General features: G+C 44.9%; 1 protein-coding gene and 1 long non-coding RNA gene across 11 annotated transcripts; one reads left to right on the top strand and one right to left on the bottom strand.

Annotated features, from left to right (window-relative positions):
- The first annotated feature begins 30,933 nt into the window (after nt 1–30,933).
- On the top strand, nt 30,934–36,788 carry LOC123406192. Of its 7 annotated transcripts, XR_006612031.1 has the most exons (7): nt 30,934–31,103; nt 31,666–31,742; nt 32,358–32,467; nt 32,637–32,770; nt 32,899–34,052; nt 36,257–36,363; nt 36,473–36,788. It is a non-coding gene; the product is annotated as an uncharacterized LOC123406192 (long non-coding RNA). The 7 variants fall into 7 exon arrangements; XR_006612036.1 differs by lacking the exon at nt 32,637–32,770 and having other exon boundaries at nt 31,666–31,709; XR_006612032.1 differs by lacking the exon at nt 32,637–32,770 and having other exon boundaries at nt 32,902–34,052.
- An 876-nt stretch (nt 36,789–37,664) lies between these two features.
- On the bottom strand, nt 37,665–39,805 carry LOC123406190. Of its 4 annotated transcripts, none has more exons than XM_045099662.1 (5): nt 39,675–39,805; nt 39,373–39,517; nt 39,123–39,161; nt 38,215–38,324; nt 37,665–38,103 (listed from the first exon to the last, which is right to left on the bottom strand). In XM_045099662.1, exons 2-5 carry the CDS (start codon nt 39,505–39,507, stop codon nt 37,989–37,991), a joined length of 399 nt encoding a protein of 132 aa, XP_044955597.1. In that variant the 5' UTR covers nt 39,508–39,517; nt 39,675–39,805; the 3' UTR covers nt 37,665–37,988. The 4 variants fall into 4 exon arrangements, with proteins under 4 accessions (XP_044955597.1, XP_044955598.1, XP_044955599.1 ...); XM_045099663.1 differs by having other exon boundaries at nt 38,215–38,321; XM_045099664.1 differs by lacking the exon at nt 39,123–39,161 and having other exon boundaries at nt 39,675–39,803.
- Nucleotides 39,806–72,089: the final 32,284 nt, after the last annotated feature.

Genomic DNA, 72,089 nt, shown 5'->3' with positions numbered 1-72,089 from the left:
TTACCTTGCAAAACTATCTATTACACCTCTAAGTACTTCTACTTTCCTTCATGCAAAGTAGTTTCATACTTGTTCTAGGTAAATTAAGCGTTGGCGTGCGTTGTATCGATGGTTGATAGAACTTGGGAGAATATTAATTTTACCTTTATCTCCTCGTTCGGTTCGACACTCTTACTTATCAGAAAAGGCTACAAATGATCCCCTACACTTGTGGGTTATTAATAGCCGTTGTGATTGTCAGTGTTGTGGTTGCCACAGCCCCTGTCGCGGGTGGTGTAGTTGATGGATGAGTGGTCGGAGGCTTGATGCAGACGGGTCTCTTTGTGCTTTTGGTGGCACTCGAAGGCGATCGCATGGGAGTAGAACTCCGTAAGCGACATGACATCTAGGCGGGTGGTTGCGGTGGTGATGAGTGGATCATAGTCGTTGTTGAGGCTAGTGATGATGGCAGTGATGATGTCCTCATCAAGTATAGGGCACCCGACAACAGCAAGGTGACCAGCATTCATCCGAATCTTTATGAACTAATCAACCATGGACAGGTTGCCCTTGCGGAAGGTAGCCATCTCAAGTTTGATCTGGATAACATTAGCTTGGGAATGGAAGAAGTGCATCTACTCAAGGTGTGCCCAGATCTGACGAGAGGTTGTGAACAAAATCACTTGTTGAAGGACGTCATCGGTGAAGCGGGCCTTACGATTTGATCCTGATGGAACCAGTCAGCATATGTGGTGTAGGCCACCCGCACTCATTTGTCTTTAGCACGAAGCAGCTGATCAGGAGATTGAACAGAGCAGTCGACGTAGCAGACGTTGTTGGCAATGCGTAGAGGAGGAACGATATGTTCTTTCCACATGAGGTAGTTGGTTTTGGTGAGGAGGGCGATGATGCAACTAGCAGAGGGAGCTAGGGCCTAAGAGCCCATGGGAGATGGTAGGCGTGTGGTGAGGGTGAGAGCTGTTGGGAAACGTAGCATAAATTCAAAATTTTCCTACGCCATATTCAGATCTTCCTATGGAGAGACCAGCAACGAGAGAGGGGTGAGTGCATCTTCATACCTTTGAAGATCGCTAAGCGGAAGCATTTCTAGAATGTGGTTGATGGAGTCGTACTCGCGGCAATTCAGATCGCGGTGTGATTCCGATCTAGTGCCGAACCATGGCACCTCCGAGTTCAACGCACGTGCAGCCCGGTGACGTATCCCGCACCTTGATCCAGCAAGGAGGAGGGAGAGGTTGGGGAAGATCTCCGGCAGCACGACGGCGTGGTGTCGATGGAGAGACGAGGTCTCCCAGCAGGGCTTTGCCAAGCACCATGGGAGAGGAAGAAGAAGAAGAGCAGGGCTGCGCTGAGAGAGAGATGAAAAATCGTCTCTCTGAAGGCCAAAACCCCCACTATATATAGGGGGAAGGGAGGGGTGGCGCCCCCTTTAGGGTTTCCCCCTTGAGGGGGGCGGCAGCCCTAGATGGGAGAGGGGGGCGGCGGCCAGGGAGGAGAGGGGGTGGCGCACCCCTAGGTGGGCCTTAGGCCCATCAGCGCCTAGGGTTTCCCCTCCCTCCCTCTCTGGTGCGCGTGGGCTGAGTGTGTGGGGGGCGCACCAGCCCGCCTTGGGGCTGGTTCCCTCCCGCACTTGGCCCATGTAGCCTTCCGGGGCTTGTGGCCCCTCCCGGTGGGCCTCCGGAACCCTTCCGGTGGTCCTGGCACTTTGCCGGTGGTGTCCGAAACATTTCTGGCGTCCAAACCCATCCATCATATATATCAATATTTACCTTTGGACCATTCCGGAGCTCCTCGGGTCGTCCAGGATCTCATCCGGGACTCCGAACAACCTTCGGTAACCTCGTATAACAACTCCATATAACCCTAGCGTCATCGAACCTTAAGTGTGTAGACCCTACGGGTTCGGGAATCATGCAGACATGACCGAGACACTCTCCGGCCAACAACCATCAGCGGGATCTGGATACCCATGGTGGATTCCACATGTTCCACGATGATCTCATCGGATGAACCACGATGTCAAGGATTCAATCAATCCCGTATACAATTCCCTTGGTCTGTCGGTATAGAACTTGCGCGAGATTCGATCGTTGGTATACCTATACCTTGTTCAATCTCGTTACCCGTACGTCTATTTACTCGCTCTGTAGCACATCATCCCGTGACTAACTCCTTAGTCACACTGAGCTCATTATGATGATGTTCTATCGAGTGGGCCCAGAGATACCTCTCCGTCACACGGAGTGACAAATCCCGATCTCGATTCGTATCAACCCAACAGACACTTTCAGAGATACCCGTAGTGCACCTTTATAGTCACCAAGTTACATTGTGACGTTTGATACACCCAAAGCACTCCTGCGGTATCCAGGAGTTGCACAATCTCATGGTCGAAGGAAAAGACACTTGGCATTAGAAAAGCTTTAGCATACGAACAATACGATCTAGTGCTATGCTTAGGAATGGGTCTTCTCCATCACATCATTCTCCCAATGATGTGATCCCGTTATCAATGACATCCAATGTCCATGATCAGGAAACCATGATCATCTATTGATCAACGAGCTAGCCAATCTAGAGGCTTGCTAGGGACACATTGTGATCTATTTATTCACACATGTATTACTGTTTCCTGTTAATACAATTATAGCATGAATAATAGACGATTATCATGAACAAGGAAATATGATAATAACCATTTTATTATTGCCTCTAGGGCATATTTCCAACAGTCTCCCACTTGCACTAGAGTCAATAATCTAGTTGCATTGTGATGTATCGAACACCCATAGCATTGTGGTGTTGATCATGTTTTGCTCAAGGAAGAGGTTTAGTCAACGGGTCTGCAATATTCAGATCCGTGTGCACTTTACAAATATCTATTAGTCCACTCTAGACATGGTCCTAGATGAAGTTGTAGCGCCGTTTGATGTGCTTGCTCTTCCGGTGAAACCTGGGCTCCTTGGCTATGGCAATGGCCCAAGTGTTATCACAGAAGAGTGTCATCGGACCCGACGCGCTTGGGACCACTCCAAGGTCGGTGATGAGCTCCTTCATCCAAATCCCTTCATGAGCCGCTTCTGAAGCAACTATGTACTCCGCTTCACATGTAGATGCTGCCACGACTTCTTGCTTGCTGCTGCACCAGCTCACTGCCCCGCCATTCAAAACATACACGTATCCGGTCTGTGACTTAGAGTCATCCGGATGTGTGTCGAAGCTAGCATCGACGTAACCCTTTACGACGAGCTCTTCGTCACCTCCATAAACGAGAAACATCTCCTTAGTCCTCTTCAGGTACTTAAGGATATTCTTGACCGTTGTCCAGTGTTCCATACCGGGATCACTTTGGTACCTCCCTACCAAACTTATGGCAAGGTTTATGTCAGGTCTGGTACACAGCATGGCATACATTAGATAGCCTACGGCTGAAGCGTAGGGGACAATACTCATCTTCTCTCTATCTGCTGCTGTGGTCGGTGACTAAGTCTTACTCAATCTCATACCTTGCAAAACTGGCAAGAACCCCTTCTTTGAGTTTTCCATATTGAACTTCTTCAATATCTTGTCAAGGCATGTACTTTGTGAAAGTCCTATGAGGCGTCTCGATCTATCTCTATAGATCTTGATGCCTAATATGTATGCAGCTTCTCCAAGGTCCTTCATTGAAAAACTCTTGTTCAAATAGACCTTTATGCTCTCCAACAACTCTATATTATTCCCCATCAATAATATGTCATCCACATATAGTATGAGGAGATCTACAGAGCTCCCACTCACTTTCTTGTACAGACAGGCTTCTCCATAAACCTGTATGAACCCAAACGCTTTAATCACCTCATTAAAGCGAATGTTCCAACTCCGAGATGCTTGCACCAGCCCATAGATGGAGCACTGGAGCATGCATACCTTGTTAGCACTCTTAGGAACGACAAAACCTTCTGGTTGCATCATATACAACTCTTCCTTGAGATACCCGTTAAGGAACGCTGTTTTACGTACATTTGCCAAATTTCATAATCATGAAAAGCGGCGCTAACATGATTCGGACTGACTTCAGCTTCGCTATGGGAGAGAAAGTCTCATCGTAGTTAACTCCTTGTATTTGTTGAAAACCCTTTGCGACAAGTCGAGCTTTGTAAATGGTCACATTACCGTTTGCATCAGTCTGCTTCTTAAAGATCCATTTATTTTCTATGGCTTGCCGATCATCGGGCAAGTCCACCAAAGCCCATACTTTGTTCTCACACATGGATCCTATCTCGGATTTCATAGCCTCAAGCCATTTGTTGGAATCCGGGCCCGTCATTGCTTCTTCATAGTTCGAAGGTTCACCGTTGTCTAACAACATGATTTCCATCACAGGGTTGCCGTACCACTCTAGTGCGGATCGTACCCTTGTGGACCTTCAGGGTTCAGTAGTAACTTGATCTGAAGCTTCATGATCATCATCATTAACTTCCTCTTCAGTTGGCGTAGGCGCCACATGAACAATTTCCCACGCTGCGCTACTCTCCGGTTCGAGAGGGGGTGTAATTACCTCATCAAGTTCTACTTTCCTCCCACTTACTTCTTTCTGTTCGCCTTTTTGTTGCTATATTTGCTTGTGTTGCTTGCTAAAAATCTATTGATATGGATCCTCATCCACTTGCTAATCTTTTCAAAAGACCAAATTATGATGAACAATTTGCTAGTGAGTTGAGTGCACTTGACTATCTCTATGGAGTTTTGTTTGAAAATCATGAATTTGAAAATTTTGATGAAGTGTTGAAAGAAGAAAATTATAAAGTGGTTCATGATATCTGCATGAATGAAAAACATGATTTCCATGTTGTTAGTATGAATTCTCTGAATATCTATGATGCTAATGATATGCAAAACCACAAGCTTGGGGATGCTATGCTTGATGAAGATGATATTTTTTGTTTCCCAAGTTTTGGTGATGACCCTTATGCTATAATTGATCATGAAAAGAATGCTTTGTGTGATAGTTATATTGTAAGATTCCTTCATGATGTTACTGAAAATTACTACGAGAGGGGAACATATGCTTTTACATATTGCAATAATATCAAGCTTCCTCTCTATGTGTTCAACGTTTTGAAGTTATGCTTGTTTTGCCTTCCTATGCTAGTTAATTCATGTTCCCACAAATTTTTTGCTCACACAATCCCTATGCATAGGAAGTGGGTTAGACTTAAACGTGTTTTTTTCATCCATGATGCTCTTTTGCATATCTCAACTACTACTTTTTATGTCAGCATCATTGAAATCGTTAAGCCTAGCTAGGGGCGTTAAACGATAGCGTTTGTTGGGAGGCAACCCAATGAATAAATTTATTTTTGCTTTTTACTTTCTGTTTTGTTGTGTCCACACCATCATAATTCTGTTATGATTGTGTTTTTATGTTTGTTTTTAGTGTTTGTGCCAAGTAGAACCTTTATGGTTAGTTTTGGTGATAGTTGTTTGATCATGCTAAAAAAGACAGAAACTTTGTGCTCACTAAATTATTTTTAATTCCTATCCAGAAAGAGCTTTTGAGTTGATTATTTTTTATGCTGACTGATATGCGAATTTACCTAATTGTCATAATGTTTCAGAATTTTTGGGATACCAGAGGTATACGAAGTATACAGATTGCTACAGACTGGTCTGTTTTTGACAGATTCTGTTTTTGTTGTGTTGATTGCTTATTTTGATGAAACTATGGTTAGTATCGGTGGGTACTAGCCATGGAAAAGTGAGAATGCAGTAATATAACATCAATCTAAATGGAAATCAAGTTTACTACAGTACCTAAAGAGTTGGTGGTTTGTTTTCTTATGCTAATGATATCACGAGTTTCTGTTTAAGTTTTGTGTTGTGAAGTTTTCAAGTTTTGGGTGATGTTCTCATGGACAATGGAATAAAGAGTGGAAAGAGCTTAAGTTTGGGGATGCCCAAGATATCCCAAGCCAAATTCAAGGACACCAAAAATCCTAAGCTTGGGGATGCCCCGGGAAGGCATCCCCTCTTTTGTCTTCAATCCATCGGTAACGTTACTCCTATGGATTGATACCTTGGCTCTCAAACTGAGGGAAATACTTATCGCTACTTTGCTGCATCACCCTTTCCTCTTCAAGGAAAAAACCAACGCAAGCTCGAGAGGTAGCAATGCTCACTAACAGAACTGTTCTCCTCCATCTTACACCTAAAGAACTTGTCGGAAACTTCATATCTCTCGACACGGGCATGATCTTGAAAAACTAGTTTCAGCTCCTGGAACATCTCATATGCTCCGTATTGCTCAAAACGCCTTTGGAGCCCCGTTTACAAACTATATAACATGCCACACCTAACCAGAGAGTTGTCATCACTCCGCGTCTGCCAGCCGTTCTGAATGTCCTGGGCCGCTGTGGGAGCAGGAGGGTCACCTAGCGGTGCATTAAGGACATAAGCCTTTTTAGTTGCTTCGAGGATGAGCTTCAAGTTGCGGACCTAGTCCGCATAGTTGCTACCATCATCTTTCAACTTGTTCTTCTCTAGGAATGCGTTGAAATTGAGGTTGACAGGTGCGTTGGCCATTGGATCTACAATATTTGTAAAGACAACTTTTAGACTAAGTTCATGACAATTAATTTCATTTAATCAAATTAAGTGTGAACTCACACTTAAATCGACATCCCTCTGGTCATCTAAGTGATACATGATCCATGTTGACTAACCCGTGTCCGATCATCATGTGAGACGGGCTAGTCGTCATGGTGAGCAACTCCATGCTGATCGTATTCAACCATACGACTCATGTTTCACCTTTCTTTCTCTTGTATTCGAGGTCATGTCTATACATGCTAAGCTCGTCGAGTCAACCTAAGTGTTTCGCGTGTGTAAATCTGGCTTACACCCGTTGTATGCCAACGTTAGAATTTATCACACTCGATCATCACGTGGTGCTTCGAGACAACGATCCTTCGCAACGGTGCACACTTAGGGGAATACGTTCTTGAAATTTTATGAGGGATCATCTTATTATGCTACCGTCGTTCTAAGCAATATGACGAAAAACATGATAAACACACATGTAATCATATAGTGACATGATATGGCCATTATCATCTTTGCTCCTTCGATCTCCATCTTCAGGCATCGCATGATCATCATTGTCACCTGCGTGACATCATGATCTCCATCATCGTGTCTCCGTGAAGTCGTCACGCCAACTACTACTACCACTACTACTATAGCTAACCATTAGCAATGAAGCAAAAGTAGTAAACACATGGCGTTGCATCTCATACAATAAATTAAGATAACTCCTATGGCTCCTGTCGGTTGTCATACTCATCGACATGCAAGTCGTGAATCCTATTAAAATAACATGACCATCTCATACATCACACATGTAACATCACAACTTTGGCCATATCACATCACATGTCAAACCCTGCAAAAACAAGTTAGGCGTCCTCTAATTGTTGTTGCAAGTTTTACATGGCTGATTTGGGTTTCTAGCAAGAACGCCTTCTTACCTACGTGACAGCCACAACGATGATATGCCAAAGCTATTTACCCTTCACAAGGACCCTTTTCATCAAATCTAATCCGACTAGAGTGGGAGAGACAGACACCCGCTAGCCACCTTTATGCACGGTGGTGGAACCTGTCTCACGTAAGCGTACGTGTAAGGTCCGTCTGCGCCGCTTCATCCCACAATACCACCGGAAAATAATAAGACTAGTAGCGGCAATCAATTGAGAAATCAGCGCCTACAACCTTTTGTGTTCTACTCGTGCATAGAATCTACGCATAGCAAACCTAGCTCGGATGCCACTGTTGGGAAACGTAGCATAAATTCAAAATTTTCCTACGCCATATTCAGATCTTCCTATGGAGAGACCAGAAACGAGGGAGGGGTGAGTGCATCTTCATACCTTTGAAGATAGCTAAGCGGACGTGTTGCTAGAACGCGGTTGATGGAGTCGTACTCGCGGCGATTCAGATCGCGGTGTGATTCCGATCTATTGCCGAACCACGGCACCTCCGCGTTCAACACACGTGCAGCCCGGTGACGCCTCCCGCACCTTGATCCAGCAAGGAGGAGGGAGAGGTTGGGGAAGATCTTCGGCAGCACGATGGTGTGGTGTCGATGGAGAGACGAGGTCTCCCAGCAGGGCTTCGCCAAGCACCGTGGGAGAGGAAGAAGAAGAAGAGCAGGGCTGCGCCGAGAGAGATGGAAAACTGTATCCCCAAAGGCCAAAACCCCCACTATATATAGGGGGAAAGGAGGGGTGGCGCCCCCTTTAGGGGGGCGGCAGCCCTAGATGGGAGAGGGGGGCGGCGTCCAGGGAGGAGATGGGGGTGGCGCACCCCTAGGTGCGCCTTAGGCCCACCAGCGCCTAGGGTTTCCCATCCCTCCCTCTTTGGTGCGCCTCGGCTGAGTGTGGGGGGTGCACCAGCCCACCTAGGGGCTGGTTCCCTCCCGCACTTGCCCCATGTAGCCTTCCGGGGATTGTGGCCGCTCCCGGTGGGCCTCCGAACCCTTCCGGTGGTCCCGGCACTTTGCCTGTGGTGTCCGAAACATTTCCGGCGTCCAAACCCATCCATCCTATATATCAATCTTTACCTATGTACCATTCCGGAGCTCCTCGTGGCATCCGGGATCCCATCCGGGACTCCGTACAACCTTCGGTAACCTCGTATAACAATTCCCTATAACCCTAGCATCATCGAACCTTAAGTGTGTAGACCCTACGGGTTCGGGAATCATGCAGACATGATCGAGACACTCTCCGGCCAACAACCATCAGCAGGATCTGGATACCCATGGTGGCTCCCACATGTTCCACGATGATCTCATCGGATGAACCACGATGTCAAGGATTCAATCAATCCCGTATACAATTCCCTTTGTCTGTCGGTATAGAACTTGCCCGAGATTCGATCGTCGGTATACCTATACCTTGTTCGATCTCGTTACCGGTAAGTCTATTTACTCGTTTTGTAGCACATCATCCCGTGACTAACTCCTTAGTCACACTGAGCTCATTATGATGATGTTCTACCGAGTGGGCCTAGAGATACCTCTCCATCACACGGAGTGACAAATCCCGATCTCGATTCGTACCAACCCAACAGACACTTTCGGAGATACCCGTAGTGCACCTTTATAGTCACCCGGTTACGTTGTGACGTTTGATACACCCAAAGCACTCCTACGGTATCCGGGAGTTACACAATCTCACGGTCGAAGGAAAAGACACTTGACATTAGAAAAGCTTTAGCATACGAATAATACGATCTAGTGCTATGCTTAGGAATGGGTCTTGTCCATCACATCATTCTCCCAATGATGTGATCCCGTTATCAATGACATCCAATGTCCATGATCAGGAAACCATGATCATCTATTGATCAATGAGCTAGCCAAACTAGAGGCTTGCTAGGGACACGTTGTGATCTATTTATTCACACATGTATTACTGTTTCCTGTTAATACAATTATAGCATGAACAATAGAAGATTATCATGAACAAGGAAATATGATAATAACCATTTTATTATTGCCTCTAGGGCATATTTCCACCAAGAGCACCCATGGTAGAGGAGGAGGAGTTAGCGGCGAAAGGGGATCCCATGATGACTGAGACTATTAAGTGGAGAGGACCAATACCACGTGAAACTACAGAAAGAGATATGGGTTCAGAGAATCATAGTGGATGGCCTTGGAGTCATATTTATATATGTGCTCTATGGCACCTTGGAAACACTAGATTACAAAGGTTGTTACAACGAACATAGTAGTTATCCTAACTAGCATATCTCAACTACGTTACATGTTTAACACGGAGTCCCAAACTTTCGACACGCTCCATCAATGTGGGTTCATAACTAAGAGAAGCTAACTAGCCAGGGAGAAGAATTGAAGGTGAACGTATTTTGATAAACAAAGGGGCTACCAACACTAGCTTATATAGGCAGAACTTACTGTTGGCGTTCACGAATAGTGAACGTCAGGACTACATAATATAGATGTGACATGGCAAGATATCCGACGCCACCAATATATTTAGCAGGGTCCACATTTTGGTGGTGTTCCACTTTAAATCCATGCCAACACTACGTGTACAAAGATGGCATTCCCATTTGTCTAACGTCACAGTTATTTGAAAAAATAGTGCTCGCGTCACTTCAAATTGGTGTGCCACCAACATAAGTTCTGGCTAGCCATTTCTCTAATAGTGTGAATGCCAAATGTTGTTTGGTTTGTTAATGTGAGGCATTGAGTTGTATGAGACTTTTCCTGGACATCGAGCAAAGACAAGGCCACATGCTAGAGAAGGGAGATGGGAGAAGGTTGGAGCTCTACAAAGAGTGGAAGGAGGCGGTTAGCAACACACATGCGTCGGGCGGCGGAACTCGGGTTGGAGGCATGCCGGTCTCTAGAGATCATGGTGGAGGTAGAGCAGGAGGGTATCTATGTCCACTTTAGAGCTCTCACGGGGCGGGAAGGTGGTGTTGGCTGCTAGAGAGCTCTAGCGGGGCAGGGGGTGGCACCGGCCGCTGGAGAGCACCGGCGGGGCGGTCAGGTGGCATCAGTCGCTGGAGCTCGGCGTGGAGTAAAGGCGCGAGGCCAATGCCAACCATCGTATCTTGGGGTCACGCATGCTGATGGTCGGAGCATGGGGTACAGACGGACGGGATGGGCGGAGCCGCCGTTCCTTGCACGAGCGAGAAGGGAGGGACAACGCTGGATTTGTATCATTCGCGAACAGGTATGCACACTATCCCAATACCTAGTGATGTCGAGCACAAACACTACGAACTAGGCCATCGGTTTTTTGTCTCAAGGAAGGCTTGCTTAATATCAATCCCGAATTCCACAATTGTATGTCAAGACCAACCAAACGGTGGCATTCGGGACCACGAGAGCATCAACAACAGATGACTTCATTATGTTATAGGCAATCTCAAAGCAACGACAAACGGCCATGAACAATGGCCAACTTAGAAGTATCGGTGAGTAAGTTAGGGGAATGTTAGACAGAATTAACTAGGACACAAAATGTAATGAAGTTGCCTATGTTTAGCACTACAAAGTTGCCTATGTTAGAAGGAAAGTTGCTTACAAAGGTGATGTCATGTTATCTACCTCCATTTCGAAGTTGTTCTCCATTCCTAGTTAGTTTCCTATTGTTGTTAGTTAGTTACTTTTAATGGAGTGAAGTTGCTTATGTTTAGCACTAAACTTGCCTCATCTAGCATTAAAGTTGTTTTTCAAAAAAGTCATTGAAACATATCCATGTGGGGTTTAGTTTAAAGAGCTCATCCCATCCTAGCTAGCCAACATATGTGCACTCGGTAGCGTTGGCGGGCAGGCTCCCCCGGAAAAGGATACACATAGTTGTGAAAAAATTGAATCATGATGGACAACTTAGATCCCACGAATTTTTTCGACATTGTAGGCAACTTAGGTCCTTTGATGGAAAACTCTGTAGTATTCTAGCAGATCACTCGCGAGTAACTTTGTAGCTGTTGGAAATATGCCCTAGAGGCAATAATAAATTAGTTATTATTATATCTCCTTGTTCATGATAATCGTTTATTATCCATGCTATAATTGTATTGATTAGAAACTCAAATACATGTTTGTGTATATAGACAACACATTGTCCCTAGTGAGCCTCTAAGGACTAGCTCGTTGATCAAAGATGGTCAAGGTTTCCTGGCCCTAGTCATGAGTTGTCATTTGATAACGGGATCACATCATTAGGAGAATGATGTGATGGACAAGACCCAAACTATGAACGTAGCATGTGACCGTGTCAGTTTATTGCTACTGATTTCTGCGTGTCAAGTATCTCTTCCTATGACCATGAGATCATGCAACTCCCGGACACCGGAGGAATGCCTTCTGTGTATCAAACGTCACAACATTACTGGGTGACTATACAGGTGCTCTACAGGTATCTTGGAAGATGTTTGTTGGATTGGCGTGAATCAAAACTGGTATTTGTCACTCCGTGTGACGGAGAGGTATCTCTAGGGCCCACTCGGTAATACAACATCACAGTGAGCTTGCAAGAAATGTGACTAAGCAGTTAGTCACGGGATCTTGTATTGCGGAACGAGTAAAGAGACTTACCGATAACAAGATTGAACTAGGTATGGTGATACCGATGATCGAATATCGGGCAAGTAACATACCGATGGAGAAAGGGGACAGTATACGGGATTGATTGAATCCTTGACATCGTGGTTCGACCGATAAAGATCTTCATAGAATATGTAGGAAACAATATGGGCATCTAGGTCCCGCTATTGGTTATTGACCGGAGAGTGTCTCAGGTCATGTCTGCATAGTTCTCGAACCCGCAGGGTCTGCACACCTAAGGTTCGATGACATTTTGGTATAGATGAGTTATGTATCTTGGTGACCGAAGGTTGTTCGGAGTCCCGGATGAGATCCCGGGCGTCACGAGGAGCTCCATAATGGTCCAGAGGTAAATACTAATACATGGGAAGTTCCGTGTTGGTCATCGGGAAAAGCTCGGGGCATCATCGGTTGCATACCGGGGATGTCGGAAGGGTTCCGGGGGTCCATCGGAAGGGCAGCCACCCCATCTCCACTTGCCCCCCCTAGGGTGCAGCCCCTCTCCCCTTCCCCTTATATATATATATATATATATATATATATATATATATGTATATGGGAGAGAGGGCTGCAACTAACCAATGCCACTGCACAGCCTTGTCTCTCCCACAGATCAGTTTTCTCCACTAAGATCAGTTCCACTTTTTCTTGGCGAAGTCGTGCGAGGACAGCTCCACCAACACCGCTGCCATGTCGTCGTGCTGACAGAGAACTCATCTACTTCTACACCCTCTCTATTTCTGAATCAAGGAGGAGGAGGAGATCGTCATCAAGTTGTACGTGTGCTGAACGCGGAGGTGCCATCCGTTCGGCACTAGATCGGGACGGATCGTGATGGGATCGCGGGAGGGATCATGACGAGATTGCGATTGGATCGCGAAGACATCCGATTACATCAATAGCATTATATATTTTTCCGTTTAGTAATCTACAAGGGTATGTAGATGCACTCCCCCTCTCTTAGATGTTGATCTCCATAGATTGATCTTGGTGAGCGTAGGAATTTTTTTTGTTTCCCATGCAACGTTCCCCAACAGTGGCATCACGATCTAGGTCTATGCGTAAATGGCATCTCGAGTAGAACACAAAGGAGTTTGTGGGCGTTGATATTGAAAGTGCATGTAGTTCCCTTGTGTGGTTTTGGTAATTGATGACAATCCTAATGGACTAATGTTTGCATTGAGTTATACATTTGAAGGAATGTTCGATATGCAACACATGAAGAATATTGGATGATTTGAAGTATGCTTGTTCCATGAATATGCAAGAAGGAACTCGAATGAATTATAAATTAATGTCATATACATATTGTTGTGCATGCATCAACGATGAGCTCAATGATTGAATCAAATATGATACGATCAAGATGAATTCCATGTGATGAGCTAATGTGATCTATGTGGAGTTCATTGAGGATCTCAGACATTCCCATGATTTGGCTTATGGTTTGAGCCATGATGGATCAAGATCTTGAGAGAATAATTAAAGAGAAGAATTCTACATATGTCTTGAAAATAGGATCATGAAGACGAGCAAGTTATAGCCAATATGAGATTCATGGAGAAACTTGATATGGTCATGGTGAATTGAGATATTGGCAATCATTTCTTAAAGCAATGAAGCCTAACAAGAAATCAATAGGGCCTTCAAGGCATCAAGATTAATCATGGATCTAAGATAAATGTTGACCAAAATGAAGATCAAAGAGTTAAATCAAAGTTAGTCATCACACAAGTGCAAATGATGTACCACATGGGATCCTGTGGTATGGTAAGTAATTGTCAATTGCATGTTGTGTACTAACCCATACTATGTGTTGTCTATGTCTATAAGGGTTAGGTAATTCTCATGGTCTCGCATCAAGAGAGAGATTGCAAGTGTCCATGAGATGATGACATCAAGGGTTCATGATCATGTTTGACAAGGACAAGTTCAAGATAACCATTTCTAAGGATTACATGCTTGAAGCTTGTGGATGTTCAAATAATAGACAAATGAAGATGAATACAAAGCAAGGCTTTCCACATTGTGTATGGGAGAGCTACTTGAAGACTTCATCAATGTCTTGCCTTCAGCTTGAGCCAAGAAGAAACAATAACATCAAGCTCAAGTCTAAGGCCTGACTCAAAGGTATTAGTTCCATTGACGTTAGTGGTGCGGAGTGATGATCACCGAATAAACATATACACTCAAGTATGGATTATCGGTAGCTATGTAGTGTAGCTCTTTTATGATTCTTGAGTTTTAGGGATCCCGCACTATTAAGAAGGGGATCACTCGGTCTCGCAAGAAACTTTCTCAAAACTCTAGGCAATTCCACTCTCTATATCTTCCTGGTTGGTCTGCTCCTGTTCGGTCGTCCGGTGGTTCTCGGATGTCCAGACCCCGGATGGCCGACGCCGTCCGGAAATCCAAAGCCAACCAACACAGTCAAACCTTCGAACTTCCGTCCCCTCCGGTCGTCCAAGAACCGGACACCGGGTGCGGTAGGAATTCCGTTGCCACCAAACAAATCCAAAATGTCGGACTTTTGACCATTCCGGGCGATCGTGTCCCGGACGGCCGATGCCTTTCAGTCGTTTGTGCGTTGTTCACTTTTTCACCTGATGCTGACCTAATATCTTGTGTCTTCGTACGACCGACGTCCTCCTGGTGACCGTATGTTGATTACCTCTCCACCAAACATTGTGGTAATTAGATACCTTTTGCATCTTTCGGACGACCGACCACTATCGGACGTCCGACCCCTCATGGCTGTCCGGACGACCTTGAGCTGTCGGACGTCCGAAAACTGCACTGCATAAGTGGCTCCAATGGTCACCTTTGTGCCAACACTATATATAGTATTCTCCCACCTCGAGTGGGAGGTGCGAAATACAGCCAAAAGATTCCAAGAGCATATTTCTTTCTCACTCCCATTTGCCTACACCAAAAGCTAGATCCCAAGTGCATCTGTGAGTGCCTTTGAGGGTTGCTCCAATCAAAAGATAGATCGTCTCCCCCTCCTCCTCCCAACCCAAGCTCTTTGTGATTTTAGCAAGTTTTGAGCAGTCCTCGTGATCTTGTTACTCTTGGAGGTTGGAGACTCCTAGGCGGTAGGAGTTCTTCGAAGAGGAATCAAACCGTTGTGATTACCCCCGGAAAGTTTGTGAGGGTTTGGAATCTACCTCAAAGTCTTACCACTAGTGGTTGAGAAATGCCTTCGTGGTGTTGTCTCGAAGGGAGAATAGGGTGAGCCTTCATGGCGTTGGTGTGCCTTAGTGGTAACATCCACCTCTCTTACGGTGACTAGCTTCCCTCCAAGGAAGTGAACATAGGGATACATCCTCGTCTCCATGACTTCGGTTATCCCTAACCCTAACTCCTTGCTTGTGGCTTACCTTGGTTACTTGAGCGTACATTCACTACATATTGTTGTCCGCATTATATTGTGTTGGCTATTTTCCTGTAAAGATTAATCAGTCAGGCCTACACTTTATATCCCACAGTTCATACTTGCTACTATTGATATATCTTGTGTTTAGTGTGATTTGCTAACTTGTGTCATACACTTACACATCTTGTGATACTGCTCAAGTAAGTTTGTGTAACTTACTTGTGCTTGTGAGTAACCTTGTTGTGATTCATCTTGGTAGAGCAAGTTGTTGGTGCATGTAGTTGAGCCTATTATATTTAGGATTTGTGCTTGAAAAGTATCCTCTTAGTTTATTTCCGCATTAGGATTAAGCCAAATCCGTAGAAGTTTTTAAAATGCCTATTCACACCCCTCTAGGCGACATCGTGGTCCTTTCAGATATACAATTTGCTTCCCTCCTTTGTCTTTTCTTCATTCCACGGTATTGTTGGATGAAGCGGCCCAGACCAACTTTACTCGTCCACGTACAAGAGACCGGTTCCATCGACTGACATGCAACTTGTTGCATAAAGATGACTGGCGGGTGTCTGTCTCTCCTACTCTAGTTGAATTGGATTCGATAAAAGGTGGTCATTGTAGAAGGTTAAATAGCAACTTGCATATCATCGTGGTAGTTTTTGCGTAGGTAAGAAGCGTTCAACTAGATACCCATAGCATCCATGTAAAACATGTAACAACAAATTAGAGGACGTCTAACTTGTTTTTGCACGACATTTTGCGTTATGATATGGCCAAAGACATGATGATATATATTTGATGTATGAGATGATCATGTTGCAATAGTTAATATCGACTTGCATGTCGATGCTACGGCAACCGGCAGGAGCCATAGGGTTGTCTTTTATTATTGTATGACCTATGTGTCAATCATTAAGCGCTCTGTAATGCTTTACTTTATCGCTAAACGGTAGAAATAGTAGTAGAAGCATGGTTGGCGCGACAACCTTGATGGCAACACAATGATGGAGATCATGGTCTTGTGACGGTGATGATGGAGATCATGTCGGTGCTTTGAAGATGGAGATCAAAAGCACAAGTTCATGGCCATATCATGACACTTATGATTTGCATGTGATGTTAATCCTTTTTTATGCGCCTTGTTTTGCTTAGGACGACGGTAGCATTATAAGGTGATCCCTCACTAAAATTTCAAGATAAAATTGTGTTCTCCCCGAGTGTGCAACATTGCGACAGTTCATCATTTCAAGACACCACGTGATGATCGGGTGTGATAAACTCTACGTTCACATACAACGGGTGCAAGACAGTTTTACACATGCGGAACACTCATGTTAAACTTGACGATCCTAGTATGTACAGACATGGCCTCGGAACATAGGAGACTAAAAGGTCAAACATGAGTCATATAGTAGATATGATCAACATGGAGATGTTCACCATTGAAGCCACCTCATCTCACGTGATGATCGGGCATGAGTTGGTGAATTTGGATCATGTACCATTCGAATGACCAAAGGGATGTCAATTTGAGTGGGAGTTCTTAAGTAATATGATTAAATGAACTCATTGTCATGAACATAGTCAGAATATCTTTGAAAATTATGTAGCATATGATTAGCTTGCATTGTAGCTCCCCTATATTTTGGTAAGTTCCTAGAGAAAACTAAGTTGAAAGATGATAGTAGCAATTATGCGGACTGGGTCCGTAAACTGAGGATTGTCCTCATTGCTGCACACAAGGCTTATGTACTTAATGCACCACTCGGTGAGCTACCCCAAGAGTCGTGTGTAGATGTTGTGAACATCTGACATACACCTTTTGATGACTACATGCTAGTTAGGTGCATCTTGCTTTACGGGTTAGAATTGAGGCGCTCAAGACGTTTTGAACGTCGCAAAACATATGAGATGTTCCAAAACCTGAATTTGGATTTCAGGCTTGTGCCGTATTAAGAGGTATGAGACCTCCAAAAAGATTCTTTGCCTACAAAGTAAAGGAGAAAATCTCAATCGTTGAGCATGTGCTCAGATGGTATGGGTGCTACAATTACTTGAATCGAGTGGGAGTTGATCTTCCAGATTAGATAGTGATTGACAAAGTTCTCCAAAGTTACTACCACCAAGCTACTGAGCTTCGTGATGAACTATATCATACCAGGGATGGAGAAGATGATCCTTGGTTTATTCACGATGTTTGACACCCTGAAGGTAGAAATCAAGAAGGAGCATCAAGTGTTGTTGGTTAGTAAAACCACTAGTTTCAAGAAGGGCAAGGGAAAGAAGGGAAACTTCGAGAATAACAAGTCATTTGTCGCTCCAATGAAGAAACCCAAGAACCCAAACCCAAACTAAGTGTTCTATGATGAGGGGAATGGTCACTGAGGCGGGAGTGCCCTAGATACTTGATAAATAAGAAGGTTGGCAACGTCAACAGAAGTATATCAGATATATGTGTTATTGATTTGTACTTTACTAGTACTCCTAGTAGCACATGGGTATTAGATACCAGTTCAGTTGCTAAGTGTTAGTAACTCAAAATAAAAGTTATGTAATAGATGGAGGCTAGCTAAAGGCAAGGTGACGATGTGTGTTGGAAGTGTTTCCAAGGTTGATGTGATCACCATCGCACGCTCCCTCTACCTTCGGGAACAGTGTTAAACCTAAATGTTGTTTGGTGTTTGCATTGAGCATGAACATGATTGGATCGTGTTTATTGCAATACGATTGTTCATTTAAAGAAAATAATGGTTACTCTGTTTACTTGAATAATACATTCAGTGGTCTTGCACCTAATATGAATGGTTTATTGAATCTCGATCATAGTGATACACATGTTCATAGTATTGATGACAAAATATAGAGAGTAGTAATGATAATACCACTTACTTGTGGCACTGTCGCTTAAGTCATATTGGTTAAAACGCATGAAGAAAGCTCCATGCTGATGGATCTTCGGACTCACTCGTTTTTGAATCGTTTGAGACATGCGAAGCATGCCTAATGGTGTAAACGCATGACGAAACTCCATGCAGATGGATCTTTTGGACTCACCTGGTTTGGAATCACTTGAGACATGCAAATCATGCCACATGGGCAAGATGACTGAAGGCCTCGTTTGCCAGTGAGATGGAACGAGCAAGTGACTTATTGGAAATAATACATTTTGATGTATGCAGTAGAATGAGTGTTGACGCATGTAGTGGATATTGTTATGTTCTTACTTCACACATGATTTGAGTAGATACATGTGTATTTACTTGATGAATCACGAGTCTGAATTGGTGAAAGGTTCAACCAATTTCATAGTGAAGTTGAAGATCGTTATGACAAAAGGATGAAATGTATATGATATGATTGTAGAGATGAATATCTGAGTTGTGAGTTTGGTATACAATGTGGAAATTGTTTCGCAACTCATGCCACCTCGAACACCATAGTGTGATGGTGTGTCCGAACATCGTAGCCACGCCATATTGGATATGGTGCATACTATGATGTCTCTTATCGAATTACCACTATCATTTTGGGGTTATGCATTAGATACAACCACAATCACCTTAAATAGGGCACCATTTAATTCCGTTGAGATGACACTGTATGAACTATGGTTTGGAGAAACCTAAGTTGTCATTTCTTACAGTTTGGGGCTACAATGTTTATGTCAAAAGGCTTTAGCCTGATAAGCTCGAACCCAAAGCGGATAAATGCATCCTCATAGGATACCAAAAAGAGGTGGGGGTACCTCCTACCTCAGATCCGAAAGCAAAGTATTTTTTGCTGTAAACGGGTCCTTTCTCGAGAAAGAGTTTCTCTCAAAAGAATTGAGTGGAAGGATGGTGGAACTTGATGAGGTCGTTGAATTGTCTCTTTAAACATAGTGTAGCAGGGCACATGAAGTTGTTCCTATGGCGCCTACACCAAATTGAAGAGGAAGTCAATGATGATGATCATGAAGCTTCAGATCAAGTTACTACCGAACCTCGTAGGTCGACAAGGACACGTACTGCTCTAGAGTGGTACAGTAATCCTATCTTCCAGGTCATGTTGCTAGACAACAATGAACCTACGAGCTATGGAGAAGAGATGGTGGGCCCAGATTCCGACAAATGACTCGAGGCCATGAAATCCAAGATAAGATCCATGTATAGAAACAAAGTGTGGACTTTGGAAGAACTACTTTACGGTCATAAGGTTATTAAGTACAAATGGGTCTTTAAAAGGAAGACAGATAATGATGGTAAATGTAACCATTTATGAGGCTCAACTTGTCGCAAAGAGGTTTCCCACAAATTCAAGGAGTTTACTACAATGAGAGTTTATAACCCGTAGCGATGCTAAAGTCTGTTGGAATTATGTTAGCAGTTGGTGCATTTTTCGATTATGAAATCTTGCAGATGGATGTCAAAACATTGTTTCCTCGACGGTTTCCTTGAGGAAAACTTGTATGTGATACAACGATAAGGTTTTGTCATTTCTAAGGATGCTAACAAGTATGCAAGCTCCAGTGATCCTTCTATGGACTGGAGCAGGCATCTCGGAGTTGGAATATACGCTTTTATGAGATGGTCAAAGCTTTCGAGTTTATACAAAGTTTATGAGAAACTTGTATTTCCAAGAAAGTGAGTGGGGGCACTATAGAATTTCTGATAAGTATATGTCGTTGACATATTGTTGATCGGAAATGATGTACGATTTTTGTAAAGCATATCGGGTTGTTTGAAAGGAGTTTTTCAAAGGAAAACCTGGATTAAGCTACTTGAACACTAAGCATCAAGATCTATAGAGATAGATCAAGGTGCTTGATAAAAATTTTAATAAATAACATACCTTGACAAAAAAAATAAGGAGTTCAAAATAGATCAGTCAAAGAAAGAGTTATTGACTGTGTTGTAAGGTGTAAATTTTGTTAAGACTCAAAGCTCGACCACGGTAGAAGAAAGAGAAAGGACGAAGGTCGTCCCCTATGCCTTAGCCGTACACTACTAGAAATCAGTTTTTTGCCATCTGCCAAATCTTTGTCGTCTGCAAGCTGATGGCAAGGAGTGTCTTTGCCGTCAGCTGCCACAAACCAGACGACAAAGCACAGGCTGATGGCATAGAGTGTCTTTGCCATCAGTCACATCTTTGCCGTAAGCTAGCAGACGGCAAAGAGTCGCATAGAGGAGGGGGAGGAGGGGTAGGCAGACGACAAAGAGTGGAGGGGGGAGGAGGAGGTGGAGGCCGACGCTAAAGAGTGGAGGTGGAGGCAGACGACAAAGAGTGGGGGAGGAGGTGGAGGCAGACGGCAAAGAAGAGGGGAGGCAGACGGCAAAGCCTCCGTTAGCCCCTAACGGAGGCAACGCCTGCCGGCTGCCGTCTCGACATATTTGCCGACTGCTCTTATGAAAAGCTGACGGCAAAGCTCTTTGCCGTCCGCTTCGGTGAGGCAGACGGCAAAGAAGCTAAAATGTCATCGTAGGCTGACGCAGAAATTTTGCCGACAGTGGGATTCTTTGCCATCTGTGTATTACTCTTTGCCGTCGGTGGTTTACTCTTTGCCGTTTGTGATGGCAGACGACAAAGAAGCTAATTTCTGTAGTGGTAGGCTATATAGTACGTCATGATGTGTATCGCACGTGATGTGTGCCTTGCCATGAATATGTCAAGGGGTACAAGAGTGATCCAGTTACGGATAACTGGACATCAGTCATAATTATCCTTAGTAATTCGAGGACTAAGGAAATGTTTCTTGATTATGAAGGTGATAAAAGAGTTCGTCATGAAGGGTTACGCCGATGCAAGCTTTGACACCAATCCGGATGACTCTAAGTAGCAGACCTGATTCGTATAACGTAGCAGTCATTTGGAATAGTTCCAAATGGAGCGTAGTAGCAGCATCTATAGTATGACATAGAGATTTGTAAAGCACACAGGATCTGAAAGGTTCAGACCTGTTGACTAAAAACCTCTCTCACAAGCAAACGTGATAAACTCCACTCATTGGGTGTGAATCAAATAGTGATGTGAACTAGATTATTGACTCTAGTGCAAGTGGGAGACTGCTCGAAATACACCCTAGAGGCAATAATAAATTAGTTATTCTTATATTTCCTTGTTCATGATAATCATTTATTATCCATGTTATAATTGTATTCATTGGAAACTCAAATACATGTGTGGGTATATAGACAACATATTGTCCCTAGTGAGCCTCTAAGGACTAGCTCGTTGATCAAACATGGTCAAGGTTTCCTAGCCATAGACATGAGTTGTCATTTGATAACGGTATCACATCATTAGGAGAATGATGTGATGGACAAGACCCAAACTATGAATGTAGCATGTGATCATGCTAGTTTATTGCTATTGTTTTCTGCGTGTCAAGTATCTCTTCCTATGAACATGAGATCATGCAACTCCCGGGCACCGAAGGAATGCCTTGTGTGTATCAAATGTCACAACGTAACTGGGTGACTATAAAGGTGCTCTACATGTATCTTTAAAGGTGTCTGTTAGATTGGCGTGAATCGAGACTGGGATTTATCACTCCATGTGACGGAGAGGCATATCTAGGGCTCACTCGGTAATACAACATTACAATGATCTTGCAAGCAACGTGACTAAGGAGTTACTCACGAGATCTTGTATTACGGAACGAGTAAAGAGACATGCCGGTAACGATATTGAACTAGGTGTGGAGATACCGACGATCGAATCTCGGGCAAGTAACATACCGATGGACAAAGGGAACAGTATACAGGATTGATTGAATCCTTGACATCGTGGTTCGATCGATAAAGATTTTCATAGAATATGTAGGAACCAATATGGACATCCAGGTCCCGCTATTGGTTATTGACCGGGGAGTGTCTCAGGTCGTGTCTGCATAGTTCTCGAACTCGCAGGGTCAGCACACTTAAGCTTCGGTGATGTTTCGGTATAGATGATTTATGTATGTTGGTGACCGAAGGTTGTTCGGAGTCCGGGATGAGATCCCGGACATCACGAGAGGGCCAACCCTAGAGGGAGGCGCCACCTAACTTGGGGGCCAAGCCACCCCTAGTGCAGCCGCCCCATCTCCACTTGGCCGCCACCCCCCTATGGTGGGAACCATATGGCGTAGACCCTCTCCCCTTCCCGTATATATATAGATGAGGAGAGAGGGTTGCAACCAAGCAATGCCACGGCGCAGCCCAGTCTCTCCCATAGATCAGTTTTCTCCACTAAGATCGGTTCCGGTTTTGCTTGGCCAAGCCCTGCCGAGACAGCTCCACCAACACCGCCGCCATGCCGTCATGCTGACGGAGAACTCATCTACTTTTCTACCCTCTCTCTTGCTGGATCAAGGTGGTGGAGATTGTCATCGAGCTGTACATGTGTGAACGCGGAGGTGCCGTCCGTTCGGCACTAGATCGGGACAGATCATGACAAGATCGCGGGACGAATCGTGATTGGACCACGAAGACGTTCGACTACATCAACCGCGTTATATACGTTTCCGCTTAGCGATCTACAAGGGTATGTAGATGCACTCCCCCCTCTCGTAGATGTTGATCTCCATAGACTGATCTTGGTGAGCGTAGGAATTTTTTTTGTTTTCCATGCAACATTCCCCAACAGTAGCAACATAAGTAACTTGGTTTCTGAGGTAGACAACTTAGAAGCCATGTTATGCAACTTTCTAGTCTACAGTACGCAACTTTCATAGTATAATGGCAACTAAACTATTACAACTTAGTTTTTGATATATGCAACTTAGCAACCATGTTAACCACCTGCTCCCTCCATTCCAAAATAGGTGTCTTAAGCTTAGGGTAACTTTTTATTAGAGCTAGTACAAAGTTGAGACACTTATTTCGAGACGGAGTGAGTATTACACTACCACATACAACCACTTGGGAGGCGACTAGGTGAATTTAATTATACACACAACGCAATTCAACTAGCATAAAAGTAGATCATGTTTGGCATTAAAGGTGCCTCATCTAGCATCAAAATTGCTTTTGAAAAATATTATCAAAACATATTCATATGGATCTATTTTTGAAGATCTCGTAACAAAGAACCCAATGGTGAAAACAAATCATAACTCCGACACGCGGTTTCAAAGTTATAACTTTTGATTTTTCTTCTACTCGAATTAATGCATGTTGCATCATCATTGGATTCACATGGTCGGTCGGGTGAGGTGGAGAAAAATCAATGTATTGTAGTTGAAAAATCTTTCCATATCTAGAATGGGTTAGTAGGCAGTTTTCCAAATCAGGGATCGATTTGTCCCATCGTGTGCTCCATGTGTGTGCACTCGCGACAACGTAATAGCACAACTGCACTTTTAAGCATTTAGACAACAATAGACAACTAAGTAACCATGATAATGAAACTGAGATAATGTTTGCAAAATTTATAGGTACACATAGTACATTGGAATTGCTTTGTATGTTTTGTATACATATAGTGCAGAAAACAAAGCGAACTATATGCATGGTAGAAAAACAAACTAAAATACAGATATAATATATCAAAGTTAGTACTACCAGAACGCGCTCGCAGTACATGCTAGTGAGTCAATAATAGCACACATGATTGAGTTGAGGTGTACACTCCAACATTGTCACGTGATAGGGAAGGTGCTAGATTCCCTACCTAAGAGCAACTTCAACCGGACGATCCATTTTAGCCCATGTATGTTTGGGTCACCGCGGACATAAAAATACAGCTCAATGCGTCGACCCAATTGGATGTGCGTCCGTTTTTTGTGCACCCGCGACCCATTCCAAGCTTTAATTTGGGCCGCATGTGTGTTCGCACGGACACGGAACGGACGTGCGCGACGCCCGCGAGACACCCGCCCTTCTCCTCCCGTGGCCCGCCCGTCGATGGCACACAACCACCATTTCCACCCAAATTTCCCGCCCACGCCTCCCCGCGCGCGTCATGGACGACGACACGCCAACCCTCGACGCTGCCGCCGGCCTTGCCTCCCTCGCCTCCGCCGTTAGCCGTGACTGGCGAAAAGGGACGGTGTCGGCCAAGAAGAAGAAGGTCCTGATGCCCGTGGAGTGCGTCGAACAATCGTTGAGGGGGAAGAACCGATGGCATCAGCAAGAAGCTACGAACGAGGCCACGGTCGCAACCACCCTCGTCGTCACCTTAGAGCAAGAGGCCAACATCGTGAAGAATAGTCAGCTCGTCCACGAGTCCACGAGGCAGACCCTTCTAATACTAGGGTTAAACCCTAGGCAGCACGAGCTCATTGCTGCCGCTGCAGTCACGGCCAGCACTGGCTCATCATCCCTTCGTCACCAACTTCCGGACTCGCCGCGCATGTCATCCATGCTGGCAACGCACAACTTCTACCGGAACCACCCGCAGACCTCTCATCTTTCCTACTCCACGGGCTCCGGTTCACCGCAGGTGAGCATGGTCGCACCTGGCACTCCATCCCCCACGGGCGTCGACCTCAGCACTATGCTTGTGGGCGGTGGATCATCCTCCGGGGGTGTGCGGAAACGGCCTCGCGAGCTCGCCACCGATGCCATGGGGAACGCTCACAACCTGTTTGACGGAATGTCGGTTATGAAAGACGAGGCCAACCGCGTGTTCATGGAGGGCCTCATCTTCGAAGGTTGTGGCGGTGGCATTTCCTTCGATCCCGACGAGACGCAAAGCCAAGATGGCATGGGGTACTCGTCTGGTGAAGGCATGGCCGACCCCCTCATGGAGGACCAACTCAGCTTGGGCAACTGTTTTCTGCTAGATCACCAGTTCCCGGTTGACTATGGCCTTGACGAAGAGGATGATGAAGTGGACATCGATGGAGAGTCATTGCTCGATGAGCTCCCCGTCCAACCCAATGCCAAGAAGAACAAGCGGAAAAGCAATCGGACCAAAGCATACACACAAAATGAGGACAAACTCCTTTTTGAATGTTGGAGAGACGTTGGCCAAGACCCCGAGATAGGCTCCGAGCAAAAGGCTTCGACATTTTGGCAAAGAGTGCATCGCGATTTCCACGAGCGCAATAAGTTTAAACCATACCAAATGGAGAGGAAGTGTGGGTTGGTCTCTCTCGGCAAGCGTTGGAGGGTGATACAACAAGAGTGCAACGAGTTATGTTCCACTCTTGAGAGCATCGCGGCCCGTCCTGTGAGGGACATCGACATGAAAGACTTGGTATGCTGACATGCTTGCTTATATTGATTGTCCCGTACCTTGCTTATTTTGGTATGCCGACATGCTTGCTCATTTGTAGGTCTTCCAAGATGTGGAAGCATTCATGGTCCACTATGAGGGCAAGTCTTTCAACCTCACTCATTGTTGGATGATCATCAATGGAGAAGAGAAGTTCAAAGCAAAATACGCTGTCATCAAGGCGCGTGAAGGGAAGGAAGCCGTTGAAGAGCATGATGAGCAGAAGAAGTCGCGGCCGCGTGAGAAGACCAAATCCAAGAAAAAGGACAAGTGTGAGGCGGCGTGATCATCAATAGAGACTCAAGAGAGGAGAACCGTCAGCAAGACCTGTGGCCGCGGGACATTTTAGCATTAAAAAATATTTGTGTGTGGACGAAAAATGGGTCGCTCCGTTGGACGCGCAGCCCGGTCCATTTCTCTTATAAAATAAGTTGGGCTCGTAGTCATGACAAAGCCATCCACGTCGCTCCTATAGCACTATGAATAGTGCTTGCCATCGGCCTGCCACTGCCTGTAAATTCCATGCCCCATCGGGGGCATTTTCGTCATTTCATGCTTAGGCGTATAAAAGCCAGTCCCCCAACTTACAGCCCCCAGCCCCCTCCGTCCTCCCTCCACCCCTCGTCTGCCGCCACACTCCCTCCCTTCTCCTCCCATCCCCTCCCTTCTCATCCTTCTCCCCCTGCATCTCCTTCCAGTCCACCCTTCCTCCTCTCCTCCCATCGGCCTCTCCGACCCGGGGGACCCCGGCCCAGATCCGCTCGCCTACGCACGGACTTTGTTCTTTGCCTCGTCGCCGTGGCCACCTTGAGCTCGAGCTGAGGAGCGGCTCGGGAGGACGAGGGGGGCAGCAGCCAGGCGTGCCTCGTCCGTGTCGCATGGTGGCCCAGATGCGTGCGCCCTGCGCTCTGCCTCGACGAGCGCGGCCTCGACCCGGACTCGGCAGGAGGAGCTCGAGTCGAGGAGCGCGGCCTCGATCCGGCTCCTCGGCTCGAGCTCCTCCTGCCGAGGCCGAATTGTAGCTTGCCACCGTCAGTTAGTGTGTTACTAATCCATTGATCCTTTGTTACATTCCAAGGGTCAGGGTACCGACGCCCAAATAAATTCAGGCCAGTCCTCAACGTGAAGAAGCTAAGGGAGGTGGAGCCCGACCCCGATGACAGCCAAAATCAGTCCGCTACTCGTCTCTCTCCCTCACCTACTCTTCAGATGGCCAACAACACTTCGCGAGCAACGACTGCTGTCCATTTAAGAGCAAGTATGTTTTCTTGCTGAATCATCGTTTGAATTATAGTTACTTCTCTGTTTCCATCAATAACTACATATATGTTCTTCTACTTTTTATACTGTCAAACTCTTATCTTTTGACATGGTTCCTCCTCCCTTCCTTTCTTCCTTCCTTGCAACGATTTAATTTTCACCTAGCTCGCTAGATTGGTTTGGTTTGGGGGTGCTCTGATCTGATCCCTTGGAGATGGATTCACTTGACATGGATGGAAACGAATGCCCTTTATTTTGTGTTATATTTGTGTCGAATATTATGTACACAAGGGGTTACGTGGACTTGGAGTTGTAATCGGTGTGGATAGGTATGAGTCGTGTAGGAGTCGGACACGTTGTATCCTAGGCCTCTTATATATCGAGGGGCACCACACGTTGTAACCCATGACGATCGGATAGCAATAGGTACGCGGGGAAGCCGGCGACTTGTGCCGGCGCCCGGGCGGCCGGTGTTGCGGTATCTTGGGGAGGAGCGCCCATAGTCATGCCTCGGGGATGTAGCCATATCGGTGAACCTCGTTAACAAATATCGTGCCTCGGTGTGTCGTCTATGATCTTGCATTAGCGTTTTATTCTAACAAGTGGTATCATGAGCAAGGTTGCGAGAAGGCTATGCGGAAGCTCATCTGGAGGTACGAGGATCATGCTTGACGGGTGCCAGGGAACGTCCGATTGGCGCAAGGTGGAGCATGGCGGCGATCGCGGATGCGGTCGGTGGTGTCGGACACTTCGGGCAGGAGGCCTGGACCGTTCGATGAGCTGCGGTCGGTAAGGATCGGCTAGACGTGACGATCGGACCGGCGTAGTGGCTGTTGAAGACGTTGCAGAGGCGACGGATTCGGCTCGCGATCAGACCGGCGACCAGACGTGGGGACGGCCGGATAGATTGGAGTGTGAGAGCATCAAGATGATGCGCTCGGTGTTGTACAAAGGCGGCGGCGCGGCACTGCGGACGGATTGTGTCGGCAACGCGGGTGGCCAGGGTACGACACGGTTCGTGCACGGATGTTGCGCGAGGTGACGACTGTTGCAGCAGAGTTGACGTACGGCGAGTACGTGTGACATGGCTGAACAGATCGCTGACGAGAATCAAGAAATAGGGACCAGGAAGGCGAGCAGTCGTCGAGATTAGCGGCTAGTTTCCTGAGATGCACGGATCGATAGAAGGAAGGTCAAGGACTTCGTACGCGAGGCGGACGCTGGGAGGCGTGTGGCAATCGGTCTCGGCAGCGCGACGCGCAAGGCAAAGGAAGCTCACGTTGGTTTGGTCTCTACGTGCGGCAGGCTATCTACGCCGGGCTGGGTGGCGTGCGGCAGCAGGTTTCATTGGATAAGCTGCAGTGCACAACGAAAGGATAAAATCATGCTGAGGCAGGAGCCCGAAGGATTAGCATGCAGGGATCCTTTTTTACACGAAGGTGAACGTGCATGGTCTAGGGGATGTCTGCTGGTTATGAGTCCGTGCATGCAGGGATCCTTTTACACGAAGAGACGTGTGCATGCATGAGTCCGTGCCAACTTGGTTTGGCAAGACCTGTCATGTCGTGACCGATTTGGATTGTTTTTCGTGTACGAGAGGAAAAGGCCTTTGGTGATCCGGTGGTAATAAAAGGACTGGGACGACGGGGCAACAATCGCACGCCAGAAAAAGTCTGTAGATTTGGAAAAGGTGAAGCAGTTGATTTCGTAGCGAGGCTTCACTCTGAAGGGCGGACAAGGAGTTTGTGCGGGTCAGTTTTCTTGGTAGATCGTGGAGTACGGCGTGGCTTCAGACGAGGAATTTGGGATCGGAGATCTTCTTCGTGAGGAAGTCGCAGAGGCAAGCAAGGGCGGTCAGACCGGCGCCAACAGGTCGGTTAGATCGCGGCTCGGCATGGCGCCGGGGTTCACCAGATTTGAGGTGGAGAAATTCGATGGCACGGGTAACTTCGGTCTATGGCAGACAAGAGTCAAGGATCTTCTGGCGCAGCAGGGAATCTTGAAGGGTTTGCAGGAGACGAAGCCGGCCAAGGTTGACGACGACACGTGGGAGGATATGCAAGTGCGGGCAGCCACCAACATACGGTTGTGCCTTGCAGACCAGGTCATGTATCATGTCATGGATGAAGATTCTCCTAAGGGAATTTGGGACAAGTTGGCAAGTCGTTATATGTCCAAGTCAGCGACCAATAAGCTGTATTTGAAGCAAAAATTCTATGGGCTGAAGATGCAGGAGGGGTCGGATCTTGTGGAGCATGTGAACGCCTTTAATCAGTTGGTCACGGATCTAGCACGGCTGGATGTGAAGATTGAGGACGAGGACAAGGCACTACTTCTTCTTGTTTCGTTGCCACCGTCCTATGAGCATTTGGTCATTACGTTGACACATGGAAAGACAACCGTCAATAATGAGGAAATCACGGCAGCATTGCTTGGACATGAGTTGAGGAAGCAAAAGAATGCTACTGAAAGGGATAGTACTCAAGGTTTGGGGTTGGCGGTTAAAGGTAATCATCTCAGAAAGGGACAAGAGGCGGAGAAGAAAAAGAAGAAAAAGGTGCAGTGCTACAAGTGCAAGGAATGGGGACATATAAAGAGGGAATGCCCAGAACTGAAGGGTGAGGCTAGTGCTAACCTGTCTACTAATGGTGGTGACTCAGACAGCAGTAGTGATGCTCTCGTAGTATCAGACAGACGGTCAACTAAAACTGAAGCGTGGATGTTGGATTCAGCTTGCTCTATTCATGCGACGCCCAACAGGGAGTGGTTCTCTTCGTACAAGTCTGGTGAGTTTGGTTTCGCCTATGTGGGCGATAACACTGGTTATCGTGTTGCTGGAATAGGTGACATCAAAATCAAGATGTTTGACGGAGTTGAGCGGATGCTTCGGGGAGTCAGGTATGTGCCAGGGCTAAGGAGGAATCTAATTTCGCTTGGTGTTCTTCATGATGGTGGTATGGAATTCCGTTGTGATCGGGATAAGAAGACCATGGAAATCATAGAAGATGGGATGACCGTGATGATAGGAGAGAGGACGGCTTCGCATCTTTACAAGTTGCAAGGGAGCACTATTGCAGGTGGAGTCATGAAGAGTGGAGCTGCAGGAGTAGCGGTGGAGTCTCAGGGTGGCGGCGGGTTAGACCCGTCGGGTAGCTCTAAGTAAGCTACAAAGAAGACAACTCAAGTCCGGAGTACATGGAGGCTCGATGCATGGACGACTTTTAGGTGGTGGAGAATATTCGCCAAGGTGGAGTTTGTTATATTTGTGTCGAATATTATGTACGCAAGGGGTTACGTGGACTTGGAGTTGTAATCGGTGTGGATAGGTATGAGTCGTGTAGGAGTCGGACACGTTGTATCCTAGGCCTCTTATATATCGAGGGGCACCACACGTTGTAACCCATGACGATCGGATAGCAATAGGTACGCGGGGAAGCCGGCGACTTGTGCCGGCGCCCGGGCGGCCGGTGTTGCGGTATCTTGGGGAGGAGCGCCCATAGTCATGCCTCGGGGATGTAGCCATATCGGTGAACCTCGTTAACAAATATCGTGCCTCGGTGTGTCGTCTATGATCTTGCATTAGCGTTTTATTCTAACATTTTGTTTCCGTTATATTGTGTTTTTGTGCCATGGGTGACATTGGCTATCCTCTGTGTGAACATTTAACTTACTTTTGCAACTAACTATGATTTTACATTTATACATTTAGCTTACAATAATATAATAGCTGGTCCATTTCATTCTGAAGTTAATCTGCTACATCGCCTCAAATTTGCAGCAATGCTATTGTTCCTTTGGAAATGCTATTGGATCTTATAAAGATATTTGGATCTGTTATTCATTCAAAGACTGTGAGCTAGCTCGCTCTTTGGAGTAAATCTTTAAGACGGACAAAGGTATCCTCCCCAAATTTACTCGGGGAAGGGAGCTCGGTGTTGTTAAGAGAGATGTTGTCAAAACTTGTGTTGTTACAAGCCTACCATGGGGGGGGGGGGGGGTGGGGGGGTCCAGGGTGAGACCTTCAAGATGGATTTGATGTTACTGTTATTCAGTTTGCGGGTAGAGGATGTGATTCCAGCAATACAGAGACGACGCCGATGACAAGTGAGATGCATGTGAAGCAATATTAGGAGCTGCTCACATGATCACTGGAAGCATATAAAGGTATCCACAAGGATGGTTGCTTTCTTATCGACTCAGAACTGTCTTTTCATTTGTTAGAAAACATAATGTACCTTTTGTGATCGAAGCTGTATGCAATGATCCATTATGTATTTATTTTTAAACCGCAACCCATAATTGTTTGATGTCGTGAAATGTCTATGTTTTTTTTGTTTACATTCTTAAGTTAGCCTCCATACTATATGCGTTGTCATGGTAGCTTTGGTAGGTTATAATGTGCAGATCAATAATTCCGGTTCAGTTTGAGCTTTCCATGTGATTTTTACTCGAATTTTAGGATCACAACTTATAACTTGACTTAAAGTAGCAGTATAGTGTCAATGTGTCATCTGAAGCTAATAAGATGTTGTTTACTGAAGAACATCCCCTTGCTACTTGAACGGTACGTGAAACTAAAACCCTAAATAGATTAAACAAGTTATACTTGACTATGATTGCATTCAGTAGACCAAGTGCGTAATCTTCTATATTTCAAGTCCAAGCTTTCAATGCATTTTTATATCTTTTCTTTTTCATGTTTTAGTGATCATCTCCACATCTGCAGGACTGAATTATGCCATTGTTGATGGTGCACGGGTCTGTTGCATGGTAACGTCAATGCAAAGCAGTTCTCCACACCAGGTTAAAAATATGCAATAATCTAATGGAATCAGGACGGTGGTTCTGCAGGTAGAATGTAGCTATATATATATATATATATATATATATATATATAGGAAAAATACATCCTACTATCCAGGGGTAGTTACCCCACTTGTTCAATATACTACCATGCGGGAGTATATATACTAATTTATCATTTTAATTATGTTCATATACTATATACAAGATTTTTCAAAGTGAGTTACATGAAAAAATTACAAGTTGACCCATAGTTATTATTATATTTGTGAAATACATATATATTTGTATGTAAAAAAAGAGCATACACAAAATATGATACATACTACCAAAAAAACAGTATATATACTACCTAAACATGATTATATAATACATACTACGCATACATACTCTTCAATTTGATACATACTCCATACAACATACAAAACGCAAGTGGTGGTAACTACCACCGGTGGTAGATAAAATATATATGTATGTATGTATATACATATATATATGTATGTATATATATATATATGTATGTATGTATATATATATGTATGTATATGTGTGTGTTCTGAGGGATCATTGACACTTATTTATCTTACAAGTTCTTTTTTCTTAAATTAAACTCAGCACTCAGGAGCAAAGATTTGAGAGGCAGGGATGGATTGCTCAAGTGGAAACAAAGCAAGAATCAGAAGGAGCTCAATATTTTTCTACTACATTACTAATAGCTTTGTGAGGTAATTAAGCTAGCTATACGCGTGTTTGTTCTCTGCTATACCGAGGTCACTATTCTAATTCAGAAAATAGAAACATGGAGTGTGATTTAAGAGTCTAATAGTAGTTAGCATGAATAGACTGTCTATTGTACATACTAACTAGCAACAAAGTTTAATTCTTCCCATGTAGCGGTCCTCAATGGAGACTCGACCAGCTCGGACTTTACGTACTTCCTGCTTCATTTCTCCTTTGATTTTGGGAACGCACAAATGCATGAGATAAGTGTCAAAATTAGTACTCAATGACACTTATTTTAGGAAAGAGTGAGTATTTATAAATAGGTATCCAGTTAGAATCTATCTGACTTTGGGTTTTTACATTTCGTTCAAGGTCTTCAACCCTCATCCTTCATTTGAAAATGTTGTGATTTATTTAAGTTCGGATTTTGCAGCAGCGAGGGTCACAACTAACGGTGGAGATCGAGCTAATGATCTCACAAAAACTTCTATGGGTTCATCAAAGATGAAGGAGGTTAGTTTTTACCTGAGCGGCAACACCGGCCGCCATGGTCTTGCTGGAGCCTACCTAGCCGTGGTAAGTCACCAGCTTCAGGTAGTGTAGGCACAGCCAGAAAAAACGCCATGGGGTGCAGCCTTGCAAGGGCGCATCAGGCTGGGCCTCCTCTATTTCCGATGAGTTCATCCTATTTTCTTTCTCCTTCACTAGCATTCTTTTTTATGTAATTATTTCATTTATCCATGACATCGACCATCCTATGTTTCAGTTATGAAGTAATGAACAAATGTGTCGTGCAATGCCTGTAGGAAAGAGTTTAAATTAGTTGTTCCAGTCTTTGCCTATACCTTTATGGACAGTAGGCTTAACTCTTTTGAACTATAAGTTCTTTGATGCTAGGTACAAAGTTTATGATTAACTGAAATCAGATAACACAGAGTATCAAATTCAGTTTCACTTATTGGAGTTGTTGTTCTATGTTTGCTGCATTGCATTCTTATCAAGTCGTTCTTATCTAACCGATTTTGTAGGTCCATACTGTTTCTTATATGCACTTTTTCCCATGTATTTAGTTGAGAGAAATATTCTTGGGAGAACAGAGATGTGAAAACCCACCAGATTAGTTTATGGTGCAACAATTATTTCTTGATTTGTTGAGATAAGCGAGGCTCTTCATGTATGCTTTGTTATTAAACAAAATTGTAGTTCTTCTGATACATAGATTGTTGGCATTAAAAATCATAGCCTCAATTACTTTTGAAGCATAATAGTGCCTTATGATTTTTTTATCTGTCCACTTTCAAAATACTTATTTCCTATGTCGACACTATTAATCAGTTCTTTGGTTCATATCTTCTCTAACATGTTCATGCTCCTTCCCATACACGCTACATAATCTCAAAGAGTTTCTAAACCCATTTGTGGAACACATGGTCATCAAAATCACATGTGGATGTGTTCAGATGCAAGTTCGGGCTAATTGGACTAACTTTGTCTAGGCGGCAAGGTTTAATCAAGTGACATGTGTGTCTTTGTTTTTGAAGGCAAAGATGGCACACTGTGAGCCAGTGTGCATAACCTTTCATAAAGGTCAGTTAATAAACGCTTTCCTATTTTCATGTTGTCTTCTGCATACATTATATAAATTCATTGCTGACACTAAACAGTCTTAAATAGATCCAACTATCAATGTACATAAACCAGAAGACAATAGGACAAGCATATCCATATGATATAGCTAGCTATGTAGTTTGCTTTATAAAGGCAGTGTAAATGAGCTGTCGCAAACTACATTCGTAGCTTTCTTTCGATGTAAGTTGTTGTTTTTCTTCTATCGAGCTGCCCATTCTATTACCAGGCAGGATATGCCTGAGACAATTATGTATAAAGATGCTATCTAAGTCTTGCATGGTATGCCTGAACCATGATGTTATCATGATGGATAAATAAATATGCCATCTAAGTATCTCCTCCATACTATTTAAATAAGCTACATATGTCTGATTATGTATAAAGATGCCATATAAATACCAGCTTTCATAAGGTCCAATGTTTGGTTTGCTTTGGCTACTTGCGCGAGTGGTGCAATGGGCCTTCGATGACAACCCATCGAACACACCTACCATAAAGAGTTGCTTGGACGATCTGGTCATTTTTCATATCGATGAAAATGCAGCGATGGCTATCTAATGTCGACAACTACATGTTTTGGTCATACATAGCAGGAGAAGATTAAAAAAACATAGGTTGGAAGATGAGAGCTATCTATATGATATATGGCTACCAATATAGCTTGTTTTGCTTACCATGAACTGATTTCATGGCTTTTTCTTGGGTCTTTGTATCATCACTAAGCATCTATGTACCAGCAATAGGTACTTATTTTTATATGTTTCAATATGTGCTCGAATAATATTAATGTACACTCTTTCAATACATGGCTTGCTCTTGGCCTTTGCGCCATGGCGCAACGGATCATCTAGTTTACAAAAAAACGAACGAGCCAAACCAAATGGACAAAACATGGACAATGTACGTTTCCATTTGAATCACGCGGTTGGAGTTGCTCTAAAGCAGCCTCCTTTCTGCCTAAATACATGATGCGGTGCAACGATACAAGGAGATAACACGCTAGGATACAAAGGAATTTCGAATACCCATAGCACACCAATTTCCACTTGGCCACGATAAAGGCCTACCTAATGCTTGGCTGTCATTGGCATTTTTCACCGCTAGCGTCTATATATTTGAAGTAGTACCTCATAATGGGTCGTACAATACTTAGGCAAACATGTAAAAGTTTAATTTTTGAAAAAATTAATACATCTTACATTTTGAAATAGATGGAGTAGGTAATAGGAATGTGAAGAGGTTGGGCATGAGAGGGTGGGTGCATGTAGTTGTATGCGCATGATATAAAGGGGCTATGTGTTCTATTCTCGTCTGATCTACTTGTTACATGTTACTGTTATTATTAGCTACTTCCTTCGTTCCTTTATACTTCCTCTGTAAAGAAATATAAGAGTGTTTAAATCACTATTTTAGTGATGTAAACGCTTTTATTCTTGTTTACGGAGGAAGTATAAGAGAGATGTATTTGTTTTCTATATAAATTTTCACAATGTAAGCTGTGTTTATTTGGAAAGTCATTGAGAGGTGGGACAGTTTGGGAGGGTTTGGGGAAATACCTTTGGGGGGAACCAGAAATGAAAGGAAAAAGGTCTAAACGGTAGAGGGAAGGAAAGACGTAAATAAGGTTTAACAAATAGACGACGCAACCTTAGATTTATTTTAAGTAAGAAAGAAGAGAGATAAGGGAATGGACGTTTGGCTCCCGAGCACCATGAAGGCCTTCAAATTTAAAATTCAAATTTCATGAAAATTCATATTTTTACGTTTCAAAAAATTCTAAAAAAATACATAAATATGTGAGGATGTAACACACATGTGTGTAAATTTTCAGGGCAAAATAAGTTAAAATGAGGGTTGTGCAAAAAATACAAATCTAAAGATTTTTAACACATGATACTATTCATCCTCTAGGGTCATGAATTTGTCTTTTTTTATACAGATTGCATTTCAACGTTTTTCATCCTGAAATTTTACACACATATACATAACATCCTTGTTTACTAGCATAATTGTTTTTCAGATTTTTTTAAAAACCGAAAAAATTGAATTTTGAATTATTTTCAAAAAAGGCCTCCATGGTGCTCGGGAGCCAAAAGCAATTTCCGGAGAGATAATGCCTTCAGTTCTTCTTGGCAATATAATAGATCCCTTTACTCTTACAGACAATAGACAAAGCACATTCTCTCGGTCCGAAGGAAGTTGTGAACGTGCATCATTCTTAGCCTGGAAGTAAAAGTGACGACTCTCCATGACGACTCTACACCGTGTCGTAAGTTTAGTAGACCCTCACCAACTACTTGATTTATTTTTTCACTTCCAGCATTACTAGTAGAATGGTAAAATAAAATCCTTGGGACTTATATTTTCTTGTGAGACAGAAGCTCGTGAGATTTATGATCCCGTGACTACAATTCTAAAGGCGGTTCTCCATGCGGTTCGAGGATGGATATACAACTGGGTCGCGTGAGTTGTGTACAGAGGGTGGACTTGCAACTTGTACGTGCGAGTAGAGTATCGATGATGGGCATTCCAGTTGCATATTGATGGATAGACATGCAAATTATCATGTAATTGTGTGTAAGGGTGGACATGTAGCTGGAGAAGGGGGCATCTTAGGTATTTGTTTCCATATGATGGGAAAACGAAACAAGTGAAACAAAAAAAGATTGTGGGTTCAAAACAAGAATTTAAAAAGGAGTATGAATTCAAAAAGTTCACAAATTTGGAATGAAAAATGCGTATTTGAGAAAAGTTCACGAATTTGAAAAAGTAAAACAAAACAAGGAAAGAAGAAAAAACATGAAAATGATCAAACTAAAACAGAAGTTACATGAAGACACTGATGGAACCTATTTTTCTTGTCAAAGGAAAACCCCGATGCAAAATGCAGCTAAATTACAGAGAAGTTGCCTCATTTTAGTACTAAATTTGCCTTTTTCTTCTTTGTCTTCAGTAGGTGTATCAAGCTACACACAGGCCTGCATCTTTTTTTTCTACTTGTAGTTGCTTCATCCATACAATAGAGCTGCCTAAAATCACAGGACTGGTTGCACATCTTTTAAAACATCTTTTACATGTTGTAGCCCAGTTTTGTGTTGTGTTCTCTCACCTTTTGTGGATCATATATTTGCAAAATGAGCAACCAAAACCCATTACACTCTGTTTGGATGTTTGCACTGGGAGCCTTGACATTGCATTGGGTTGCATAATCAATATCACATTATATTGGTATTTAGATTGAATGCCAAAATTTCCGTTTGGATGTTTAGGTATTCAGAACACATACTTGACATTAAGGCTGAACGTCAAATGTTGTTTGGGTGGTCAATGTGAGGCATTGAGATGTATGAGACTTTGCCAGGAGATCGAGCAAAGAGGAGGTCGGATGTTGGACCTCTACAAAGAGTGGAAGGAGGCTGTCTATAAGGGAGATGTTCACGAATTTGTAAAAGTAAAACAAAACAAGGAAAGAAGAATGTTATTATATTATGGGACAGAGGGAGTAAATATGAACCAGCCTGACGTGATGCCTAAGCGACACAAAAAGGGGCCGATGGATCACAGACTTAGTTTCAAAGTGAACACTTCTAAGTCGATTGCAATCGCTTTGATCCGGACACACTGAAGCCCCCAACAATGCACGTCAGTGACCTTACAAGCTATGCAAGCATGTTCACTTCAAGATACAGTTTCATGCATAATGTACACATAGATAGATAGAGGTATAATAACATGATACCATGTCACACGATATCACAACGGACGTTAGCATAGTGAGCTAGGTAGCCAAAGTGCAGGGGTCATGATAATTAAACATAAAACAAGCTGGGCGGCCATCTTTGGTTCTCATTTCTCCATATTGTCTTCACTGGTTTTCCTTGGTAAGGGCCTGGGCTAGGCTTTTACTCCATTGCCAGAGAAAGCAGTAGCAGCTGCCATAACCACAATTGTCAGCTTGAAAGATCCATAGACCACAGCCTTGACCGCACGGTCGATAGATTTCATGCGCCTGAAAGGTAAGAGAGAGGTAGGACAAACGATGAGATTATATGCACCAAAACCTGTCAAACAAACAAACAGGAAAATAAGGAAGAAATTGAGCCTCTGATATTCTACATACTGCTGAAAGACACTTGGTTTCTCTTTTTTGGGGAGCTGGTCCAACTTCTTTAACGTCTCCTTGAACCCCGCCCAGATGTCTTCCTCTTCCTTCTGGATGTTGCAAGCCTGCTGGATTGATACACATGGATGATTGTCAGTGTGCTTACTTTGCATCATCAATCGTTAAGCAAGCGCTGACCAGGACTGTTAAATATGTAACTATAAGAAGAAGGATAGTGTGTTGTCTATCAGTTAAGCGAGGTTCGATATATGCATAATGCATGGTGCATGTGTATCAACTAGCTAGTCACGGAATCACACTTGCCGTATATATATGGATAAATGAAGTCACAGAACCATACTCCCTCCATCCCAATTTACTTGTCTTAGATTTGCCTATATACAGGCACATGTCTAGACGCGTTTTAGTGTTAGGTACATGCGTATCTAGACAAATCAGAAACAAATAATTTGGGACGGAGGTAATACTAGCTAAGGAGTGCATCAAGCAGAAGATATCAAAGCCGCAGCAGCATCCATCTGATGTGTAGCAACTGATTACAGTGTTTGCTAAAGGGACGAGCAAAAGGTCATCATGCTGGTATCAACCAGGAAAAATAAGGTTGCTTAAAGATATGATTTTCATGCAGTCCTGTTGCTAGTAAGTCAGGATGCACAACAGCTTCAGGTCAGATTAAACAAGTTGTAGTACGCACGGCGATGCTAAGTAAGTAATTTTGTTCTTGTTTCGGGTCCCTGTCTAGTCTAGTAGCTTAATACTCCCTCTGTACCTAAATACTTGTAGTTGGGGAGACACATGCAAGTTGCTGTTTCGATTGCACAGAATTTAATTATGGCAGGCTACATCCTTTGTTGTGGGCAGATAAATCATGACATAAGAGAAGTCAATTTTGGTTCACATACTACCTCGCTGTTGAGCTGGCGGGAGCGCATGAGGCTGCCTGGCTCGAGGAGGTGTCGCAGGAGAAGGCAGGCCAGCAGGGATAAGTAAAAAGTCATTCTCGGGTCAACCAGCAAAATAAGTAAGCAGCAGTAGGACAGGATGTACAGGTTCAGGTCAGGTTAAGTAATCTTGTTTTGTTTCTAGTAGTAGATGTTGATGTCGCGAGATACAAAAATCATAAGAATGAAAAGATGTCAATTTTGGTGAGGTTACCTCGCCGGAGACCTTGGTGGACAGGTGGCGGGAGCGCATGAGCCTGCTTGGGGCGAGCAGGCGTCCCTCCTCCGCCTGCGCTCGCTGGAGCAGGGCGCCACCGAGCCTCCTCGCCGCGCATCGAACCGCCGCCATCGTCGCCGGCCTGCCAACAATATATCGGTTGGGGATTAGGATGACAAGTCCGTCACGAATCGCCACCGCCGGCCGGCCCCGGCTCCCCCACCCCCCGCCCCCATAGACACACAAGATCGATCGGGTTGCAGTTGCATGGAGATTTCGGTAGGTTTTGGTGAGCGTACCTTGCGGATCCGAGCGTTCCTTTTTCCTCGCGCGGCTAGGGTTCCTCGTTCGCCTTCCTGTCGCCTCCGCCTCCGCCGAGAAGAAAGAAAGAAGGGGAAAGTGGGTGGGGCTGTGGTTTCTCGGGATGTCGGGAAGGTCCGGTGCGCCACCTTATAATCTTGCAAGCAGGCCCGGCCCAACTCGAGAGTTCTTCTTTTCTTGGAGAGTTCTTGTTCTTGTAGGTTTCGGCCCAACTCGATTGCGCTCCGTGGACTTTTTTTTCCTTTGGCACAACTACTCTATTTTGAAAAAACACCCATGGGCATCCCCATAAAAAAAAGGCACCGATCGCCATGATATTTATACCTAATAATAAAGCGGCTATTGCTTCCGTCGGAAAACCCATCGCGGTATTTTTATAAAAAAAGCCCCTGTAATTTTTGTTATTCAACCCGCACTTCATCATTTATCTGCAACGCAAAGTTAAGAAATTTGAACGGACTAGATTAACACAGCTAGTCGTAGAAAAAAAAGGATCGTACAAAAAAAGGAAACCTTGGCAAGGCAGCATATGATTCGTAATTATGCCCAAAGCACAAGTCCAATCGGACATGTAATTCGTAATTATGTCCAAAGCACAAGTCCAATCGAACATGTAATCGCAGCATGTCACGTGACACAATTGCACAAGGTCTATTTTTTCATATGAGCTTAATAAGATGGGTCACATATATGCACGGTGAAAATACAAAATTATGGTGCACGTTTTTTTAAGATCACAACTTTGGTGCACACTGGTATTTTTGAGGTCACAACTTCGGTGCAGAATACCAAACCGTAATGATACAATGATGCAGTTTTTTTAGAAAAATGGTGTAATGGTGTAAATAGCTGGCCTGTGCCCAGGCCGCCGCCACACCACTCGACGTCGCGGCCGACCTCAACCGCCACCGCTGCCGATCTCAACCCACCCGCCTCCGTGGCCGTACCTCTCCCCGCTCACTCCTTCCGTTACGGCGCTCGAGCACATCGCGTCGACCCTGATCCATCTTGGCCTGTGCCCACGCCGCTGCCACACCACTCGCCGCCGCGGTCGACCTCAACCACCACTGTTGTCGATCTCAACCCACCCGCCTTCGCGGACGTACCCCTGCCCGCTTGCTGCACCCGTTTCGGCGCTCGAGCACAGCTTCTGGATCAAATCAAGGCGACAACTACAGTGACTGGGGATGATGTGTCTGCTCGATGCAGAACGACGGCGGCGCGCGGATAAGGCGCGGCGGAGCGAAGTACTTGCAGGTGGAGGCGGGCCTTCATGGCTCACATGGGGAACTCCGAGGTTATGACGCGGCAACGGCGACTCCTTATGGCCAGATAGAGGCGCCTAACCCTTGCTCCCCTCATCTGGTGAGATCCCCTCCCCATGCCTTCAACCGTGTGCCAAACACCGACAAGAAATTTTGTTTTGTGGGGATTTGTTTGCTGATGAATGAATGTATTGAATGTAAGATTGTATTGTTGTGAAGACAGAGAATGGAACACCACCTTTAGTTTGTCATCTGATCCCACATTCGCTACCCCATGAGTGAAATAAGATAACAGTCCATTGATCAATTCACGTAGCCTCTTTGTTTTGCTTTGCTTGTCCCGCTCAATTTCTCATCATGGTGGAAATTAACAATGGACGGGTTGATTTCTCAACAAAATAGTATAGGACTGACTACATTAGTTAGTTAGCTTATTATTTTAATAAATCAAAATGATTATAAAAAGATTAAAAACATGTGGTATTTTTTTCCGTTGCAACGCACGGGCCCTTTTGCTAGTAACCTAAAATGCTATGTATCGCCTTCTGCGAGACCGAAGAAGCATCCGCTTCTAGTAATTCGTAGTGGGTCGCGTCCCATTAGCAAAAGATGTGCGCTAGCCTATCGGTTTTCAGAACATTTTTTGTGATGTTTCAGAAGCTTCCATCGGTTGGTGGTGTGGCGCCTCCATGCCGCTAGAAGTGCAGTTGCTAGTGTGGTGGCCTCCACATGCCACTAATACGAAAGTTACTAGAAAAGGACACTGAAAATAAAATGAGCCGCTCGAGGAGTCCATCGGAGCCCTAGCGGTCTTGGGAACCTTGTGTGACGTTTCATTCGGTTTTCTTGTTCCTTTTTCTACGTGTTTTTCTCTACTAGTGTATCCGTTTGCTTTCCGTTCCCTTTCTTCCTCGTTATTTTCTGTTTGTTTTTTCTTTTCATTTTTTAACTTTATTTTGGGTTATTTACTGTCCATGGCTAAGGTTTGTGGGTTTGCAAGATAGAGAACTACTTTGGCCATGCAGCGGGTTGATGCAAATAATAACATTTCAGGTAATGATGATGCTTCTAATTTTTGATAAAAGGACTTTAGTTTATACTATAACTAAGAAACTAGGGTTTGTTGATTCTAAAAGTAATAATCATGATATTCTTGTTCATACTGTTAGGAATGGGCAACTGTCATTACACGGGGGACAAGAGTCAGTACATATATATGTGGTAAAAGGCAAAAAATACCTTATACAATGAGGATACATAGTAAAGGGACTATACACATCTAAGAGCATCTCCAACAGGCGCCGAACGCGCCGCGCGCAAAAAACTGGTTTGCCACGCGCCCATCGCCTGGTTTGGCGCGGCGCGCAGCGCTGGCTCCAGCAGCCGCGCTAAAATGCAGCACGCGCGCGCCGCTCCAGCAGCGCGCAAAAATACAACGCGCGTGACTCGCCGAGCATTAACATATATGGCATTTTGGACACAAAATGAGTTTGAAACATTCATCAAAATGCAATGAACATGTGAAATTTAACACAAACAAGTGAAATTTAACACAAAATGAGTTTGAAACATTCAAATCAAAATGCAATGAACATGTGAAATTTAACACAAACAAGTTGATGAATAAAAGTTCATGCCCACAAGTTCATCCAACCAAGTTCAAAATGCAAACTAAAGTTCAAGACATAAATGAAAGACACATCAATCATCTTTCTCGTCTTCTTCCTCTTCTTCTGAAGACAATTCTTCCGCCTTCGAAGATGAACCTTCCTCCCTAACCTCATCACGCACCGCATCACGTGAAGCTCCGACGGTGTTGGCAAGATCTTCAACGGCATCTTCATGGGTATGTGTGTGAGGCACATCGAAAGACATTCCACCCATGGCTGGAGGTGCACCCATGCCTCCCATGAGAGAAGCAAAACTCATTCCTCCCATGGCGGCCATAGCGTCGGAGGGTGCTCCAAAGCCACCCATGCCTCCCCGCGCTAGGGTTTTCGGCGGCTGTGGCGGCGGGGGGGGGGGGGGGGGTCGCGGCTGTACAACGAGGTGAGCGGGGTGCCGGTGTGCGCGTCCATGGGTGGCAGGGCGCCGGCGCCGGCGCGCGCGGTGCGTAGGAGGAGGAGAGGAGAGAGTGCGGCGCGAGCGCTCGAGTGTGCCGCGTGCGGAAGCGGGCGCCCCAAATACACCGCGCGGGATAGTGTATCCGACCGCGCGCCCAACTTGTTATAGCGCGCGCGCGGTTTTTACGCGCCCGCTGGAGCCTCCTGCCGCGTTGCGTGCGCGCTAAAATAGCCTAATTTGCGGCGCGACGCTAGTTTAGCGCGGCTGTTGGAGATGCTCTAACACCCCTCTCTCTCAAACTCATGGTGGGTTAACAACACTGAGTTTGGAGAGAAAGAACCTATGTTGCGCTCGAGTGTGTGCCTTCGTGAAGAAGTCCGACAAATGTAACTCACAGAAAACATAGTGAAGAGCGAGAGTCTCATCCTGCACAGCAGCACACACAAAGTGGGCATCCACACCAATGTGCTTGGTGAGCTCATGCTTCACCGGGTCACACGCGATACTGAGAGCACCTGTGATGTCACACAGTAAGGGAGTCGATGTAGTAGCAGACACACCAAAGTCCTCAAGTAAACATCGTAACCAGATCACATCAGCCGTCAGCATAGCCATCGCACACAACTCAGTCTTGGTACTAGAGCGAGAAACTGCAGTCTGTTTCTTGGTCTTCCAGGCAATAAGAGAGCCACCAAGAAAAACACAATAAGCAGATAGCGAGCGGCGATCAGATGGATCACTAGCCCACGTAGCATCAGAGTAGGCCTGGAGCTCGAGTGAGCTGGAGTGGGGAAAGAAAAGGCGGTGAGAGATCGTGCAACAAAGATATCGTAGAACGCGAAGGAGGTCACTATAGTGGACAGAGGTGGGGGCTGCAACAAACTGACTGAGAATGTGGACAGGATAGGAGATGTCAGGGCGCGTAACAGCAAGATAGACAAGGCTCCCAACGAGGTGGCGATAGCGAGTGGGATTAGGAAGAGGATCACCATCAGAAGCACGAAGCTGAACGTTGAGCTCCATAGGAGTCACAATAGTGCGCTCATCGCCAAGAGTGGAGCGAGCAAGAAGATCCTGGATATTTTTTTCTGGGAGATGAAGAAGCCATCAGGGCTCGAAGAAATCTCAATCCCAAGAAAATAGCAAAGGGGAACAAGATCAAACATGAGGAACTGGTCGCGAAGGCGGGCCTTAACAAAGGCAATGTAGTCGGAGTCGTCACTAGTGATGATCATGTCATCAACATAGAGAAGGAGAAGAGTCCAACCACGAGAAGACATGTGAACAAAAAGCGCGGGGTAATGATCACTGGGAGAGAAGCCCACGGTAGTCACCACAGAGGCGAAACGCTCAAACCAGGCATGAGGGGCATGTTTGAGACCATAGAGGGAGCATCGAAGTCGGCAGACCATACCATCAGGAGCATGTTACCCCTGTGGTGGCTGCATATAAACCTCCTCATGCAACTCACCATTGAGAAAAGCGTTCTGGACATCAAGTTGAGACACAGACCAATGACCAACAGAAGTCACAACAAGGAGAGTGTGGATAGTGGTCATGTGGGCTACATGAGCGAAAGTCTCATCATAATCGCGGCCTTGCTCCTGCTGAAAACCACGAGCCACAAGACGAGCTTTGTAGCGCTCAAGAGAACGATCAGAGCGAGTCTTAATCTTATAGAACCACTTGCAGGTGATGGGACGAACACCGGAAGGAAGGTAAACTAGATCCCAGGTGCCATTGCGCTCAAGGGCAGCAAGCTCCTCGCCCATCGCAAGTTGCCATTCAGGCTGAGCTATGGCAGTCCGATAGGAAGTGGGCTCGGCCACAATGGAGAGACCATAACGGTCAGGAGGATAGCGATCAGGCGGGGGGCGAGACCGAGAACGAAGGTTATGAACCGGGGGAGGCGTGAAGGGAGGCGCTCCGAAAGTGGAGGGCGCGTCAGTAGGATCATCTTCACTACAAGGGCAGCGAGTGTAGTGGAGAGGAAAAGGAGAGACAGATGATGAGCGTGGGGAGGAGGATGGAGGCAAAGGAGATATGAATGATGAGGGTAGGGAGGAGGATGGAGGGGAAGGTGCTGTCGATGTTGGATCAGGAAGAGTGAGATGTGCCAGAGGAAGACGGGAGAGAGGAGGCACATACGAGGATGTATCGGGAAGAAGAAGAAAGGAAAGGTCGTCCATAGAAAAGCGCAAGCAGGAAGGGCGAGGGTAGTATGAACGAGACTCACCAAAAGTCACATCACGCGAAATGCGCAACCGACGACCAACAGGATCCCAACAACAATAGCCCTTGTGCACATCACTGTAGCCAAGAAAAACACACTCGACCGACTGAGCAGTCAGTTCGGTGCGTTCTCGCGGTGCAAGAAGGACGTAGCAAACACACCCAAACATACGGAGAGTTGAGTAGTCAGGAGAACGACCAGTGAGATACTCCATCGGAATGCCACCCTCCAAGGCAGTCGATGGCTGAATGTTGATGAGATAGGTGGATGCAGAAATGGCCTCAGCCCAAAAGTGGGGTGGAAGAGAAGTGGTGTTCATTAGCGCACGAGCCGTCTCAAGTAGATGACGATGCTTGCATTCCGCAACGCCATTCTCAGCATGGGCAACAGGACATGAGAATTGAGCAAGAGTACCTTGTTCCCTGAGAAAGGCATGCAACATCTGGAGATATACTCTCGAGCTAAGTTAGCACAAAAAGCACGAATAGGCGTGGAAAACTGGGTGTGAACTGATACGTCTCCAACGTATCTATAATTTTTGATTGTTCCATGCTATTATATTATCTGTTTTGGATGTTTTAGATGCATTAATATGTTGTTTTATATTATTTTTGGGACTAACCTATTAATCTAGAGCCTAGTGCCAGTTTTTGTTTTTTTCATGTTTTTGAGTATTGCACATAAGGAATATTAAACGGAGTCCAAACGGAATAAAATCTCCGGAATGATTTTTCTGGGGCCAAAAGAAACCCAGAAGACTTGGAGTAGGGGCAGGGCACTTACCGAGAGGCCACAAGCCTGCAGGGCATGCCCTAGGGGGGCGCCCCTGGCTTGTGGGTCTCCTGTAGGCCTCCTAACCATATTCTTAGGCCTATAAATTCTCAAATATCCCCCATTGCAAGAGAGAGCCACAAAAATACTTTTCCACCGCCGGGAGCCTCTGTTCCCGTGAGATCCAGTCTGGGAGCCTTTTCGGTAATCTACCGGAGAGGGAATTGATCACGGAGAGCATCTACATCTACTCCATTGCCCCTCCGATGATGCGTGAGCAGTTCACCACAGACCTACGGGTCCATAGCTAGTAGCTAGATGGCTTCTTCTCTCTCTTTGATCTTCAATACCATGTTCTTCATGATCTTCATGGAGATTTATTCGATGTAATACTCTTTTGCGGTGTGTTTGTCGAGATCCGATGAATTGTGAGTTTACGTTCATATTATCTATGTATATTATTTGAATCTATTCTGAATTTTTATATGCATGATTTCATATCTTAGCAAGTCTCTGTGAGTTATTGGTTTGGTTTGGCCAACTAGATTGGTAATTCTTGCAATGGGAGAAGTGCTTAGTTTTGGGTTCAATCTTGCGGTGTCCTCACCCAGTGGCATAGTAGAGGTAGCCACACACGTATTGTATTGTTGCCATCGAGGATAAAAAGATGGGGTTTTCATCATATTGCTTGAGTTTATCCCTCTACATCATGTCATCTTACTTAATGCGTTACTTTGTTCTTCATGAACTTAACACTCTAGATGCAGGCAGGAGTCGGTCGATGTGTGGAGTAATAGTAGTAGATGCACAATCGTTTTGGTCTACTTAACATGGATGTGATGCCTATATGCATAATCATTGCCTTAGATGTCTTCATAATTATTCGTTTTTCTATCAATTGCTCGACAGTAATTTGTTCACCCACCGCATTATTTTCCTTTATGAGAGAAGCCTCTAGTGAAACCTATGGCCCCCGGGTCTATTTTCCATATTATACTTTCACATCGATAAACCAAAAATACCAAAAATATCTTGCTGCAATTTATTTACTTTTGTTTCCCCAATCCTTTATATCTATCTCTATCAGATCTCACCCTTGCAAATAACCATGAACGGATTGACAACCCATTTTTAGCGTTGGGTGCAAGAGTTTGATTATTTGTGTAGGTACTTGATACGTCCCAAATGTATCTATAATATATGTTTGTTCCATGCTCTTTTGGGTGACATTGTTATATGTTTTGCTACACTTTCATACATTTTTACACATATTTGGACTAACCTACTAACTCAGTGCACCCAGTGTCGGTTTCTATTTGCTGATGTCTTTTAATTGCACGGACTTTACCCCAATTTACAAAGCCCCAAATATTCCAAGAAAATATATATAAATCAGCATGATGGAAGCTTCACGAAGCATCAAGGTGGGCCAAAGGGGAGCCAGGCCCTGCCCACGCAGCCACCCTGTGCAGCCCCCCCTGACAGCGCCACCAGGCCGCCTGGGCATAGGGTCCACCCCCTGGCGCCCTCCTTTGGCCTATATTTACCCCTCAGACGGAAAACACTATCATCATATTCAGAATCGCGAATTTCTCCACCGTTTCGCCGCCGCAGCGCTTTCGAGATCGGGAGGACCAGAAGATCTCTTCCCGGCACCTTGTCGGAGGGAGGATTGATGTGACATCCTCAGCTTTTGCTACAGTAATGTATGTAATTAAGCTACAGTGATCCCACACTAATGGTGCCACGTTATCGTAATTTTTACGTTATTCTCGTGTTAATCGAAATCGAGTCAAATTCAGATTTTTAAAAACAAATCGAACGGAAATTTTTTAGAATGTTTAAAATAAAAATGTCGGGGAGTTATAAAAATTCCCTAATAAATTATAAAAGTGAATCGGGCATTTTTAAAATTATATATAGTCCATATATATTTAAAACAAAAGCCATATATATATATAAAAAAAAGTAATTTAAAAAACAAAAGCCCCTGGCCCAAGTGGGCCAAAGTGGCACAACCGGCCACCCCCACATTCGGCCCACCCACGTGGGGGTATAAGACCCCCACGGGGGAAACCCTAGCGCCTCCGCTCCCCATTCCTCCTGCCGCCGCCAAAAGGGGCGAGGGCAACCCCCTCGTCACCCCACGCGCCCACCTCGTCTCCCCCACCTACTCTCGGCGCTCCTCTCCCACCCACCAGCGCATGCGCTCCCCCCACGTGGCCCCTCGTTCACCTACCCCCGTCGCGCCTCTCTCCCTCCCCTGGAGTCGCCTCGCTCGAGCGCTCCCCACCCCATCCTCCCGTCGCTCCGCCTCGCCCCTCGGCGCCTCCTCCACCCGTCGACGCCCCGCCTCACCCCGTCGGCCGACGCCTCCCTCTCGGTGTTGGGGAACGTCGCATGGGAAACAAAAAATTTCCTACGCGCACGAAGACCTATCATGGTGATGTCCATCTACGAGAGGGGATGAGTGATCTACGTACCCTTGTAGATCGTACAGCAGAAGCATTAGTGAACGCGGTTGATGTAGTGGAACGTCCTCACGTCCCTCGATCCGCCCCGCGAACAATCCCGCGATCAGTCCCACGATCTAGTACCGAACGGACGGCACCTCCGCGTTCAGCACACGTACAGCTCGACGATGATCTCGGCCTTCTTGATCCAGCAAGAGAGACGGAGAGGTAGAAGAGTTCTCCGGCAGCGTGACGGCGCTCCGGAGGTTGGTGATGACCTTGTCTCAGCAGGGCTCCGCCCGAGCTCCGTAGAAACGCGATCTAGAGGAAAAACCGTGGAGGTATGTGGTCGGGCTGCCGTGGAAAAGTCGTCTCAAATCAGCCCTAAAACCTCCGTATATATAGGTGGGAGGGAGGGGACCTTGCCTTGGGGCTCAAGGAGCCCCAAGTGGGTCGGCCGAGTCCAAGGGGGGAGGACTTCCCCCCCAAACCGAGTTGGACTTGGTTTGGTGGGAGGGAGTCCCCCTTCCTTCCCACCTCCTCCTTTTTTTTTTCTTTTCACTTGATTTTCTCTTCTTGGCGCATAGAGCCCTTTTGGGCTGTCCCACCAGCCCACTAAGGGCTGGTGTGCCACCCTCAAGGCCTATGGGCTTCCCCGGGGTGGGTTGCCCCCCCGGTGAACTCCCGGAACCCATTCGTCATTCCCGGTACATTCCCGGTAACTCCGAAAACCTTCCGGTAATCAAATGAGGTCATCCTATATATCAATCTTCGTTTCCGGACCATTCCGGAAACCCTCGTGACGTCCGTGATCTCATCCGGGACTCCGAACAACATTCGGTAACCAACCATATAACTCCAATACGCATAAAACAACGTCGAACCTTAAGTGTGCAGACCTTGCGGGTTCGAGAACTATGTAGACATGACCCGAGAGACTCCTCGGTCAATATCCAATAGCGGGACCTGGATGCCCATATTGGATCCTACATATTCTACGAAGATCTTATCGTTTGAACCTCAGTGCCAAGGATTCATATAATCCCGTATGTCATTCCCTTTGTCCTTCGGTATGTTACTTGCCCGAGATTTGATCGTCGTTATCCGCATACCTATTTCAATCTCGTTTACCGGCAAGTCTCTTTACTCGTTCCGTAATACAAGATCCCGCAACTTACACTAAGTCACATTGCTTGCAAGGCTTGTGTGTGATGTTGTATTACCAAGTGGGCCCCGAGATACCTTTCCGTCACACGGAGTGACAAATCCCAGTCTTGATCCATACTAACTCAACGAACACCTTCAGACATACCTGTAGAGCATCTTTATAGTCACCCAGTTACGTCGCGACGTTTGATACACACAAAGCATTTCTCCGGTGTCCGTGAGTTATATGATCTCATGGTCATAGGAACAAATACTTGACACGCAGAAAACAGTAGCAACAAAATGACACGATCAACATGCTACGTCTATTAGTTTGGGTCTATTCCATCACATGATTCTCCTAATGATGTGATCCCGTTATCAAGTGACAACACTTGCCTATGGCCAGGAAACCTTGACCATCTTTGATCAACGAGCTAGTCAACTAGAGGCTTACTAGGGACAGTGTTTTGTCTATGTATCCACACAAGTATTGTGTTTCCAATCAATACAATTATAGCATGGATGATAAACGATTATCACGAACTAGGAAATATAATAATAACTAATTTATTATTGCCTCTAGGGCATATTTCCAACAGTCTCCCACTTGCACTAGAGTCAATAATCTAGTTCACATCACCATGTGATTCCAACGAATCCAACACCCATATAGTTATGGGGTCTGATCACGTCTTGCTCGTGAGAGAGGTTTTCGTCAACGGTTCTGAAACTTTCAGATCCGTGCGTTCTTTACAAATCTTTATGTCATCTTATAGATGCTGCTACTACGTGCTATTCGGAAATGCTCCAAATATCTACTCCACTATACGAATCCATTTCACTACTCATAGTCATTCGGATTAGTGTCAAAGCTTGCATCGACGTAACCCTTTACGACGAACTCTTTAACCACCTCCATAATCGAGAAAAATTCCTTAGTATATTCAGTTACTAAGGATAACTTTGACCGCTGATCAGTGATTCAATCCTGGATCACTCTGTGTACCTCTTTAACTGACTTGCCGCAAGGCATACATCAGGTGCGGTACTCAGCATGGCATACTTTAGATTCTACGGCTAAGGCATAGAATACGACCTTCGTCTATTCTCTTTATTCTGCCGGGGTCGGGTTTTGAGTCTTACTCAAATTCACACCTCACAACGCAACCAAGAACTCCTTCTTTGCTGATCTATTTTGAACTCCTTCAAAAACTTGTCAAGGCATGCATCTTGTTGAAACTTCCATTAAGCGCTTTCGATCTATCTCCATAGATCTTTGATGCTCAACGTTCAAGTAGCTCAATCCAGGTATTCCTTTGAAAACTCCTTTCAAACAATCTTGTATGCTTTACAGAAATTCTACATTACTTCTGATCCACAATATGTCAACCACATATACTTATCAGAAATTATAGTGCTCCCACTCACTTCTTTGGAAATACAAGTTTCTTATAAACCTTGTACAAACCCAAAATCTTTGATCATCTCATCAAAGTATGTATATTCCAACTCCGAGATGCTTGCACCAGTCCATTGAAGGATCACTGGAGCTTGCACAATTGCTAGTATCTTTAGGATTGACAAAACCTCTTGTTTGTATCACATACAATGTTTGCTCAAGGAAACCGTCGAGGAAACAATGTTTTGACATCCTACGTGCAATATTTCATAAATAATGCAGCAACTACTAACATAATTCTAACAGACCTTTAGCATCGCTACGAGTGAGAAAGTCTCATCACAGTCAACTATTTGATCTTATCGGAAACATCTTTGCGACAAGTCGAGCTTTTCTTAATAGTGACTTATCACCATCATCGTCTGTCTTCCTTTTAAAGATCCATTTTACTCAATAGTCCTATGACCATCAAGTAGTTCTACCAAAGTCTACACTTTGTTTTCACACATGGATCCTCTCTCGGATTTCATGGCTTCCAGCCATTTGTCGGAATCTGGGCCCACCATCGCTTTCTCCATAACTCGTAGGTTCACTGTTGCTCAACAACATGACCTCCAAGACAGGGTTACCGTACCACTCTGTAGTAGTACGCGACCTTGTCATCCTACGAGGCTTGTAGTAACTTGATCTGATGCTCGATGATTACCATCATCAGCTTCCACTTCAATTGGTGTAGGCGCCACAGGAACAACTTCCTGCGCCCTGCTACACACTGGTTGAAGTGATGGTTCAATAACCTCATCAAGTTCTACCACTCTCCCACTCAATTCTTTCGAGAGAAATCTTTCCTCGAGAAAGGATCCGTTTCTAGAAACAAACACTTTGCTTTCGGATCTGAGATAGGAGATGTACCCAACTGTTTTGGATATCCTATGAAGATGCATTTATCCGCTTTGGGTTCGAGCTTATCAGACTGAAACTTTTTCACATAAGTGTCGAAGCCCCAAACTTTCAAGAAACAACAGTTTAGATTTCTCTAAACCTCAGTCTATACTGTGTCATCTCAACGGAAATACGCGGTGCCCTATTTAAAGTGAGTGCGGTTGTCTCTAATGCATAACCCATAAATGATAGTGGTAATTCGATAAGGGACATCATAGCAGGCACCATACAATATAGTGTGTGGCTATGACGTTCAGACACATCATCACACTATGATGTTCCAGGTGGCATGAACTGCGAAACAATTTCCACATTGTCTTAACTGCGTACCAAAACTCGTAACTCAGATATTCATTTCTATGATCATATCGTAGACAGTTTATCCTCTTGTTACAACGAACTTCACTCTGAAACAGAATTGAACTTTTCAATATTTCAGACTTTGTGATTCATTAAGTAAATACTCCTGTATCTACTCAAATCGTCAGTGAAGTAGGAACATAATGATATCCACTGCGTGCCTCAGCACCCATTGGACTGCATACATCAAAATGTATCACTTCCAACAAGTTACTATCTTATTTCATCTCAATGAAAACAAGGCCTTGCTCATGTGGTATGATTTGCATGTCACTAGTGATTCGAAATCAGGTGAGTACAAAGATCCATCAGCATGGAGCCTCTTCATGCAATTTATACTAACATGACTCAAGCGGCAGTGCCACAAGTAAGTGGTACTATCATCATTAACTCGTATCTTTTGACACCAATATCATGAACATGTGTAACACTACGATCGAGATTCAATAAACCATTGACGGTGAATATTCAAGAAAATAGAGTAACCATTATTCTCTTTAAATGAATAATCGTATTGCAATAAACACGATCCAATCATGTTCATGCTTAACGCAAGCACCAAATAACAATTATTTAGGTTTAACACCAATCCCGATGGTAGAGGGAGCGTGCGGCGTTTGATCATATCAACCTTGGAAACACTTCCAACACGTATCGTCACCTCGCCTTTAGCTAGTCTCCGTTTATGCCGTAGCTTTCATTTCGTGTTACTAATCACTTAGCAACCGAACCGGTATCCAATACCCTCATGCTACTAGGAGTACTAGTAAAGTACACATCAACATCATGTATACCAAATACACTTCTTTCGACTTTTGCCAGCCTTCTTATCTACCAATCATCTAGAGTTGCTTCCACCTCAGTGACTGTTCCCCTCATTGCAGAAGTACTTAGTCTCAGGCTTGGGTTTAATCTTGGGTCTCTTCATTAGTGCAGCAACTGTTTTGCCGTTTCACAAAGTATCCCTTCTAGCCCCCGCCTTTCTTGAAACTTAGTGGCTTTACAAACCATCAACTATTGATGCTCCTTCTTGATTTCTACTTTCGCAGTGTCAAACATCGCGAATCTCTCAAGGACCATTGTATCTATCCTTGATATGTTATAGTTCATCACGAAGCTCTCACAGCTTGGTGGCAGTGACTTTGGAGAAACATCACTATCTCATCTGGAAGATTAACTCCCACTTGATTCAAGTGATTGTCGTACTCAGACAATCTGAGCACACGCTCAACGATTGAGCTTTTCTCCTTTACTTTGTGGACAAAGAATCTTGTCGGAGGTCTCGTACCTCTTAACAAGGGCACAAGCATGAAATCACAATTTCATCTCTTTAGAACATCACTTATGTTCCGTGACGTTTTAAAACGTTTTCGGCGCCTTGCTTCTAAGCCATTAAGTATTTTGCACTGAACTATCGTGTAGTCATCAGAAACGTGTATGTCGGATGTTCACAGCATCCACAGACGACGCTCGAGGTGCAGCACACCGAGTGGTGCATTAAGGACATAAGCCTTCTGCGCAGCAACGAGGACAATCCTCGGTTTTACAGACTTAGTCTGCAAAGTTTGCTACTATCAACTTTCAACTAAATTTTCTCTAGGAACATATAAAAACAGTAGAGCTATAGCGAAGCTACATCGTAATTCGCAAAGACCATTAGACTATGTTCATGACAATTAGTTCAATTAATCATATTACTTAAGAACTCCCACTCAAAAAGTACATCTCTCTAGTCATTTGAGTGGTTCATGATCCACTTACACTAGCTCAAGTCCGATCATCACGTGAGTTGAGTATAGTTTCAGTGGTAAGCATCCCTATGCTAATCATATCATCTATATGATTCATGATCGACCTTTCGGTCTCATGTGTTCCGAGGCCATGTCTGCACATGCTAGGCTCGTCAAGCTTAACCCGAGTGTTCCGCGTGCGCAACTGTTTTGCACCCGTTGTATGTGAACGTTGAGTCTATCACACCCGATCATCACGTGGTGTCTCGAAACGACGAACTGTAGCAACGGTGCACAGTCGGGGAGAACACAATTTCGTCTTGAAATTTTAGTGAGAGATCACCTCATAATGCTACCGTCGTTCTAAGCAAAATAAGGTGCATAAAAGGATTAACATCACATGCAATTCATAAGTGACATGATATGGCCATCATCACGTGCTTCTTGATCTCCATCACCAAAGCACCGACACGATCTTCTTGTCACCGGCATCACACCATGATCTCCATCATCATGATCTCCATCAGCGTGTTGCCATCGAGGTTGTCGTGCTACTCATGTTATTACTACTAAAGCTACATCCTAGCAAAATAGTAAACGCATCTGCAAGCACAAATGTTAGTTATAAAGACAACCCTATGGCTCCTGCCGGTTGCCGTACCATCGACGTGCAAGTCGATATTTTCTATTACAACATGATCATCTCATACATCCAATATATCACATCACATCGTTGTCCATATCACATCACAAGCATACCCTGCAAAAACAAGTTAGACGTCCTCTAATTTTGTTGTTGCATGTTTTACGTGGTGACCATGGGTATCTAGTAGGATCGTATCTTACTTACGCAAACACCACAACGGAGATATATGAGTTGCTATTTAACCTCATCCAAGGACCTCCTCGGTCAAATACGATTCAACTAAAGTTGGAGAAACTGACACCCGCCAGTCATCTTTGAGCAACGGAGTTACTCGTAGCGATGAAACCAGTCTCTCGTAAGCGTACGAGTAATGTCGGTCCGAGCCGCTTCGATCCAACAATACCACGGAATCAAGAAAAGACTAAGGAGGGCAGCAAAACGCACATCACCGCCCACAAAAACTTTTGTGTTCTACTCGAGAAGACTTCTACGCATGAACCTAGCTCATGATGCCACTGTTGGGGAACGTCGCATGGGAAACAAATATTTTCCTACGCGCACGAAGACCTATCATGGTGATGTCCATCTACGAGAGGGGATGAGTGATCTATGTACCCTTGTAGATCGTACAGCAGAAGCGTTAGTGAACGCGGTTGATGTAGTGGAACGTCCTCACGTCCCTCGATCCGCCCCGCGAACAATCCCGCGATCAGTCCCACGATCTAGTACCGAACGGACGGCACCTCCGCGTTCAGCACACGTACAGCTCGACGATGATCTCGGCCTTCTTGATCCAGCAAGAGAGACGGAGAGGTAGAAGAGTTCTCTGGCAGCGTGACGGCGCTCCGGAGGTTGGTGATGACCTTGTCTCAGCAGGGCTCCGCCCGAGCTCCGCAGAAACGCGATCTAGAGGAAAAACCGTGGAGGTATGTGGTCGGGCTGCCGTGGAAAAGTCGTCTCAAATCAGCCCTAAAACCTCCGTATATATAGGTGGGAGGGAGGGGACCTTGCCTTGGGGCTCAAGGAGCCCCAAGGGGGTCGGCCGAGTCCAAGGGGGGAGGACTTCCTCCCCAAACCGAGTTGGACTTGGTTTGGTGGGAGGGAGTCCCCCTTCCTTCCCACCTCCTCCTTTTTTTTCACTTGATTTTCTCTTCTTGGCGCATAGAGCCCTTTTGGGCTGTCCCACCAGCCCACTAAGGGCTGGTGTGCCACCCTCAAGGCCTATGGGCTTCCCCGGGGTGAGTTTCCCCCCGGTGAACTCCCGGAACCCATTCGTCATTCCCGGTACATTCCCGGTAACTCCGAAAACCTTCCGGTAATCAAATGAGGTCATCCTATATATCAATCTTCGTTTCCGGACCATTCCGGAAACCCTCGTGACGTCCGTGATCTCATCCGGGACTCCGAACAAAATTCGGTAACCTAACTCCAATACGCATAAAACAACGTCGAACCTTAAGTGTGCAGACCCTGCGGGTTCGAGAACTATGTAGACATGACCCGAGAGACTCCTCGGTCAATATCCAATAGCGGGACCTAGATGCCCATATTGGATCCTACATATTCTACGAAGATCTTATCGTTTGAACCTCAGTGTCAAGGATTCATATAATCCCGTATGTCATTCCCTTTGTCCTTCGGTATGTTACTTGCCCGAGATTTGATCGTCGGTATCCGCATACCTATTTCAATCTCGTTTACCGGCAAGTCTCTTTACTCGTTCCGTAATACAAGATCCCGCAACTTACACTAAGTCACATTGCTTGCAAGGCTTGTGTGTGATGTTGTATTACCGAGTGGGCCCCGAGATACCTCTTCGTCACACGGAGTGACAAATCCCAGTCTTGATCCATACTAACTCAACGAACACCTTCGGAGATACCTGTAGAGCATCTTTATAGTCACCCAGTTACGTTGCGACGTTTGATACACACAAAGCATTCCTCCGGTGTCCGTGAGTTATATGATCTCATGGTCATAGGAACAAATACTTGACACGCAGAAAACAGTAGCAACAAAATGACACGATCAACATGCTATGTCTATTAGTTTGGGTCTATTCCATCACATGATTCTCCTAATGATGTGATCCCGTTATCAAGTGACAACACTTGCCTATGGCCAGGAAACCTTGACCATCTTTGATCAACGAGCTAGTCAACTAGAGGCTTACTAGGGACAGTGTTTTGTCTATGTATCCACACAAGTATTGTGTTTCCAATCAATACAATTATAGCATGGATAATAAACGATTATCATGAACTAAGAAATATAATAATAACTAATTTATTATTCCCTAATAAATTATAAAAGTGAATCGGGCATTTTTAAAATTATATATAATCCATATATATTTAAAACAAAAGCCATATATATATATAAAAGTAATTTAAAAAACAAAAGCCCCTGGCCCAAGTGGGCCAAAGTGGCACAACCGGCCACCCCCACATTCGGCCCACCCACGTGGGGGTATAAGACCCCCACGGGGGAAACCCTAGCGCCTCCGCTCCCCATTCCTCCTGCCGCCGCCAAAAGGGGCGAGGGCAACCCCCTCGTCACCCCACGCGCCCACCTCGTCTCCCCCACCTACTCTCGGCGCTCCTCTCCCACCCACCAGCGCATGCGCTCCCCCCACGTGCCCCTCGTTCACCTACCCCCGTCGCGCCTCTCTCCCTCCCCTGGAGTCGCCTCGCTCGAGCGCTCCCCACCCCATCCTCCCGTCGCTCCGCCTCGCCCCTCGGCGCCTCCTCCACCCGTCGACGCCCCGCCTCACCCCGCCGGCCGACGCCTCCCTCTCGGCCCCTTCTCCCTCGTGCCACACCGTCGCCTTCCCCATCCAGCGCCTCGTCACCTCCCGTCGCTCCCTCTACAGCGCCGGCCACCTCGCCGGCCTCAACGGGCCGCCTGCCCCGTCGTTCACCTCGCCCCATCACCGACCGAGGTCGACCCCTCTCCTCGCCGGCCTCCGATCAGGCCCCAACGACCGACCGCGCCACTGGCCGCACCACCACCGGCGCCATCTCCACCACCCCATCAACACCACCACCTCGGCCTCCTCCTCGCCAGAACCGCGCCACCACCACCGCATGGGCCTCCTCCACCGGCTTCCCCGTCCTCCTCCTCAATGGCTCCACCGAGCCTCGCCGCCCCGATCCCCGGCAACGCCGATAAGCTCCGGACCCCGGCCACCCCTTCCTTTCTTTCCCCGCCCCGGTTCCATTCCGGCAAACACCGCTGTGTTCCGGCGCTGTTAGGTTCCTGCAGGTGGAGATGGGGTTGCCTCCTCCCTCTCTCTATTGAGAGAGATGTGAGAGAGTTGAGAGATAAGAGAAAATAAAAATAAAAAGATATGTATGTATTACGTATGTATTATGTATGTAGTATGTATGTATTGTGAATGTATGCGTATGTGTGGGCTTGGTGTCTCAATGACAGTAGGGCCCTGCCGCCTCTTGAGCTTGCGTTGGTTTTTCCTTGAAGAGGAAAGGGTGATGCAGCATAGTAGCAGTAAGTATTTCCCTTAGTTTTGAGAACTAAGGTATCAATCAAGTAGGAGAATCAAGCCAAGTGTCTAGAGTACTTGCGCAAACACAAACAAGCTTGCACCCAACGCTATAAAGGGGTTGTCAATTCCTTCAAGATTGATTGCAAAGTGATATCTGAAGGCGGAAAGTGCAACGAAGTAAAAGTGTAAGGCTGAAAATATGATGTGAAGTAGACCCGGGGGCCATAGTGTTCACTAGAGGCTTCTCTCAAAATAGAAAATATTACAGTGGGTGAACAAATTACCGTCGAGCAATTGATAGAACCGCGCAAAGTCATGATGATATCTAAGGCAATGATCATACATATAAGCATCACGTCCGAGACAAGTAGACCGATACTTTCTGCATCTACTACTATTACTCCACACATAGACCGCTATCCAGCATGCATCTAGTGTATTGAGTTCATGACAAACGGAGTAACGCCTTAAGCAAGATGACATGATGTAGAGGGATAAATTCATGCAATAGATATAAACCCCATCTTTTTACCCTTGATGGCAACAACACGATGCGTGCCTCGCTACCCCTTCTGTCACTGGGTGAGGTCACCGCACGGTATGAACCCAAAACCAAGCACTTCTCCCATTGCAAGAATCATAGATTAAGTTGGCCAAACAAAACCCACAACTCGAAGAGAATTACAAGGATATGAAATCATGCATATAAGAGATCAGAAGAAACTCAAATAAGATTCATAGATAATCTGATCATAAATCCACAATTCATCGGATCTCGACAAACACACCGCAAAAGAAGATTACATTGGATAGACCTCCATGAAGATCATGGAGAACTTTGTATTGAAGATCCAAGAGAGAGAAGAAGCCATCTAGCTACTAGCTATGGAACCGAAGGTCTATGGTGAACTACTCACGCATCATCGGAGAGGTCATGGTGTTGATGAAGAAGCCCTCCGTATCCGAATCCCCCTCCGACAGGGCACCAGAACGTGGCCCAGATGGGATCTTGCGGAGACAGAAGCTTGCGGCGGCAGAAAAGTATTTTCGTGGATCTCTTGTGTAGTTTTCGATTTTTCAGGAATTTATAGGCGGAAAAGGTAGGGCAGACGAGCCATAGGCGGCCCACAAGCCTGCTAGACGCGGCCCCCCTGGCCGTGCCTAGGGGGCTTGTGGCCTCCCCTGGTGGCCTCTGCCTTGGTTCTCACGTCCCGTGCGTATCTTCTGTTCCGGAAAAAAAGTTTTCGGAAGTTTTATTCCGTTTGGACACCGTTTAAAATTCTCCTCTCAAAAGGGTCAAAAACACGGAAAAAACAGGAACTGGCACTTGGCACCGAGTTAATAAGTTAGTCCCAAAAAAGATATAAAAGACATACAAAACATCCAAAGTTTGACAAGATAATAGCATGGAACCATAAAAAATTATAGATACGTTGAAGACGTATCAGGCCCCACCACTCCCACCAAATGACGGGTGGGGTCCCTCCTAAAAAAAGTAAAAAAAGTATAAATATATATATATATATATGTGTTTTTATTAATAAAATAAAATAAATAAATAGATATATTATTCAATTAATTAGTTAATTAAGTAAATTAATTAATTAGATAATCTGTTAATTAGGATAATTAAATTATCCTATTAGAGTATGACACATGGGTTCCCCACTAAATTAATCTAATTAGTAAATATTTAACCCTAATTAATAAGTTGTGCCAATGACACGTAGGACCCACTGGTCAGTTGACCAGTCAACTGCTGATGTTAGCATGACATCATGGTGATGTCATAATAGTAATTTAATAATCAATTAAATATGTTTTAATTCCTAATTATTGAATAGAACTTTAAAAATTAATATTAAATAAATCGTAAGTCAGATCAAAATATTTTCAACATGAAAGTTGATCAGCAGAACGGTACGAACGAGGATACGCAGTCCATTCGTCTGTTACGCGTCCCTAACATAGCCAACGTGGAACTTTTTCATCGTTTTCACTCTCACCGGTAGTAGCGAGAGACCCGGGAAATATCATCTGATATTTTCTCGACCCGTCTATGACGTTTGTTATTGCGTTAGCTCATGCCTAGTCTGCATATTGCCATGTCATGCTTAGTGTTGCACATGTTGCTCTTATTTTTTGTTTCCCCCCCCCTCTTCTTACCGGTAGACCCTGAGACTGATGCTGCTGCCGGGTACATCTACGACCCTACCGATCAGCCCTTCGCCGTAGAGCAACAAGGCAAGCAAACCCCCTTGATCATCCCTATATCGCCTATGTCTTTCTTCCTCCTGCTTGCATTAGAATTTTGCTACTGTTTTAGTTAGCTCCCATATCTGATGCATAGCCTATTTTTGATGAACTGCTACTTTCAGTACTGTACTTTTAATCTGCTTAGTATAGGTGGAGCAGCCATCCCCTCTGACCCCGTAGTCCAGTTGCCCCGCTTAATTATCGAGTCTCGATCCCGGATCGACGAGCCAGACCCGACATAGCACTTACACCCCCCTTAGTTGTACGATGCTACAGAGATACTATCGGGTACCGAAGGTGACACCTCACGAAGTACTCGTGATGATATCTCTGTAGTATAGCTAGTCGGTCGTGGTTATGGAGGGTCATTCCTCTTTCACCATTCCCGACGATGCCTCTGTCGTGCAACCCCTCAAGTGTGGGACCCTCGAGGGTGATTCCTCTAGGTCCACCCCTGAAACCCCTCAAGTGTGGGTTACATCGTTCGGAATCCAACGAGGGTGATACCTCGGATTCCCTTGATGTTTCTACCACACAGTTACTTGACCATGTTACTGGGTTCTTTGATGAATAGATGTTAGGCGGGTGGATTCCCGCGTGTTTGTGTTGTTGGCTTAATTAAAATGATAATGGATTTGGGTATTTGATCTGGGTTGGTCGGAGACCTTTTCGCACTAACGGCTACGCGGGAAGAATTATGGGTACTCAACGTCGCGGTATCAGCCGAAGCTTTTCAGATGTCAGCAATAGAGCGGTGCACGTCCGAGTGGTCCCGAGATGCATCGCGCTTGTGATTAAGGGGTGCTAGGACTGACCTCGGCCGCCCACGGATTGTGCAGGAGCGCGGAGGGCAAGTGTGCCCATGAACCCTTTGTGCTTAGGAGATAGACCGGCGGGCTGGCCTCTCTGCTGAGCTTAGGTGGGGTTGCGACGTGTCGATATTCCGAGGCCGGGCATGACCCAGAAAAGTGTGTCCGGCCAGAGTGTTATCGAGCATGACGGGAAACTTGGTGCACCCCTGCAGGGATGAAAATTAACTATTCGGATAGTTGTGTCCACGGTTACAGGATGACTTGGAGTTGTGCCCTGATCTTATACAACTACAACTGTTACTTAACTGGAATTAGTTGCCTCGGGATTGCTTCCTCACACGGAGTCGAGGGAGGATCTCTGGGCGTGACCTCATATTAATATTGCTGCAACAATATGACTATTAATTGTGTTACCTTGCTCTACTCTCATCTATTTCCGCAAGACCCTGAAGATGCTAGTCTTCGATAGGACTAGGTCTTCTCTCTCTTTTCTCGCATTGCTGCAGTCAGTCCACATATAAAACCCCTTCTTTGATACTGATGCATACTTAGCATAGTTCTGATATAAGACTTGCGAGTACTTTGGATGAGTACTCACCGTTGCTTTGCTCCCCCTTTGTCCCCTTGATTTGTTGCTGCGACCAGATGATGGAGTCCAGGAGAAGGAGTTTCCTGCCGACGCCTATTACCCCGACGGTGCCTACTACTACGTGGAGGCCGCTAAAGACGAGAAGTAGTTAGGAGGTTCCCACACAGGAGGCCTCGCCTCGTTCGATCGTTGTATCTTTTGTGCTAGCCTTCTCTAAGGCAGCCCATGTTTTATGTCTGTACTCAGATATTGATGCTTCCGCTGACTTGTCTATTTATCGAGCTTCCGTATTCTAGCCCTTGAGGCCCCTGGCTTGTAATATTAAGCTGATATTGTTTTATTTGTGTCTAGAGTTGTGTTGTGATATCTTCCCGTGAGCCCTTGAGTTTGATCGTACGCATTTGCGTGTATGATTAGTGTACGATTAAATCGAGGGCGTCACAATTGACCTCCGGGAGCTTCTCCACCACCATGGACGCTTCCGAACATGTCGTGAATAGTCCTCCTTGGACCATGAGTCCATGACCAGTAGCTATGTGATGTCTTCTCTCCAATCTTGTGCTTCAGTGCTTAGCCCTTGTGAGCTGCCCTACATGATCAAGGCATCTATGTAATTTACCTGTTGTTGCTATGCTGCGTTTGCTGGGATCTGATGGATTATGAGATTATGTTCAGATTGTGATGAGTTATATACTTGGTTCTCCTTTTATATTATGTTCTTGAGTAAATCATGCATGTTCTCCGTTGCTTTTTATTGCTTTGGCCGAGTAGTAGATTGTAACTCCAAGAGGGAGCGTTATGCATGATTGTGGGTTCATGTCCCCTGATGTCTAGCTTGACTCACACAAACATGAGACTAGGGGATGTGATGTTGCCACCAGAGAGAAAACAACGGTGCTTGTAACCATGGTTGCAAGGATTGTTTACCTTACGCAAAGTTAGTTAATGCAGTTGTCCATTGCTTTGAGTTTACACTTTGGGTGGGGCTCGCAACTTAATACCAGCAAGATGTTCTCGATAGATATCTCAAGGTGGATGATTAGGGAGTAGATTTTGATGGATAAACGGTCTACTTGTCTTGGCATACTGCCCATTACTTTTGAGCCTCTAACTTTCTTGTATCATGATTAGCATTACGATGCGTTTATAATTGTGTCAATTGCCCAGTTGTAATTTGTTTACCCAGCATAGTTGTTTATCGTCTTTTGCGAGAGAGACATCACTAGTGAACATGGGACTCTGGTCCATATTTCCAACATTGTTTACACCTCCACCATTTACTATTTTTATTTACTTTTCCGTTGCAATCACTATCCCTATTCCCGCTTGTGTTTTGGTCCTTTGCAAACTACAAGGCCGGAGAGATTGACAACCTCTCTGAACTTGTTGGGAGCAAAGTTATTTGTTGTGTGTGCAGGTCCACGTCTTCTGCTAGCCCCAGAGCAGCGGACACCTACTTGTTGATCCTCGGAGTCCTCCTAGTTCGATAAACCTTACAGTCCCCGTGTAAGGGAAATCTGTTGCTGACTACATCTCCACCTTCCACTTGGGGTAACCAATAAGGGCGAGAAGTATATCCATCAACTCTGTTGGAAATATGCCCTAGAGGCAATAATAAATTAGTTATTATTATATTTCCTTGTTCATAATAATCGTTTATTATCCATGCTAGAATTGTATTGATTGGAAACTCCAATACATGTGTGGATACATAGACAACACACTGTCCCTAGTGAGCCTCTAGTTGACTAGTATATTGATCAAAGATGGTCAGAGTTTCCTGGCCATAGGCAAGTGTTGTCACTTGATAACGGGATCACATCATTGGGACAATAATTTGATGGACAAGACCCAAACTATAAACATAGTATATGATCGTGTCAGTTTATTGCTACTATTTTCTGCATGTCAATGTATTATTGACTCTAGTGCAAGTGGGAGACTTTCGGAAATATGCCCTAGAGGCAATAATAAATTAGTTATTATTATATTTCCTTGTGCATAATAATCGTTTATTATCCATGCTAGAATTGTATTGATTGGAAACTCCAATACATGTGTTGATACATAGACAACACACTGTCCCTAGTGAGCCTCTAGTTGACTAGTTCGTTGATCAAAGATGGTCAAGGTTTCCTAGCCATAGGCAAGTGTTGTCACTTGATAACAGGATCACATCATTAGGAGAATCATGTGATGGACAAGACCCAAACTATGAACGTAGCATATTGATCGTGTCGTTTTATTGCTATTGTTTTCTGCGTGGCAAGTATTTGTTCCTATGACCATGAGATCATATAACTCACTGGCACCGGAGGAATACCTTGTGTGCATCAAACTTCACAACGTAACTGGGTGACTATAAAGGTGCTCTACAGGTATCTCCGAAGGTGTCCATTGAGTTAGTATGGATCAAGACTGGGATTTGTCACTCCGTGTGACGGAGAGGTATCTCGGGGCCCACTCGGTAATACAACATCACACACAAGCCTTGCAAGCAATGTGACTAAGTGTAAGTCACGTGATCTTGTATTACGGAACGAGTAAAGAGACTTGTCGGTAACGAGATTGAAATAGGTATGTGGATACCGACGATCAAATCTCGGGCAAGTAACATACCGAAGGACAAAGGGAATGACATAAGGGATTATATGAATCCTTGACACTGAGGTTCAACCGATAAGATTTTCAGAGAATATGTAGGATCCAATATGGGCATCCAGGTCCCGCTATTGGATATTGACCAAGGAGTGTCTCGGGTCATGTCTACATAGTTCTCGAACCCGCAAGGTCTGCACACTAAAGGTTCGATGACGTTTTGAAGTTGTTCGGAGTCCCAGATGAGATCCAGGACATCACGAGGAGCTCCGGAATGGTCCGGAGGTAAAGATTGATATATAGGAAGTCCTGTTTTGGTCACCGGAAAAGTTTTGGGCTCATCGGTAGTGTACCGGGAGTGCCGGGAGGGGTGCCGGGGACCGTCGGGAGGGTTGTCACGCCCCAATGGGTCTCATGGGCTATAGGAAGAGATAAACCAGCCCCTAGTGAGCTAGAATAAGTTCCCACTAAGGCCCATAAGGTTTGAGAAGGAAAAAACACAAGGTGGAAAGAGTTTCCAAGTGGGAAGGTGGAATCCTACTCCAAGTAGGATTGGAGTAGGACTCCTCCACCTCCAATTTCGGCCAAACCTTGAGGGTTTGAGGCTGCCTCCTCCCCTCCCTCCCTCCTATATATACTAGAGGTATTGAGGGTTTTTGAGACACAACTTTGCCACGTGCTGCTCGACCCTATACCACGCAGTTTTTTCTCTAGATCGTATTTCTGCGGAGCTCGTGCGGAGGCGTGGAGGGTTAGATCATCACCACCACCGGAGCACCGTCGCGCTGCCGGAGAACTCTTCTACCTCTCCGCCCCTCTTGGTGGATCAAGAATGTGGAGATCGTCATCGAGCTGTACGTGTGCTGAACGCGGAGGTGCCGTCCGTTCGGCACTAGATCGGAACGGCTCGTGAGATGGATCGCGAGACGGTTCGTGGGACGAATCGCGGGACGGATCCCGGGACGGTTCGTGGGGTGGTTCACGGGGCGGATCGAGGGACGTGAGGACGTTCCACTACATCAACTGCGTTTCTTAACGCTTCCTGTTGTGCGATCTACAAGGGTACGTAGATCGGAAATCCCCTCTCGTAGATGGACATCACCATGATAGGTATTGCGTGTGTGTAGGATTTTTTTTGTTTCCCATGCGACGTTCCCCAACAGTGGCATCATGAGCTAGGTTCATGCGTAGATGTCACTCGAGTAGAACACAAAAGTTTTTGTGGGCAGTGATGTGCGATTTGCTGCCCTCCTTAGTCTTTTCTTGATTCCGCGGTATTGTTGGATCGAAGCGGCTCGGACCGACATTACTCGTACGCTTACGAGAGACTGGTTTCATCGCTACGAGCAACCCCGTTGCTCAAAGATGACTGGCGAGTGTCTGTTTCTCCAACTTTAGTTGAATCGGATTTGACCGAGGAGGTCCTTGGAGAGAGGTTAAATAGCAATTCATACATCCCCGTTGTGGTGTTTGCGTAAGTAAGATGCGATCCTACTAGATACCCATGGCAACCACGTAAAACATGCAACAACAATTAGAGGACGTCTAACTTGTTTTTGCAGGGTATGCTTGTGATGTGATATGGCCGATGATGTGATGTGATATATTGGATGTATGAGTTGATCATGTTGTAATAGTTAATATCGACTTGCACGTCGATGGTACGGCAACCGGCAGGAGCCATCGGGTTGTCTTTAAACTAATGTTTGTGCTTGCAGATGCATTTACTATATTGCTAGGACGTAGCTTTAGTAGTAATAGCATGAGTAGCACGACAGCCCCGATGGCGACACGTTGATGGAGATCATGGTGTGGCGCTGGTGACAAGAAGATCGTGTCGGTGCTTTGGTGATGGAGATCAAGAAGCACATGATGATGGCCATATCATGTCACTTATGAATTGCATGTGATGTTAATCCTTTATGCACCTTATCTTGCTTAGAACGACGGTAGCATTATGAGGTGATCTCTCACTAAAATTTCAAGACAAAATTGTGTTCTCCACGACTGTGCACTGTCGCGACAGTTCGTCGTTTCGAGGCACCACGTGATGATCGGGTGTGATAGACTCAACGTTCACATACAACGGGTGCAAAACAGTTGCTCACGCGGAACACTCGGGTTAAACTTGACAAGCCTAGCATGTACAGACATGGCCTCGGAACACAAGAGACCGAAAGGTCGAGCATGAATCATATAGTTGATATGATTAGCATAGAGATGCTTACCACTGAAACTATTCTCGACTCACGTGATGATCAGACTTGAGATAGTGGATTTGGATCCTAGAGAGATGTACTTTTTGAGTGGGAGTTCTTAAGTAATATGATTAATTGAACTAATTATCATGAACATAGTCTATTGGTCTTTGCGAATTACGATGTAGCTTGCGCTATAGCTCTACTTTTTTATATGTTCCTAGAGAAAATTTCGTTGAAAGTTGATAGTAGCAACTTTGCGGACTGAGTCTGTAAAACTGAGGGTTGTCCTCGTTGTTGCGCAGAAGGCTTATGTCCTTAATGCACCACTCGGTGTGCTGCACCTCGAGCGTTGTCTGTGGATGTTTTGAAACATCCGACATACACGTTTCTGATGACTTCGCAATAGTTCAGTGCAAAATACTTAATGGCTCTAGCAAGGCGCAGAAGACGTTTTGAAACGTCACGGAACATAAGATATGTTCTAAAGAGATGAAATTGTGATTTCATGCTCGTGCCCTTGTTAAGAGGTATGAGACCTCCGACAAGATTCTTTGGATACAAAGTGAAGGAGAAAAGCTCAAATCGTTGAGCATGTTCTCAGATTGTCTGAGTACAACAATCGCTTGAATCAAATGGGAGTTAATCTTCCAGATGAGATAGTGATGGTTCTCCAAAGTCACTACCACTAAGCTGCTAGAGCTTAGTGATGAACTATAAACAAATCAAGGATACATATGATGATCCTTGAGTGATTCACAATGTTTGACACTGCGAAAGTAGAAATCAAGAAGGAGCATCAATTGTTGATGGTTAGTAAAACCACTAGTTTCGAGAAGGTCAAGGGCTGGAAGGGATACTTCATGAAACGGCAAACTAGTTGCTGCTCTAATGAAGAAACCCAAAATTGAACCCAAACCCGAGACTAAGTGCTTCTGTTATGAGGGGAACGGTCACTAAGGTGGAGCTACCCTAGATGCTTGGTAGATAAGAAGGCTGGCAAAGTCGAAAGAAGTATATTTGATATACATGATGTTGATGTGTACTTACTAGTACTCCTTGTAGCGCGAGGGTATTGGATACCGGTTCGGTTGCTAAGTGATTAGTAACACGAAATGAAAGCTACGGAATAAACGGAGACTAGCTAAAGGCAAGGTGACGATACTTGTTGGAGGTGTTTCGAAGGTTGATATGATCAAACATCGCACGCTCCCTCTATCATCGAGATTGGTGGTAAAACCTAAATAATTTTTATTTGGTGTTTGCGTTGAGCATGAACATGATTGGATCGTGTTTATTGCAATATGATTATCATTTAAAGAGAATAATAGTTATTCTATTTGCTTGAATAATTACCCTCAATGGTTTATTGAATCTCGATCGTAGTGTTGCACATGTTCATAATATTAGTGCCAAAAATACAAAGTAATGATGATAGTACCACTTAGTTGTGGCACTGCCACTTGAGTCATGTTGGTGTAAAATGCATGAAGAAGCTCCATGCTGATGGATCTTTGTACTCACTCATTTTTGAAACGTTTGAGACATGCAAACCATACCTGTTGGTATAAAACGCATGAAGAAACTCCATGCGGATGGATCGTTTGGACACACTTGATTTTGAATCACTTGAGACATGCAGATCATGCCACATGAAACAAGAGAGTAACTTGTTGGGAGTAATACATTTTTTATGTGTGCAGTCCAATGAGTGCTGAGACACGCAGTGGATATCGTTATGTTCTTACTTCACTGACGATTTGAGTAGATACAGGAGTATTTACTTGATGAATCACAAGTCTGAAATATTGAAAAGTTCAAAGCTATTTTAGAGTGAAGATCGTCGTGACAAGAGGATAAACAGTATACGATATGATCATAGAGATGAATATCTGAGTTACGAGTTTTGGTACGCAGTTAAGACAATGTGGAAATTGTTTCGTAGTTCATGCCACCTGGAACTCCATAGTGTGATGATGTGTTTGAATGTCATAGCCACGCCCTATTTGATATGGTGCATACTATGATGTCTCTTATCGAATTACCACTATCGTTTATGGGTTATGCATTAGAGACAACCGCATTTACTTTAAATAGGGCACCGCGTATTTCCATTGAGATGACACAGTATAGACTATGGTTTGGAGAAACCTAAGCTATCGTTTCTTTGAAGTTTGGGGCTGCGACGCTTATGTGAAAAAGTTTTAGTTTGATAAGCTCGAACCCAAAGCGGATAAATGCATCTTCATAGGATATCCAAAACAATTGGATACATCTCCTATCTCAGATCCGGAAGCAAAGTGTTTGTTTCTAGAAACGATCCTTTCTCGAGGAAAGGTTTCTCTCGAAAGAATTGAGTGGGAGAGTGGTGGAACTTGATGAGGTTATTGAACCGTCACTTCAACCAGTGTGTAGCAGGGCGCAGGAAGTTGTTCTTGTGGCGCTTACACCAATTGAAGTGGAAGCTGATGATAGTGATCATTGGAGCTTCGGATCAAGCTGCTACAAACCTTGTAGGTCGACAAAGGTCGCATACTACTACAGAGTGGTATGGTAACCCTTTCTTGGAGGTCATGTTGTTGAGCAACAATGAACCTAGGAGTTATGGAGAAGCAATGGTGGGCCCGGATTCCGACAAATGGCTGGAGGCCATGAAATCCGAGAGAGGATCCATGTATAAAACAAAGTGTAGACTTTGGAAGAACTACTTGATGGTAGTAAGACTATTAAGTAAAGATGGATCTTTAAAAGAAAGACAGACGATGATGGTGATAAGTCACTATTAAGAAAAGCTCGACTTGTCGCAAGGATGTTTTTCGACAAGTTCAAAGAGTTGACTATGATGAGACTTTCTCACTCATAGCGATGCTAAAGGTCTGTTGGAATTATGTTAGCAGTTGCTGCATTATTTATGAAGTATTGCACATAGGATGTCAAAACATTGTTTTCCTCGACGGAAAGGTTGTATGTGATACAACCGGAAAGTTTTGTCGATCCTAAGGATGCTAACAAGTATGAAAGCTCCAGCGATCCTTCTATGGACTGGTGCAAGCATCTCGGTGAGTTGATCGAAGCTTTTGGGTTTATACAAGGTTTGTGAGAAACTTGTATTTCCAAAGAAGTGAGTGGGAGCACTATAGAATTTCTGATAAGTATATGTGGTTGACATATTGTGGATCAGAAGTAATGTAGAATTTTTGTAAAGCATAAAAGGTTGTTTGAAAGGAGTTTTTCAAAGGAATACTTGGATTGCGCTACTTGAATGCTGAGCATCAAGATCTATGGAGATAGATCGAAACGCTTAATAGAAGTTTCAACAAAATGCATGCCTTGACAAGTTTTTGAAGGAGTTCAAAATAGATCAGCAAAGAAGGAGTTCTTGGTTGTGTTGTAAGGTGTGAATTTGAGTAAGACTCAAAACCCGACCCTGGTAGAATAAAGAGAATAGACGAAGGTTGTCTTCTATGCCTTGGCCGTAGAATCTGAAGTATGCCATGCTGAGTACTGCACCTGATGTGTGCCTTGCCTCAAGTCTGTTGAGAGGTACAAAGAGTGATCCATGATTGAATCACTAGCAGCGGTCAAACTTATCCTTAGTAACTAATGCACTAAGGAATTTTTCTCGATTATGGAGGTGGTTAAAGAGTTCGTCGTAAAGGGTTACGTCGATGCAAGCTTTGACACTAATCCGAATGACTATGAGTAGTGAAATGGATTCGTATAGTAGAGTAGATATTTGGAGTATTTCCGAATAGCACGTAGTCGCATCATCTATAAGATGACATAGAGATTTGCAAAGAACACAAGGATCTGAAAGTTTCAGAACCGTTGACTAAAACCTCTCTCACGAGCAAGACGTGATCAGACCCCAGAACTATATGGGTGTTCGATTCGTTGAAATCACATGGTGATGTGAACTAGATTATTGACTCTAGTGCAAGTGGGAGACTTTTGGAAATATGCCCTAGAGGCAACAATAAATTAGTTATTATTATATTTCCTTGTGCATAATAATCGTTTATTATCCATGCTAGAATTGTATTGATCGGAAACTCCAATACATGTGTGGATACATAAACAACACACTGTCCCTAGTGAGCCTCTAGTTGACTAGTTCGTTGATCAAAGATGGTCAAGGTTTCCTAGCCATAGGCAAGTGTTGTCACTTGATAACAGGATCACATCATTAGTAGAATCATGTGATGGACAAGACCCAAACTATGAACCTAGCATATTGATCGTGTCGTTTTATTGCTATTGTTTTCTGCGTGGCAAGTATTTGTTCCTATGACCATGAGATCATATAACTCACTGGCACCGGAGGAATACCTTGTGTGCATCAAACGTCGCAACGTAACTGGGTGACTATAAAGGTGCTCTACAGGTATCTCCGAAGGTGTCCGTTGAGTTAGTATGGATCAAGACTAGGATTTGTCACTCTGTGTGACGGAGAGGTATCTCGGGGCCCACTCGGTAATACAACATCACACACAAGCCTTGCAAGCAATGTGACTAAGTATAAGTCACGTGATCTTGTATTACGGAACGAGTAAAGAGACTTGTTGGTAACGAGATTGAAATAGGTATACGGACACCGACGATCAAATCTCGGGCAAGTAACATACCGAAGGACAAAGGGAATGACATATAGGATTATATGAATCCTTGACACCGAGGTTCAACCGATAAGATCTTCGGAGAATATGTAGGATCCAATATAGGCATCCAGGTCCCGCTATTGGATATTGACCGAGGAGTGTCTCGGGTCATGTCTACATAGTTCTCGAACCCGCAGGGTCTGCACACTTATGGTTCGGTGATGTTTCGGTATAGTTGAGTTATAGGTGTTGGTAACCGAAAGTTGTTCGGAGTCCCAGATGAGATCCAGGACGTCACGAGGAGCTCCGGATGGTCCGGAGGTAAAGATTGATATATAGGAAGTTCTGTTTTGGTCACCGGAAAAGTTTTGGGCTCATCAGTAGTGTACCGGGAGTGCCGGGAGGGGTGTCGGGGACCATCGGGAGGGTTGTCACGCCCCAAGGGGTCTCATGGGCTATGGGAAGAGATAAACCAGCCCCTAGTGGGCTGGAATAAGTTCCCACTAAGGCCCATAACGTTTGAGAAGGAAAAAACACAAGGTGGAAAGAGTTTCCAAGTAGGAAGGTGGAATCCTAGTCCAAGTAGGATTGGAGTAGGACTCCTCCACCTCCAATTTTGGCCAAACCTTGAGGTTTTGAGGCTGCCTCCTCCCCTCCCCTCCCTCCTATATATACTAGAGGTATTGAGGGTTTTTGAGACACAACTCTGCCACGTGCTGCTCGACCCTATACCACACAGTTTTTTTTTCTCTAGATCGTATTTCTGCGGAGCTCGTGCGGAGCCGTGCAGGGTTAGATCGTCACCACCACCGGAGCGCTGTCACG

This window comes from Hordeum vulgare, chromosome 6H, assembly GCF_904849725.1.
Source record: "Hordeum vulgare subsp. vulgare chromosome 6H, MorexV3_pseudomolecules_assembly, whole genome shotgun sequence".
Lineage (NCBI taxonomy): Eukaryota > Viridiplantae > Streptophyta > Magnoliopsida > Poales > Poaceae > Hordeum > Hordeum vulgare.
This window is presented reverse-complemented; position numbering and strand designations above follow the sequence as displayed.

Excerpts from the sequence above, each read along its gene's own strand:
- LOC123406190 (XM_045099662.1), bottom strand. The coding sequence starts at position 39,507 with ATGGCGGCGGTTCGATGCGCGGCGAGGAGGCTCGGTGGCGCCCTGCTC. Across the intron at positions 38,325-39,122 it reads CCCGCCAGCTCAACAGCGAG|CAGGCTTGCAACATCCAGAA; the intron begins GTAGTATGTGAA and ends GTATCAATCCAG. Across the intron at positions 38,104-38,214 it reads AAACCAAGTGTCTTTCAGCA|GCGCATGAAATCTATCGACC; the intron begins GTATGTAGAATA and ends CTTACCTTTCAG.